This window comes from Balaenoptera acutorostrata, chromosome 6 (genome assembly GCF_949987535.1).
Source record: "Balaenoptera acutorostrata chromosome 6, mBalAcu1.1, whole genome shotgun sequence".
Classification (NCBI taxonomy): Eukaryota; Metazoa; Chordata; class Mammalia; order Artiodactyla; family Balaenopteridae; genus Balaenoptera; species Balaenoptera acutorostrata.
The window spans coordinates 28,306,120-28,378,208 of NC_080069.1; the positions used below are offsets into that span (position 1 = coordinate 28,306,120).

General features: G+C 38.9%; 1 protein-coding gene and 1 pseudogene across 1 annotated transcript; one reads left to right on the forward strand and one right to left on the reverse strand.

Moving 5' to 3' along the window:
* The first annotated feature begins 388 nt into the window (after positions 1-388).
* Positions 389-3,409, forward strand: LOC103005650 (nonsense-mediated mRNA decay factor SMG5-like; annotated as a pseudogene).
* A 36,333-nt stretch (positions 3,410-39,742) lies between these two features.
* Positions 39,743-59,244, reverse strand: LOC103005937 (zinc finger protein 717-like). Its single transcript, XM_057549081.1, is given in 6 exon segments — positions 39,743-41,478; positions 41,480-42,960; positions 48,186-48,278; positions 55,689-55,815; positions 57,803-57,861; positions 59,172-59,244. Coding segments are annotated over 5 exon segments (2,211 nt in total). The 5' UTR covers positions 57,818-57,861; positions 59,172-59,244; the 3' UTR covers positions 39,743-40,983.
* Between the last annotated feature and the right edge of the window lie 12,845 nt (positions 59,245-72,089).

A 72,089-nucleotide genomic window follows, 5' to 3' on the forward strand; every position in this document is an offset into this window, starting at 1 on the left:
GACTACAAAACAGCCAGAAAAAATTAACAAGATGTCATTAGTAAGCTCTTACATATAAATAAATACTCTAAGTGTAAATAGATAAACATTTCCAATTAAAGGACAGAGTGATTGAACGAATTTTTAAAAAGACTAACTGTATTCCACCTAAAGAGATTTTTTTTTTCCAGCTTTCATGACAAATAAAAGTGAGGAGATGGGAAAAATATATATTCCATGAAAATAAAAACCAAAAATGAGCAAGGGTAGACAGTCGCGGGCAGCCATCTCCCTGCGATGGCGGCAGAGCAGGGCCGGCTCCTGCCGCGGCCAGAAAGACGGCAGTGCTGGCTATAGTGGTGGGTATAGCGGGGCCTGTGACCGGGAGCCATCCTCGGGCCCAGGCACCATGAGCCAAGCCCCCCCCCCAAAGGGGAGAGCAGCGAGCCCGCGAAGCAAAGGTCCCCAACACTAAGCGGCTTTATCCGGGCTGTGGTGAAGGCTGTGCATCGACTTGACCTCATCCTTTGCAACAAAACCGCTTATCAAGAAGGGTTCAAACCAGAGAACATTAGCCTGAGGAACAAGCTGTGATCTCTGCGTCAAGCACCCGGTGGACTACGGGAGGAAGGCTGAACAGCTGCTGTGGAGAAAGGTATGCTGTGAAGTTATCCAGCTTATCACGACTAACAGAAAACATATCCACAGCCGGAGCACCTTAGAATGTGCCTACAGGACACACCTGGTCGCTGGGATTGGCTTCTACCAGCATCTCCTTCTCTATATCCAGTCCCACTACCAGCTAGAACTGCAATGCTGCATCGACTGGACCCATGTCACCGACCCCCTCATAGGATGCAGGAAGCCAGTGTCTGCCTCAGGGAAGGAGATGGATTGGGCACAGACGGCATGCCACCAATGGCTAATGTACCTGGGGGATTTGTCATGATATCAGAGTGAATTAGCTGGCATAAACTCTGAGCTGCTAGCTGAGAGATTTTACTACCAAGCCCTGTCAGTGGCTCCCCAGATCGGAATGCCTTCAACCAGCTGGGCACCCTTGCAGGCAGCAAGTACTGTAACGTGGAAGCCCTGTATTGCTACCTGTGCTGCATCTAGTCAGAAGTGTCCTTTGAGGGGCCCTATGGGAATCTCAAGCGGCTGCGTGACAAGGCAGCCAAAATGTACCACAGCTGAAGAAGTGCGAGACTAGGAAACTCTCTCCCAACAAGAAGCGATGTAAAGACATGAAGAGGTTGCTGGTGAACTTTATGTATCTGCAAAGCCTCCTGCAGCCCAAAAGCAGCTCCCTGGACTCAAAGCTGATGTCACTTTGCCAGTCAGTCCTGAAGGACTTCAAGCTCTGTCTCTCCTACCTGCCCTCCCCACCCAACCTCAGCCTGGCCAGTGCGGATGAGGAGGAGTATGAGAGGGGATACGCTTTCCTCCCAGACCTTCTCATCTTTCAAACGGTCATCATCTGCTTTATGGGTGTGCACAGCTTGAAGAGAGCAGGAGCCAAGCAGTACAGCGCAGCTATTGCCTTCACCCTGGCCCTCTTCTCCCGCCTCGTCAATCATGTCAACATAGGGCTGCAAGCTGAGCTGCAAGAGGGCGAGACTCCTGTCCCGGCATTCCAGAGCGATGGCACAGATGAACCAGAGTCCAAGGGACCCTTGGAGAAGGAGGAGGGTCTGGGTCTTGAGCCTCCTCCTGCAGCACCTCAAGAGGGCGAAGTCAGAAAGAACCAGAAGTTCTCCCGCCTCTCCTGCCTCTGTCGCCCACCCACAGCTGGTGATGACAGTGACATGAGTGAAGGCTTTGAGTAGGACTTGAGCCATGACTCAGCCCAGGACAGTGAGGGCTCGGACAGTGGCTCTGACAAGAGTCTTGAAGGTGGGGGAACGTCCTTTGATGCCAAGACAGATTCAGAAATGAAGAGCCAAGAGTCCAGATCAGACCTGGAAGATAAGGAGGATGAGGAAGGGACACGGTCCCCAGCCCTGGAGCCACCTCGGGCCGGGTCAGAGGCTCCTGAATCCTTCAATGGCCCACTGGACCCCAGCGAGGCCAGCATTGCCAGCAATCTACAAGCGATGTCCACCCAGATGTTCCAGACTAAAGGCTGCTTCCAACTGGCCCCCACCTTCAACAACCTGCTCCTCCAGCCCACCACCAAAGCTCCCACCTTGGCCAGCCCCAGGCCCCGTGTCAATGGGGATGCAGACAAGCCCTCAGAGCCAGCCTCTGAAGAGGGCTCTGAGTCGGAGGGAAGTGAGTCCAACAGTGGGCGGGGCTGTTGGAACGAGCACAGCATCCAGGAGAAGCTGCAAGTCCTCATGGCCGAAGGCCAGCTTCCTGCTGTGAAAGTCTTCCTGGGCTGGCCGCGAGCCAACCGCGGCATCATCCTTGTACGTGCGGAGAGCTCTCTAAGTCTGTGGAACTGCCTGTCTGTGTTGCTGAATCTGTTGCCAGCTGCTGGCGAACTCCAAGAGTCTGGCCTGGTCCTGTGTCCCAAGGTCCAGGATCTCCTTGAAGGTTGTGAACTGCCTGACCGCCCGTCTAGCCTGCTGCTCCCAGAGGACACGGCACTTCACAGTCTGCCTCCTCTCCAGGCTGCCCACAGATGCTTTAACTGTGACACGGATCAGCTCTTGCTCAGCACCTTAGAGGAGACAGTCGTGCACATCTGCTGCATCCACAGCTTTGGCCACTTCATTGCCCGCCTGCACGGCAGCAGCCTACAGTTCAACCCAGAGGTCAGCATCTCCCAGCCTAGCAAGAGAGGCTGCAGCAGCAGGCCCGGGCCCAGTTCCGCATGGCACAGGAGGAAGCTCGGCGGAATGGCCTAATGAGAGACATGGCCCAGCGATGACTTCAGCATGAGGTCTCTCAGCTGGAAGGGAGCCTGCAGCAGCCCAAGGCCCAGTCAGCAATGTCTCCCTACCTTGTCCCCGACACCCAAGCCCTCTGCCACCACCTCCCTATCATCCGCCAGCTGGCCACCAGTGGCCTCTTCATTGTCATCATCCCAATGACAGTGATCGATGGCCTGGATTTGCTAAAGAAGGAACACCCAGGGGCCCAGGATGGAATCCAGTACCTGGAAGCAGAGTTTAAAAAAGGGAACAGGAACATTGGCTGCCAGAAAGAGGTGGGGAAGAGCTTCGAGTAGCATAAGCTGAAGAGGCAGGATGCAGATGCCTAGACGCTCTATAAGATCCTGGACAGCTGCAAACAGCTGACTCTGGCCCAGAAGGCAGGTGAGCAGGACCTGAGCGGCATGGTGACCATCAGCACAGGCCTTCCACTGGACAACCTCAGCATGTTCTCAGGCCCTATGCAGGCAGCCTTGCGGGCCGCTGCACATGACAGTGTGGACATCAAGAATGTTCTGGACTTCTACAAGCAGTGGAAGGAGATTGGTTGAGACCGACCCCCAGGCCCTGCAGCGGGCTGACTCCACATCTCTCCTGCCCTCCCTGGCAGCCAGGACCACCACCTGTAGTCACCCCACCACACGCAGACTCACGCATGTACACAGGAAGGAAGCCCAGCTGCACACAGGCTGCAGGAAGGGCCCAGGAGCCAGCTGGGAGGGTGGGGTCTCCCTGTTTCCAAGACAATGTCAGGAAAGCAAGGAAAGTGCTTGGAGCAGGAGAGGCCTGTGGGCCCCTAGCCAGCCTTCCTGTCTCAGCCCCCCTGCTTTCCCCAGGGGCAGGTGGCAGGCACGGGTGTCTGCGTTTCATTGGAGTCGTTCCCGGACTGCTGAGGGGAAGGGACAGCAGAAGGGGCCCTTCTTCCTCAATCAAGCCATAGGGTGGTTGGTGCCAGGAGTTTGGGCCCTCCGGCCTTGTGGGTAGAGTTGGGTAAAACCAGATGTCTGGGTGGTTCTCTGCAGACCCTTCCTCTCCTCGAGGCCCACCCATCCCCCTCTCATCTCCCTTTGCAAGAGCTGGGCAGCTCTGGAGCCTTGGGGACTCTTAAGAAAGAGGGGCCTGGAGCTGCCTGCACCAATAGCAGGGCAGGGCTTAGATCCATCCTGCTGCAGGGGCTGCACACCCATTGCCCCACTTCTCTTTTCTGTCTCCCTTCATCTGGCTTCCAGTGCAGGGAGCAGGCCCATGACGGCTTCAGGCAGTCAGGCCTGTATGCCAGTGAGGGCTCTTTGCCCACCAGCCCCATGGTCACTGCGCTTTGTGCTCTGGGCTGCTGTGCTGGGACAGAGTGGAATGCCAGTAAGAGGAGGGGGGCGACGTTTGAGGCCACCACCCCCCTTACTCTCTAGGGATGGGCCTGTGTTCGGATGGGCAGCAGAAAGGAGACGTCCCTTGAAGCTGCCTGGCCAGGGGCCCTCTGCCCTGATAGGCTTCCCTACTTTTGTCCTTCCCCAGGACTAAAGGCCTGGAGGAGCTGAGCACGGGGCTAGCTTTTGGAGTGTCGAGGTGAATGTGGGAGCAGAGATCATGAGTGGAACAGCAAGAGCAGGGCTGTGTGTGGGAGGCTTTGGCCAGGATTGCCTCAGCCCCTCCCCCTCAGGCTGCACATATATCTCGGACTGGGGGTTGAAGGCGGGAATCTCAGCTCTGCTGTTCCCCCCAGCCCCAGTGCTAGCCGAGCTTCCCAGGCTGTTCTCAGAGGACAGCAGGCATCCTGCCTCCTTCCTCTAAGACGGTAAGTCTGGGACCACCTGGGGGCAGTGTGATCACCCCCATTTCCAGTCCCTGGCAGAGACTGAGACTAAAGCATCACTTAATAAAGACCACCCCCCAACCTGAAACCTAAAAAAACAAAACAAAAACAAAACCACAAAAACAAAAATGAGCAAGGGTAGCTCTACTTATAACAGAAAAAATAGACTTTATGCCTAAAATTTAACATGAGACACAGAAAGTCATTATATAATATTGAAGGGTCAATTCAGCAAGGGGATTTAACACTTGTAAATTTTATGCAACTGACATTGGCACACCTAAATATATTAAGTCAATACTAACAGATCTGAAGGGAGAAATTGGACAGCAATACAGTAATAGTATGAATTTCATTACCGCATTTTCGATAATGATATATGATCCATATGATAGATATATGGATATATATATATATATATATATATGATATATGATCATATATGATCCACAGATATATGATCCATACAGAAAATCAATATGATCATATATGATCATATATGATCCACAGATATATGATCCATACAGAAAATCAATATGATCATATATGATCATATATGATCAACAGATATATGATCCATACAGAAAATCAATAAAGAAAGAGCACACTTATGCTATACTTAGACTAAATGGACCTAACAGATATACACAGAGCATTCAGTCAAACACCAACAGAATAGACATTTTCTCAAGGATACATGAAATGTTCTCCAGGAAAAAGCATGTGATAGGTTACAAAGCAAGTCTTAGCAAAATTAAAATATTTAAATCATGTTAAGTACTATTTTTTTTTTACTACAATGATATGAAACTAGAGATCAATAACAGGAGGAAACCTGGAAATGTGCAAATATGTATAAATTTTTAAAACACATACTCCTGAATAACCAATGGATCAAAAAAATAATAAAAAGAGATGTAAAAAACACTCTGATATACATAAAAATAGAAATACAACATGGCAAAACTAATGGAATTCAGCAAAAGTGCTCCTAACAGAGAAGTTTATAGTGAAAAGCACCTACATTAAGGATAAAAAGAGATCTCAAGTAAACAATGTAACTTTTTACCTCAAGGAATTAGAAAAAAGAAAACAAGCAAACCCAAGTTTAGCAGAAGAAAATTACGAAGATCAGAGCAAAAATAAGTGGAAATCAGATAAACAATGAAGAGCTAGTTTAAAAAAAATAAGAAAAATCAACAAAACTTCAGCTAAACTAACATCAGGAATAAGAGCAGACTTTGTAACTGATACCACAGAAATACAAAGGATTATAGGAGACTACTATAGGCATTTATATGCTAATAAGTAGGATTACTTAGAAGAAATGGATAAATTCCAAGAAACATACAAACTACCAAGACTGAATTAGGATGAAAGAGAAAATTTGACCAGACCTATAATGAGTAATGAGATTGACTCACTATTCAAAAACCTCCCAACAAGAAAAGCCCAGGAGCAGATAGGTTTCCAGATGAATTCTACCAAGCATTTAAAGAGGAAGTAGTGCCAGTCTTTCCAAATTCTTATAAAATATGGTAGAGGAGAAAACATTCCCAAACTCATTTTTTTGAGGTCAGAATTACCCTGCTTCCAAAACCTAATAAGGACATGGCTAGAAACAAAAGCCACAAACCAATATTCCTGATGAATATAGATGCAAATCATCAACAAAATAGTAGTAATCCAAATCAGTCACACAATAAAAGGAACACACACCCTGATAAAGTGGGATTTATCCCTGGATGCAAGGATGATACAAAATATACAAATTAATAAATGTGATACACCATTTTAATCAAAAGTTAAAAATCATATGATCATCTCAATAAATTCAGAAAAAGAATTGGACAAAATTAAAAATTCTTTCATGATAAAAACTCTCAACAAGTGGACATAGAAGGAATACCCCACAAAATAATAAAGGTCATATATGACAAACCCACTGCTAACATCTTACTCCACAGAAAAAGTTTGAAATCTTTTCCTCTGGAAAAGAGAAGGATGCCACTTTCACCTGTCCTCTCAACAATGTATTGGTAGTTCTGGCCAGAGCAATTAGAAGAGAAAAAGAAGGAATAGGCATCCAAACCAGAAGGGAAGAAGTAAAATTGGCTTTTGCAGATGACATATTATTATATATGTAGAATATCCAATACTCCTATGCAAAAAACATTTAGAACTAATAAACAAATTTAATGAAGTAACAAGATACAGAATATAAAAAACAATGTAGCTGCATTTCATTACACTAGGAAAAAACTATCTGAAAAAGAAATAAAGAAAACAATCGCATTACAATAGCATCAAAAATAATAATATACTTAGAAATAAATTTAACCAAGGAGGCAAAAATCTGTACACTGAGAACTATAAGACTTTGATGAAAGAAACTGAAGAAATCATAAATAAACAGAAAGATACATTCATGTACTGGAAGAATTGGTTTTTTTTTTTTTTAACATCTTTATTGGAGTATAATTGCTTTACAATGGTGTGTTAGTTTCTGCTTTATAACAAAGGGAATCAGCTATACATATACATATATCCCCATATCTCCTCCCTCTTGCATCTCCCTCCCACCCTCCCTATCCCACCCCTCTAGATGGTCACAAAGCACCGAGCTGATCTCCCTGTGCTATGCGTCTGCTTCCCACTAGCTATCTATTTTACATTTGGTAGTATTTATAAGTCCATGCCACTCTCTCACTTTGTCCCAGCTTACCCTTTCCCCTCCCCATGTCCTCAAGTCCATGCTCTACGTCTGCGTCTTTATTCCTGTACTGCCCCTAGGTTCTTCAGAACTTTTTTCTTTTTTTTTTAGATTCCATATATATGTGTTAGCATATGGTATTTGTTTTTCTCTTTCTGACTTACGTCACTGTGTATGTCAGACTCTAGGTCCATCCACCTCACTACAAATAACTCAATTTCGATTCATTTTATGGCTGAGTAATATTCCATTGTATATATGTGCCACATCTTCTTTATCCATTCCTAAGAATTGTTATTGTTATACTGTCCCTACAATACAAAGCCATCTATAGATTCAGTGCAACCCCTATCAAAGAGTCAATTACATTTTTCACAGAAATATAAAGTTGCTAAAATTAATCTGGAACCACAACAGACCCCAAATAGACAAAGTAATCCAGAGAAATATTTTTTTAAAAGCTGAAGGCTTCACACTTTCTGATTTCAAACTCTATTAAAATGCAATACTAATCAAAACAGAATGGTACTGGCATAAAAATGCACATGTAGATAATGAAACAGAATTGAGAGCACAGGAAAAAAACTCATGTGTATATGGCTTACTAATACTTGAGAAGGGAACTGTAAATATATAATGGGGAAAAGATAGTCTCTTCAGTACACAGTATTTGAAAAAGTGGATATTCACATGCAAAATAATGACACTGGATCCTTTTCTTAAATCACTCAAAAATTAACTTCAAATGGATTAAGACTTAAATGTAAGACTTGAACCCATAAAACTCCTCAGAGAAAATATAGGGAAAAGCTTCTTGACATTGGTCTTGGCCATGATTTTATGTATACAACACCAAAGCACAAAGACAATAGCCAAAATAAACAAGTGGAACTACATCAAACTTCTGCACAGCTTCTACACACAACAAAGGAAATAAGAAAATGAAAGGCAACTGACAGAATGGGTGCAAATATTTGCAAGCCACATCTAATAAGGGGTTAATTCTAATATATATATAAGAAACTCATACAGCTCAATATCAAATAATAATAGTGATAATGATAATAAATAAATAATCTGGTTAAAAAATGGATAAAAGACCTGGATAGACTTTTTTTTTCACAAAGAAGACATATAAATGGCCAACAGATACATGAAAAGTTGCTCAATGCCAGTAATCATCACTGAAATGAAAATCAAAATCTCAAAGAAATATCACCTCACACCTGGTTAGAATGGCTATTATAAAAATGACAGGAGATAACAAGTGTTGGCAACGATGTGGAGAAAAGGGAACTTTTGTACACTGCTGGTTGGAAAGTAAATTGGTGCACCCACTGGAAAACAGTACGAAGTTTCCCCTAAAAATTAAAAATAGAATTACCATATGATCTAGCAGTTCCTCTCTGGGTGTCCATTCTTAAATAATGAAGTCACTCTCTCAAAGAGATGTCTGCTCCTCCATGTTCTTTAAGCATTATTTACAGTAGTCAAATTATGAAAATAACCTGTGTCCACTGATCAATAAATGAATAAAGAAAATTATGTGTATATATATATATATATATATATATATATATATATATATATAATGGAATATATTTCAACCATATAAATGTCTGCCATTTGCAACAACATTGATGGACCTTGAGGGCATTATACTAAGTGAAATAAGTCAGGCAGAGAAAGATGCATATTGTAGCACCTAACTTATGCATGAAATCTAAGAAACCCTAAGTCATAGAAACAGAGAGTAGGTGGTATTTGGCAGGGAAAGGTAAGGAATACGGGTGGGAGAGGCTAAGATGGTCAAAGGGAACAAACTTCCAGTTTTTAGATGAATAAGTTCTAGGATGTAATATAAAGCAATGTGACTATTGTCAACAATACTATATACTTGAAATATGCTAAGAGGGTAGATGTTACAAGTTATCATCATGGAAAACAGAGATAACTATGTGAGGTGATAGATATGTTAACTAAACTTATTGTGGTAATCATTTCACAATATATACATGTATCAAATCTCCACATTGTACACCTTAAAGTACACAATGTTATTTGGCAATTAAATCTCAATAATCTGCAAAAAATAGTGAACAATGTTTTCTCAGTGAAGGAATTGTTCACCACATTGTTCTACATGGAAAGAAGGGGCTTTTTTGTTTTTGTTTTTGTTTTGTTTTTTGTTTTTTTGTTTGTTTCCAGAGTTTGGCTTTATTTTGCAGTATAGAAATTACTGGAGCCACTGTGAGACAGACATCATTGAAGCAGAGTCTCTGTCAAATCAATACTGCGTTGCAGCTTGGTCCGCTGAAGAAGCCACACCTGGGTTGGAGAGAAGCTTTGTAGATACAGATATATATATATATATTTAAACATGACATAGCATTTTAAAAAATTTTTATTTATTTTATCTTTGGCTGCGCTGGGTCTTCGTTGCTGTGCGTGGGCTTTTCTCTAGTTGTGTCGAGTGGGGGGCTACTCTTCGTTGCGGTGTGTGGGCTTCTCATTGCGCAGCATGGGCTCTAGGCACACGGGCTTCAGCAGCTGTGGCATGCGGGCTCAGTAGTTGTGGCATGCGAGCTCTAGAGCTCAGGATCAGTAATTGTGGCGCACGGGCTTAGTTGCTCCAGTGTATGTGGGATCTTCCTGGACCAGGGATCGAATCCGTGTCCCCTGCATTGGCAGATGGATTCTTAACCACTGCACCACCAGGGAAGCCCTGTAGATATATTTAAACAAATATTTCTAACAAAGTTCATATGAGCTCCTATGAGGACTGTATTATTTTAAAGAATAAATGTGTTCATCAGCTCACTCCATATATAAATCACTGTTTAAATACACATATATATAAATGTTTCACAGTACTACTTTCATTTGAAAAATTTGAAAAATTATTTCAGTGAATGATTGTCCATCCAATTGTCTGCATTTAAATCACTATTAAAGACACGTTTGAAAAAATTTCATGTAACATTACTAGTGTGCACATTTTAGAACAGCACTATTTCAATGAATATTTGCCATATTGGTCTGCATGGTAAACATTAGAGACAAATGTTATAAACATGTTTCTAAAAGGGCTACTTGGTCGAGAAGGTGTGAGAAAGGTTATTTCAGTGAATGAATGTGTTTGCCACACTGGGCTGCCTATATGTGCATTGTTTAAGTGCACATTTATAAAGGATGCTTCTTACAGTATTTCCTCTGTGAGAAGTTGAGAAAATGTTACTTCAGTGAAAGAATGTGTTCCCATTTGTAATGATTATAAAATAGTGTGTTTAAAGAGCCATGTATAAAAGATGTATCTAAGGGTGCTATTTCACCTCTAGTTGATAGAGTTATTTCAAGCAATAGATGTATTTACCACGTGTAATAGATGTAAAATGGTTTTATAGACACAGGTATAAAAGATGTTTCTAAGAGTGCCCCTTACTTGTGAAGTTGAGAACTGTTTTATCAAGGAATAGATATGTTCACCACAATGTATTGCTTGCAAAGCAGTGTTTAAAATTACATGTATAAAAGATATTCCTAAAAGTACTATTTGCATGGAAAGTTGAAAATGGTGTTATCCAGGTATAAATGCATTCACAACAATGCTCTCCATGTAAATCATGTTTTAAAATAAGTGTAAGAATTGTATATAATAGTGCTACTTGCATGGAAAATTGAGATGAGTCTTATTTTAGGAATAGATGTGTTCATCATACTGTACTACATAAAAACAAAGCAAAAAAAGAGTTTAAAAGGTTTGAGAATGCTACTTGGTGTCCATATTTGAAAACAGTGTTATTTCAAGGACAGATGAGTTCACCACACTGTAATGCTTGCAAACTGTGTTGAGAGAGAAATTATAAAAGATGTTTCTAAGAGTGCTACTTGCATGCAGATTTGAGATCAGTGCTCCTTCAAGGAGTAGCTGTGTTAAGAGCATTGTTCTCACAGGGATGGACCTACAGATTGTCATACTGAGTGAAGTAAGTTAGACAGAGAAAAAGACAAACATCATATGGTGTCGCTTACATATGGAATCTAAAAAAAGGGTACAAATAAACTTATCTATAATACAAAAATAGAGTTACAGATGTAGAAAACAAACTTATGGCTACCAGGGGGTAAGGGGGAGAGGGATAAATTTGGGAGATTGGGATTGACATATACACACTACTATATAGAAAATAGATGACTAATAATGACCTACTGTATAGCACAGGAAACTCTACTCAATACTCCGTAATGGCCTATATGGGAAGAGAAGCTAAAACAGAGTGGATATATGTATAGGTATAACAGATTCTCTTTGCCATACAGCAGAAACTAACACAACATTGTAAATCAACTGTACTCCAATAAAAATTAAAACAACAACAACACTGTTCTCCATTTAAATCACTATTTATGCACATTAAAAAAGTTGTTAGTAAGAAGTTTACCTTCATGAGAAATTGAGAGGTGTGGTGGTTTATCATTGTGGTTTTTATTTGCCCTTCCCTGATTAATGGTGTACAAAAGATATTGCTAGAGTGCTTTTTGCATGCAATGTTAAGAAAAGTGTTATTTCAAAAAAAGGATGTAATGCATGTAAAACAGTGATTCTAGGCAAATGTATAGATTTTTAACAGTGTTAATTGCATTGAAATTTTATTATATTATTTCATGAAATAGATGCATGGCAGATCATGTGAAACAGTGATTAAAGACACATGTAAACAATATGTTTCTAAGAGTGCTTCTTGCATTCAAATTTGATAAGTTATTTCAAAGAATGGATATGTTCAACACAAAGTAAATTATGTAAAACTTGTAAATATACATGTAAGAAAGGTTTCTAAGAGTTATATATGCATGAGAACTTTGGAACAGTATTTCTTCAAGAAATGTATGTGTTCACTAAGCTAATATGCTTGTAAAATAGTATTAAAGATAAATGTATAATAGCTGTTCTTAAGAGAGCTACTTGAATGTGAATTTGAGACCAGTGTTATTGCAAGTTCTCCACACTGTATTAAATGTAAATCAGTGTTTACAGACACATGTAAAAAATATTTCTAAGAGTACTGGTTAAATGCAATTTTGAAAAAAGTATTATTTCAAGGAATGTATTTTTTGACCACCCTGCTGTCCATTTAAAGCACTGTTAAAGACACATCCATAAAAGTTGTGGACAGCTAAATGCAAAAGAAACAAACTGGTCTACTTTCTCACCTCATGTGGAAAACTAAAGTCAAAATGGATTAAAAACTTAAATATAAGACCAGAAACCATAAAACTTCTCCAAGAAAACATAGGCATTATGCACTTTGACATCGGTCTTAGCAATTGTTTTGGATATGTCTCGTCAGGCAAGGGAAACAAAAGCAAAAATAAACAAATAGAACTACATCCAAGTAAAAAGCTTTTGAACAGTGAAGAAAACTATCAACAAAATGAACAGGGCTCCTACTGAATGGGAGAAGATATTTGTAAATGAAATATCTGATAAGGGGTTAGTATCCAAGGTATACAAAGAACTCATATGACTCAACCTCAAAAGCAAACAAACAAACAGATAACCTGATGAAAAAAATAGGCAAAGGATCTGAATAGATATTTTCCCAAGAAAACATACAGATGACCAATAGGCACATGAAGAGATGCTCAACATCACTAATTATCAGGGAAATGCAAATAAAAAACACAATGAGATATCACTTCACACATGTTAGAATGGCTATTGTAAAAAACAAAATAAAAGTATTTTATTGACAAGTATTGACAAGGATGTAGAGAAGAGGGAAACCTCACACACTGTTGGTGAGAATATAAATGGATGCAGATACTATGGAAAACACTATGGAGATCCCTCAAAAACTTAAAAACAGAATTTCCATACTATCTAGCATTTCCACTTCTGAGTATTTATCAGAAAGAAATGAAAACACTAATTTGAAATGATATATGAACTCTTATGTTAATTGCAGCATTATTTACAATAGCCAAAATATGGAATCAACCTAAGTGCCCATCAATAGATGAACGGGAAAAATATATATATAAATATGTACATATATGATTGCTGGACTATTACTCATCCATAAAAAGAATTAAATATTGCTATTTGTAATACCCAATGGACCTAGAGGGTGTCAAGCTAAGTGAAAGACGTCATCTCTGACATCCCACACTTGTCCACAATGCCAGGTTGCCAGGTCAACCAGCCATCCATCCGTGGGTCATGGGTCTCCTAGAATTGGTCTTGGTGTCAGGCTTCCTGGTCAACCAGCTCACCATCTTGGGTGTCTGGGCACCTTGGGCTTTCCCTCAGGTGCTGGGATTCCAGGTCAACCAGATATCTTTCAGGGGTGTCTAGGACTTGGCCTCTGGCACCACGCTACCATCTTGACCAGTTGTCATTCCTGGACATCCCAGACTTGGCTGTTGATGCTGGGCTGCCAGGATGACCAGGTGTTTGTCCGGGAGTCCAGACTTTGCCTTCTGAACTTGGCTGCTGGATCTACCAGCTGTCCATTCCAAAGTGTCCTGAATTTGCACTGGACTGCTGGTTTGTCCAGCTGTTAATCTTAGGCATCTCTGACTTAGTCTCCAGCATCAGGCTACTGGATTGACCAGCTGTCTATCATGGGCATCCCAGATTTGTCCACTGTTGTCAAGATGCCTGGTCAATCAACTGTCTGTCCTGGATGTCCCAGGTGTCCTAGACTTGGCTTTGGGTGCCAGGCTGCTGGGTTGATCACCTGAATATCCCAGGCATCCTGGGTTTTCCTTGATGCCAGATTATTGGGTTGACCATCTGTACATCCTAGGCTTCATGGTTGTCCTGGATGTGGCCTCAGCCATCAGGCTGTCAGGTCAACCAGCTTTCATCTGGGGTGTCCTGGGCTTAGGCTTAAATGCCAAGCTGTCAATGAAGTCAGCTGTCTGTCCCAGGTGTCCCAGAATTGGCGAATGGTGTCAAGTTGCCAGGTCAACCAGCTATTTGTCCCAAGCATCTCCAGCTTCTTTGCCTTGGCCTTGAGTGCCAGGCTGCAGAGTTAACCAGCTGGCCATCCAGGGCATCACAGGCATCCTGAACCTGGCCTTCATTTTCAGGCTGCTAATTCAACCAGCTATTCACCTGGAGTGCCCCAGACTTGCCTTCTAGTGCCAGGCTGCTAAATTGATCAGCTATCTGTCCTGGGCATTCCAGACTTGGCTTCAGTGCTGAGCTACTGGGTTCAAAAGAACATCACATTTAAAGAGTTTCAAGTGGCTTGTTACAAACATACTCATTACAAATCATTCTAAAACCTTCATTTTATGCCTTACAAAATGGGTATCACTTAGCTTGAATGAAAACAAACTTTGGTGAATGCAGCTTGCAAGTACTTTATTGGAAACGTGTATTACAAGTCTTCTTAGATACTTCATGCATTAAAGAGTGGGTAATGCTTCCAAACAATGAAAGACATTGGGCTGAATACATCTTGATAGTATCTTGCTAGAAACATCTTTACTAAAAGTCTTATTATACACTACATGCATCACAAAATGAGTATCATTTGCAATCACTGAAAGAACTCTGAGTGGAACACTACTTGCAAGTAGCTGGGTAGAAACATTTTAGTTATGTCTTCCTTAACACTTCACTACATGCATTCCAGAATAGTGATAATTTCCATTCATGGAAGAACACTGTGTTGAATCCAGCTTGAAATCTTTCACTGCATGTAAATATTACAGGATGGGTATCACTTCCATTCAATGACAGAACACTACGCTGAACAAAGTTTGAAAGGAGCTTGTTAGAACTTCTTTATTGCAAGTCTTGTTAAACAAGTGACTATATGCATTAGAGAATGAGCATCATTTCCATTCTCTGAAAGAATATTGTGCTGAACACAGCTTACAAGTAGATTGCTAGAGTGTACTTTACTGCAAATACTGTGAAACCCTTCACTGCATGCAGTACAGAATGTCTATCACTTCCATTCAATGAAAGAACACTCTCCTGAGCAAAGGGTACACGGAGCACCTTTATTACATGTGCTCCTTGTTACACACTTTCCTAGATGGATTACAATATGGGTATCACTTCCATTCACTGAAATAACACTGTGTTGAATACAGCTTGCAAATGGATTTTTATAATCAATTTTATAAAAAGTGCACTTAAAATCTTTACTCCATATATTAGAGTGTGTGTCACTTCTAGTCATTGAAATAACATTGCTGAAGGCAGCTTGCAATAGCTTTCAGAAACATCTTAGTGCAAGTGTTCTTAAACACTTCACCACATACCTTAAAGAACGGGTATCACTTCCACTGTCTGTAACGAAAGTGTAGTAAACATAGCTTGCAAACAAGCTTCTTAGAATCCTCCTTGTAAAAAATGATTTTAAATACTTCTCTACATCCACAGGAGAATGTGCATCACTTCCATTCACTAAAATGACACCATGCTTAAAGCAGCATGAAATTAGCTAAAAATAAATTTTTAATGAAAGTTTTCTTAAATTTTTCACTACATGTGTTACATATTCAGTATCAGTACATTCCCTGAAATGACACTGTATTAAACCCACTTGCAAGTAGGTACTTAAAAAAATCTTTATAGGAATATTCTTAAGCACTTTAATATGTACATTACAGAATGGGTTCACTTCCATTCACTGAAATAACACTGTTGAACACAGCATGCATGTAGCTTGCTAGAATCGCCTTTATTAACGTGTCCTTAAACATGTCACTTCGTGCATTAAACTTGGGAATCTCTCTCCTCCTTTCACTGAAATGACACAATTCTGAATTCAGCTTGCATGTAGTTTCTTAGCAACCCTTCATATCAAGTGTTCTTAAACACTGTGCTAAAGGTAGCTTATAACACTTCACTACAGGCATTGCAGAATGGGTATCACTTTTATCCACTAAAATAACTCTGTGATCAATGTAACTTATAAGCACTTGTTTGAAATATCTTTAATGCAAATGTTCTTAAACACTTCACTACATGCATGTCAGAAAGTGTATCACTTCCATTATTTGAGAGATCACAGACAAGTGTGCAGTTTGTAATTGGCTTGTTAGAAACATTTTTATTGCAAGTGTTTTGAACCCTTTTACATACATTACAAGATGGGCATTACTCCCATTTATTGAAATAACATAGAAACCACAGCTTTTAAGTAGCTTATTAGAACATCTTCATTACAAATGTTCTTAAGCACTTAAATACATGCATTGCAGAATGGGTATCACTTCCATTCACTGAAATAACACTGTGCTGAACACATCCTGCAAGAAGGTGTTTAGAAACATCTTTGGTATGTGATTATAGTCACATCGCTACGTGTATTAGATAACAGATATCAGTTCCCTTCACTGAAATACCACTGTTCTGAAAAATATCAAGTAGCTTGTAAGAAACATCTTTATAAGAAGTGTTCTTAAAATTTCACTACATGCATCATAGAATGATAGTATTTCCATTCACTAAAATAACACTGTGTTAAGAGCTTGTTAAATATGCATTCATAGAATAATATTTACAAGTGTCCTATAGTAACCACAATGCATTGCTGAATGTTATCACATTTATTCACTCATATACACTGAACTAAATGCATCCTGAAAGTAGTTGTTTAGGGAATTCCCTGGCAGTCCAGTGGTTAGGACTCTGCGTGTCCACTGCAGGGGGCCCAGGTTTGATCCCTGGTTGGGGAACTGAGATCCCACAAGCCCCATGGAATGGCCAAAAAAAAAAAAAAGTAGTTGTTTAAAACATCATTATTAAAGCTTTTGACAAAATTCAACATCCGTTTATGATAAAAACTCTCCAGAAAGTGGGCATAGAGAGAAACTACCTCAACATAATAAAAGTCATATACGACAAACCCACGGCAAACATCATTCTCGATGGTGAAAAGCTGAAAGCATTTCCTATAAGATCAGGAATAAGACAAGGATGTCCACTATTATTCAACAGAATATTGGAAGTCCTAGCCACAGCAATCAGAGAAGAAAAAGAAATAAAAGGAATACAAATCGGAAAAGAAGAAGTAAAACTGTCACTGTTTGCCGATGACATGATACTATACATAGAAAATCCTAAAGATGCCACCAGAAAACTACTAGAACTAATCAATGGATTTTGTAAGGTTGCAGGATACAAAATTAATGCACAGGGGCTTCCCTGGTGGTGCAGTGGTTGAGAATCTGCCTGCCAATGCAGGAGGCACGGGTTCGAGCCCTGGTCTGGGAAGATCCCACATGCCACGGAGCAACTAGGCCCGTGAGCCACCATTACTGAGCCTGCGCGTCTGGAGCCTGTGCTCCGCAACAAGAGAGGCTGCGATAGTGAGAGTCCCATGCACCGTGATGAAGAGTGGCCCCCGCTTGCCGCAACTAGAGAAAGCCCTCGCACAGAAACGAAGACCCAACACAGCCATAAACAAACAAACAAACAAACAAACAAAAATTAATGCACAGAAATCTCTTGCATTCCTATACACTAATGATGAAAAATCTAGATGAGAAATTAAGGATACACTCACATTTACCATTGCAACAAAAAGAATAAAATACCTGGGAATAAACCTACCTAAGAAGAAAAAAGACCCGTATGCAGAAAACTATAAGACACTGATGACAGAAATTAAAGATGATACCAACAGATGGAGAGATATACCATGTTCTTTTGTTGGAAGAACCAACATTGTGAAAATGACTATACTACCCAAAGCAATCTACAGATTCTATGCAATCCCTACCAAACTACAAATGGCATTTTTCACAGAACTGGAACAAAAAAATTCACAATTTGTATGGAAACACAAAAGACCCCAAAGAGCCAAAGCAATCCTGAGAAAGAAAAACGGAGCTGGAGGAATCAGGCTCCCTGACTTCAGACTATACTACAAAGCTACAGTAATCAAGACAGTATGGTACTGGCACAAAAACAGAAATATAGATCAATGGAACAGGAGAGAAAGCCCAGAGATAAACCCACACACATATGGTCACCTTACCTTTGATAAAGTAGGCAAGAATATACAATGGAGAAAAGACAGCCTCTTCAATAAGTGGTGCTGGGAAAAATGGACAGCTACATGGAAAAGAATGAAATTAGAACACTCTCTAACACCATACACAAAAATAAACTCAAAATGGATTAAAGACCTAAATGTAAAGCCAGACACTATAAACCTCTTAGAGGAAAACACAGGCAGAACACTCTATGACATAAATCACAGCAAGATCCTTTTTGACCCACCTCCTAGAGAAATGGAAATAAAAACCAAAATAAACAAATGGGACCTAATGAAACTTAAAAGCTTTTGCACAGCAAAGGAAACCATAAACAAGATGAAAAGACAATCCTCAGAATGGGAGAAAATATTTACACATGAAGCAACTGACAGAGGATTAATCTCCAAAATATACAAGCAGCTCACGCAGCTCAATATCAAAAAAACAAACAACCCATCCAAAAATGGGCAGAAGACTTAAATAGACATTTCTCCAAAGATACACAGATTGCCAACAAACACATGAAAGGATGCTCAACATCACTAAACATTAGAGAAATGTAAATCAAAACTACAATGCAGTCAGTATCACCTCACACCAGTCAGAATGGCCATCATCAAAAAAAATCTACAAACAAGAAATGATGGAGAGGGTGTGGAGAAAAGGGAACTCTCTTGCACTGTTGGTGGGAATGCATATTGATACAGCCACTAGAGAGAACAGTATGGAGGTTCCTTAAAAAACTAAAAATAGAACTACCATATGACCCAGCAATCCCACTACTGGGCATATACCCTGAGAAAACCATAATTCAAAAAGAGTCATGTACAACAATGTTTATTGCAGCTCTATTTGTAATAGCCAGGACATGGAAGCAACCTAAGTGTCCATCGACAGATGAATCAATAAAGAAGATGTGGCACATATATACAATGGAATATTACTCAGCCATTAAAAGAAATGAAATTGAGTTATTTGTAGTGAGGTGGATGGATGGACCTAGAGACTATCATACAGAGTGAAGTAAGTCAGAAAGAGAAAAACAAATACCATATGCTATCACATATATGTGAAATCTAAAAAAAAAAAAAAAAGGTTCTGAAGAACCTAGGGGCAGGACAGGAATAAAGATGTAGATGTAGAGAATGGACTCGAGGACACGGGGAGGGGGAAGGGTAAGTTGGGACGAAGTGAGAGAGTGGCATGGACATATATACACTACCAAATGTAAAATAGATAGCAAGCGGGAAGCAGCTGCATAGCACAGGGAGATTAGCTTAGTGCTTTGTGTCCACCTAGAGGGGTGGGATAGGGAGGGTGGGAGGGAGAAGCAAGAGGTAGGAGACATGGGGATGTATGTATAACTGATTCACTTTGTTATAAAGCAGAAACTAATACACCATTGTAAAGCAATTATATTCCAATAAAGTTGTTTTTAAAAAAAGAAAACAATCCCATTCAAATGGATCAAAAATAACAAAATAATTTGGAATAAATGTATCCAAGGAGGGGAAAGACTGAAAACTATAAGAGATTGATTAAAAAAAATCAAAGAAGACACAAATAAAGGAAAGTTATGTCATGGTCATGGATTGGAAGAATTAATTCTGTTAATAGATCTGGACTCTCCAAAGAAATCTACAGATTCAATGTAATCCATATCAAAATTCCAATGGCATTTTTCACAGAACTAGAACAAAGAATCCTAAAATTTGCATGGACCACAAAAGACCCCAAATAGCCAAAGCAATCTTGAGAAACAACAAAGCTGGGTCTTCACATTTCCTAAATTGGAACTATATTAGAAAAGCTATAGAAAAAGAAAAAAAAGAATGCTGTTGACAAAAAAACAGACACATGGATCAATGCAACTGAAGAGAGTCCAAAAATAAACTCACAAATATAAGGTCAATTAATTCACAACAAAGGTGCCAAGAATATACAAGGGAGAAAGAACTGTCTCTTCAATAAATAGTGTTGAGAAATGTAGACAGCCATATGCAAAATAATGAAACTGGACCCCTAATTTATACCATACACAAAAATCAACTGAATGGAATAAAGACTTGAAAATAAGACCTGAGACTGTGTAACTCCGAGAAGAAATATAGGAGGGTAAACTCCATGATATTAGTTCTGGCAATAAGGTTTTTTTGGATTTGACACCCAAAGCAAAGGAAACAAAAGCAAAAATAAACAACTGGGACCAAATCGAACTAAGAAGCTTCTTGACAGCAAAGGAAGCCATCAATATATTGAAAAGGTAACCTATAGAATGTGAGAAAATCTTTAAATCATATATGTGATAGGGCTAATTATGAAAATATACAGAGAACTCATATAACAATAGAAAAAACATTTTGATTAAAAAGTTAGCAGAGGATATGAATAGAGATTTTTCCAAAGAAGACATTCAAATGGCCAACAGACACGTGAAAAAGTACTCAAGATCACTAATTGTAGGAGAAATGCAAATCAAATTCCCAATAAGATATCATCTCATGCATATTAGAATGTATATAAAAAAGACAAGAGAGAACAAGAGTTGGTGAGGATGTAGAGAAAAGTGAACCCTTGTGCACTGTTGTTTGGAAAGTAAAATGGTGCAACTACTAAGGAAAACAGTATTGACATTTCTCAATAAATTAAAAATAGAACTACCTAATGATCCAGCATTCCACTTATGGATATTCATCAGAAGGAAACAAAATCAGTATCTCAAATAGAAACCTGTACACATGCACACCCCCATGTTCACTGAACCATTATATTCTAGATGCACCACAATGATTTAATCTCACTAGTAGTTGGTCTGTTCATATTTTCTATTTTTCATGATTCATAATTGGTAGGTTGTAAGCTTATAGGTATTTAGTTTTTCTACATTGTCTAATTTCTTGGCAAATAATTTGTTCATAGTAGTTTCTTATGATCCCTAGTGTTTCTAATACATCAGTATTGGGAACTAATTTTCATGGTAATACACTGTTCTTTTTCCCATATACAACTGGCTTTATGAGGAACATCTTTTATATGCTTCTTTAAATAATGTATTCCATGCACTAGAATTTGATGGATACATTATGTCAGTGAAATGTCACTCTGCTCTTTCATATGTATAAATAACTTTCTGAGAAACATCTCTTATACCTGTGTGTTTACATAGTGTATAGCAAATATCAAAGCGTGATGAGAATATCTTTAGTGAGCTAATATTCTCATTTATATATTCAGCTAGCAGTCTTTGAAATTTATTTTACACAGGTATTTTTACATAGCATATTCCAACAACAGTGTGTTGAACACGTTTTCACTGGAAAAAACCCTATCATTTTATACATTCACATATAAAATTGGCCTTTTAGAATAATCTTTTATACATGTGGTTTTCAATATGTATTCCATGCCCGTTCTTCCAGTGACCACATTCTTCCACTTAACACTGACTGATTCAGGAGTACAACTACAGTAAGTAGAAGCAACCTTTATATATGTGTTTTTTTTGTTTTTTGGTTTTTTTGGCTGCACTGGGTCTTCGTTGCTGCATGAGGGCTTTCTCTAGTTGTGGCGAGCGGGGGCTACTCTTCGTTGCGGTGTGCAGGTTTCTCATTGCGGTGGCTTCTCTTGTTGTGGAGCACAGGCTCTAGGTGCACAGGCTTCAGTAGCTGTAGCACGTGGGATCAGTAGTTGTGGCTCACGGGCTCTAGAGCACAGGGTCATTAGTTGTAGCTCACGTGCTTAGTTGCTCCGTGGCACCTGGGATCTTCCCGGACCAGGGCTCGAACCCGTGTCCCCTGCTTTGGCAGGCAGATTCTTAACCACTGCACCACCAGGGAAGCCCTATATATGTGTCTTAATTAGAGTAACCTTAGCACCACAGTATGGTCATTCTTTCCTTCACTGAAATAACTCTGCCATATTCATATATACAATGAGCATTCTTTGAAACAATTTTATATGTGAGTTTTATCATAATATATTACATTAATAATAGTGGTAAACACTTTCTATCACTGAATTTATATCACCTTTATACACATAAACACTAGTATTCAAAGAAGCATGGTTTTCAAACCTACCTTTACATAATGTTTTCCATGTAGCACCTTGTGGTGAATTACTCGTTCAGTAAAATAACACTATCCTTATTCACATACACAGTCAACATTCTGTAAAACATGTACATTTTCTTTATAGTGAATTCCATGCATCACAGATTACTGAACACAGTCTGTCATTCAAATAACATTACAGAAATGCAACAAAATTCTAACTCTTAGGAATGTCTTTTATACATGTTCCTTTACAGGGTATATGATATATTGTACTTGGTGAACACATTCTTTCACTGAAATAACACTGTCCTTTATTTACATATGCAACTAGCATTCTTGAAACATTTTTCATACATGTGACTTTTCATAGTGTATTCAATGCATCACAGTATTGTAATCATATTCTCTCACTAAAATAACAGAAATCTTATTCATGTATACAACAAGCATTCTATATGTTTCATGAACTTTTTTACATACATTATGCTATGCACTCCAGTATGGTGATTACAATTTTTCACTCTAGTAATACTGTTCTTATTTCAATTACACAACTAGCTTTATTAGGAAAAACGCTATACAAGTAACTTCACAAAGTTTTTTCATGCTCCACAGAATGTTGAACTCAGTCTTGTACTAGAATTACACTGTCATTTTTACAAGTACAACTGGCTTATTTATAATCATCTTTTACACGTGTGTCTTAGAAACTTTTTTTCCCCATGTGCCACAGTGTGATGAACTAATTAATTCACTGAGAGAAGGTAGTCTTTATTTGCACATACCACTGGCATTCTATTTAACATATTTTATATATGTGCCTTTACACAGTGTGTTGTGTCTGGTCTGGGATTTTCCGTTGGGAGGCATTGGGAGGCATTTGATTACTAATTCAATCCCCTTACTCTTTCTTGGTCTGTTCAGACTTGCTATTTCTCCCTGGTTCCGTTTGGTAGGTTCCATGACTGTAGGAAATTATCTTTTAGGTTATCTAACTTGTTGTTGTATAATTATTGATAGTAGTCTCTTATAATCCTATGTATCCTGTAGTGTTAGTTATTATTTCTCTTCTTTCATTTCTTTAAGTCTTCTTTCCTTTTTTCTTAGCCAAGCTAACATTTTTTTCTATTTTTAAAATCTCTTTAAAAAATTAGCTCTTAGTTTCATTGATCTTTTCTATTGTTCTCCTGAAATCTATTTTATTTATTTTTGCTCTGACCTTGATTATGTCCTTCCTTCTGCTACTTTGGTTTAAGTTGCTTTTCTTTTCTTAACATGTAAAGTTTGGTTGTTTACTTGCAGTCTTTCTAACTTCTTAATATATGCATTTATTGCTAAAAACTTCCCTCTCAGAACTGCTATAGTAGCTCCCATAAGGTTTGGTAAGTTGTGTTCTATTTTTTATTTCAAATATTCTTGGATTTTCTTTTGATTTTTTTTTTTTTTTTTGGTTATTCAGGAGTGTGGTGTTTAATTTTTACAATATGTAGATTTTCCAGCTTTCCTCAAGTTGTTGATTTCTAATTTCATACCACTGTGGTCAGAAAAATATTACTTGGTGCTGTTACCGAACCAAACATGGGTCCACTTGCACAATGCACAGTAAAGGCAATCTACTAACACTGAGAGCATGGTGAAGGAAAGTACACTGTTCACTGCATGGTGCCCAATATGGGGTCAAGCAAGGAGAATGGGCAGCTCATGATCAACAGAGATTCAACTCTACCAGGCCTGGAATGAGCCTGAATTGTTTTGCTAATATATCTGCATGGCAGTGAACTCTGAACAAGTAGTGAAAAATACTAATTAATAGTTTTGCTTGGGGTCCATGAAATATCAGGGTATATTGTACCAACTCATAAACATTGTGTATTGAAAACAGTAGGACAGAAAATTGCACTTGGTTTTGGTGAGACCCCTCAAGGCCTCTGCTGTTGAGGCTCAATATATAGCAGTAATATGCCTGAATGATTAGCAAAATATTAAAATAATATATCTCAGCCAACATTCCATTTAGGGCTCCCTGATTTCAAGGCGTCTTTGCAAATGTTGGTGGTTTCTGATCTAAGACAAAGTATATTCTGTCACAGCACTTACAGAGGTAGGATAATCAGAGCCAAAATTTGACCTCTACAAACCCCTTGCTATGACACAGGTTTCAATGTGATTCATATCATTACTTAGATGTGTCACTACATTGTATATTTTTCCTTCAATAAACTGTAGATTTGTAAGTATAGTCATTGTGTGTCCTGTGTAACTTCTTTAGCAATTGAACCCATGTTGCATGACACATTTAGTGCAGTTACCTATCAAAAACAAAACACAAAACACACACACACAAGGAGAAGAAAAAGAAAGGTCAGTCTTTTACATTTGCTGATAGATTTACCCTCTCTGCTGCTCTTCAATTTCCTCTTGTGGATACAGGTATGCATCTGTTATGACATTACTACAGCCTGAACAAGTATCTTTCTCATTTTTTATCTGGCATATCTGCTGTAACAAAATATCTCAGTTGTCATTTTTCTAAAAATGTTATTTTATTTCAACCTCATTTTTGCAATATAATTCCCTTGATATAGAATTCTGGGTTATCTTTTTGTGATGAGAAGGATGTCATCCACATGGCTATTTCCAATGTGTAATATGTCTTTATATTCCCTCTGAAAACTTCCTTACATTAAAAAATAATCTCTGTTGTAATATGTTGTGTTGACTCAGCCTACTGATACCTTTGTTCTCTGCCAGGAATGCCTGGGCAAGTGCATTTACTGTATTGACTCAAAGTGAACCCCACAGACATTTCCCACCATCACCACTAGGGAAAATGTTATGACTGGGCCAGCCCTTGTGGTTCTTATTATGATTATAGGACACAACTCAGCAAGAAACCATCAGGGAAATTTGAAGAACAAGATTTACTACTCACAGGTCCTTGAGAGTACATGGCACACATGGGGCCACTCAGTGAAGTTGTGGGGAGAGAGGGAGGGAGGGAGAGAGGGAGAGAGTACACACCTGGGGCTCTCCGTTTACGAGGATTAGATGGGTGGGGTGTCTATGGTTTCATGGGTTCACAATTTTTGGGTGAATTTAAAGCATAGGTGTGAGAATTAGGGTATGGAAAAGAAGAAGTGACCCAAGGGGTCGGTTCTAAGGTTACCCAGAACTTTCTAGAAGGGAAATTTTATGAGTGGGGCAGTCTGGTCCCTTCTTTAGTACTTCTACTAATAGCTGTGTCACACAGTTGGCAATACCTTTATTTGAGATGTATGCCTTTGACATTGATGCCAAGGCAATCAAAAGCTTAATGTCAGGCACTTACACTACAATCCACCCTAATATATCTAGGCATCAGATTTAATGGTGAGGACATTAACAGCCTGGGTAGCAGATGTATTAAAACTCAGGGGTAGGTACCAAGAAAGTATGTATTTGATTTTGGTTATGATAACAAATCTTATAATTACACAAAAAATGGTCTGAAATACAGTCAGTAGCCATCGTCCCAAACTTGAAATGTCCAGCCATGAAAATACGTCAGTGATCTTGGAGGCCTAGGGAATCTGTTCAAAGATTTTGGTAATATTACAAAACATTTTAACATCTTGGGCCATCTGATGTAAGTAAGTTTGAACTTGTCCTGAGCTAGTGATGAACATGCAGCACGTGGTCCCTGGGAGGGCACAAACTGCTCTTTCCTTGGTCAGAAGATCATCTAGGGCCAGGAGGTTATCTGAAACCACTGGAGCAAGAGACTCATGGGACCGTTGCACAAGGTGTAGGGTTTAATGGAGGCTTTGTATTTGTAAAGATGGCCAATAGTTGTATTTTGGCCCCAATTACCCAATTTTGGGTGGCCAGGGCCACTGCATTGGTGCCTAGTCAGTTCCAGCAGAACGGACATGCCCAGGACTAAAGAAATGAAAATGGCTTTTTGTCGGTGGTAGACAAACAAATTAGGAAACTGAGGGATTTTGCATCCCAAGGTTTATATCTCCAGAGGCAGGACAAGGGAGACAATGGTGCACTTAGTATGCAGCCCAGGGGAAGTTGATTGGAGGGCTGGGGAAGAGAGTAATATACTAGGTGAGATTCTTACACTGTGGGCCTACAGTGGAATCAAAAGGTGGCCGTTCTTACTGTAAAATATTCATTGGGGCCTTCAGTGAGAAAACCAGGAACTAGTGCCCACTCATGTCTATCTGTGCTATATGAGTCCCAGTGGTGTGGTTAAAGGGGTATGTTGACCAAGATTTGTTTGTGTCTGGGCACAGAATCACCAAGGAGGCTTAAAGCCTACCTCAAAATGATCCTTTGAGGAACTACTGGAGTAGAAGCTGGGTGAGGCATGTAACTGAAGGGTGGCCAGGGAAAGGACATCATTTTTTAAGTGGAGTTGACTGAAATTGAATATGTCAGCAGGGTAAGCATTTAAGGTAGAGTACAAGTGATTGGAGGACAAACAACAGGCCTAGCAATTTCTAATTTCAAAGTATGGGCAGCCTTCTCAGCCTACTGGATATAAATGTTGGTGGTGTTTGCTAAGCATCTTGCCAGTGTTGTGGAAAGTATAGGAGGAAGTGTAGTGGACGAGGTTCTGAGAGTGTCAGCGGTAGGGGATGGTGGTGGCCCACAGACATCATGGTTGGGAATTCCCATGTAAGCACAGAAAATTGGAAGGTCAAGGGGAGCAGGTGAAGGCAAGGAGTCTAAATGGGTAGTTTTTCTTGGCAGGAAAACTGTCTGCTTCTGAATGCACATTTTCAGCCACCAAAATAGGGAAGACAGGAGGCAAGGCTGCCCTGCACTTGACAGAGGATGTACTCACAGTCTGACAAGCATGTTGGTATTAGGAAGGGTCAGCAGGCAAACACCAGGCAAATTCAGGAAAATAATATTCCGGTGGGTCCCCTGATTCTATTAAGGCAATATATTTAAACCACTCTTCTCACAAACACTTAGACCCTGTTGCAATATTTCAGAGACGTCACAGTAAACTGGGGAGCAGAGCAATCTGGGCAAGTGTCAAGGTCTCTGACATGGTGATATGCCTCTGGTGTGTCCTCTCTATTGTATGGGGGCATAGTCATCTCCAGCAATGAACTCTTGGGCTGGGGCAAAGTCATCTGAGGTGATGTCCTCTCCAAATCTTTGACCCTCCCATGTGGCTATCCAGTTGGGGTTGGTCACGGGCTGGGGATGTTACAGGAGGCTTTCCTGATGTCTCACCTTCATATTTGGTGCCTCCTGCTAGTGGAACAAATTATTAACACCTCCTTGGTGTCATCAGGGACACATTTAGGAAACAACAGGTGGCTGCCCTTTCAATCCCAGTAGAGCTCATCCAAGGCACATAAAGATTCTGGGCACATTCACATCCCAGGCTAAGGAAGATCTGGATGTTATTTAGGCATTCTTGGGACTGACCCATGAGGGTGATGGACAAAACATAGGAGCACAGTCCCTGTAACCAGATGAATTTTGTGTATGGTCACTCACAGGGCCAATTAGTTTGTGACAATACTTGATATATAGAATTGGTGGGTGAGTATCACTTAGACATCACCTCCAGAGGGCCCATTTCCTGTGAAGGGATTCAATCCCTTTGCTCCCAGATTTGGTGTCATGCTAGCCTAGGCCCTTCCAACACAGCTCTCCAACATTTCCCATTTTGCCACCTTGTGGTGCAGTTGTGGGCTGGAGCAGTATTATTCCAACATTGCCCTTGTGTGATGGGTAGGCCCAAGGGGATCTACCAGTAACTCAATTATCAGGACTGCACAGAGCAGTAAGAATAGCTATAGCCATACAGAGTACCAACAGTTGATGAGCTTCGATAGGGTTCCTTCTGGCTGAGCTACTTGAGTATTGATTAACAGTTGACAAGAAAGCCTTGGGTTACCTCTTGTAGCATGGGAAAGTCACATTCTTCTGTAATTTGGAAAGGCTTTTGATGTCAAGCTTAGCCCTTCTTGAAGATACCATTTCCATTTTGCCAAGGATGCCTCAGTGGCTGTGCTGAGCTTCTGCTGGCAGGCATCTCGAACCCAGGGCATTATAGAAACTTGGGTATGGATTAGTCCTGGGTGTGGGCCGTTTAGGGCCTCGGTTTCTAAAAGAGTCCAGTAGAATGCCAAGAGTTGGCACTCAAGGGCAATGTATCAGGATGCCACTGATATACTAGGTTTTAACTTTTATGCCAAAAACCCAGAAGAAACCAGGTAGACTTAGGTTTGGTGCAGAGGCTCCAGGAGGAATAGTCAGGCGTGGCCACAGACTATACTCAGAACGTGGAGTCAGGTGGCACTAAAGGTAAAGCTTGTTGGACTTTCTGTTGGGCAGTTTCCAAAACACAGTATTGGGCCTCATCCTAATGGAAGGTGGCAAATTTACATGTGGTTGCATAGACAGGGCAAATAACTAGTGAGAGATGAGGGATGTGTTGCCACCAGAACCTGAAAAGGTCTATTATTTGTTGTGCCTGTCTGAGCGTAGTGGGTGATTCAATAGTGAGCAATGGATGTTTGGCAGTTGGGGGTATTTCTCAGCCCTTAAAAGTCCCAGGTGATGCTCAGAAACGTAAAGATAACACTGGGCATTAGATCTCCTGAGGGGCATTTGCCCAGCCACATTGGTTTAGGTGGTGTGTAAGGGTGTGCAACTCTGCCCATATCATTCCCTCAGAGGGACACCTCAGCATAATGCCATCAAAATAATGCCTCAAAAATACAATTTTCCAATTGTAATTTATCTAAATCCCAGGAGCAGAGGTCTGTGCGACTGCAGGGCTGTTTAAATATGCCATTGGGAGCCATATCAATGTGTTTAACCCCTTCAAAAGTAAAAGCAAACTGGATCTGGGATTCCTTTGAGATGGGAACAGATATATTAGCTAGGTCAGTGACGGCAAAGGACACTCCTTGGGTCCCTTGTATCTCTCCAATCTTTCTATAATACTAGAAATTGGGAAAACTGAGAACTGAGGTTTAGCTAGTCCATGGTGAGGCACCACTCCTTAGTGGCTAGCTTAAGTACCAGATAAACACTGCTACTGAAAGGGGAGGGTGGGGGCTTAATGACTCCTATTTCTGTAATAACAGGGCATAGGCCTTCAGCGCCCTGTTTAAGTCAATATCGGGGGTGTTCACCATCTTGACCCAGGGAAGAAGAGTCACTGGCATCCACTTGGCCAGGCCCACCAGGAAGGCCAGGAAATCAGGCTTCTTCCACGTGGCATGGCATCGTGTAAGTGCATCCATGCTAATAAATAGGGAAAGAACCAAGGGGGGCACCATGAGAGGAAGCCATTTCTTGTGAGTGGTCCCAATAGCTACATCCGAATGGATCTGTACACTTTTGATGGTTTTACCAGCAATGCCCTGTAAGTAGTAGGGCTCCCACACTGGGAATTTAGAGGGACTGCCCGGAATGACAGTGGTATTGGTTCTAACAGGGCCAAAAGAAACCCCTGTATATTTTTATTGTCCACCAGAATGGTGTAAGAGTGATTGTCCCCAGGAGGTGGAAAAAGCCCTCAGGAGCCACCAATTTTCCAGGATAGGGGCTTAGAGGGCTGGAAGTCCTGGAGGTTAGGGAAGAACACAGAGGGAGCATTAAGGACTGAGGGGGCTTTGTGGCAAGAGGATGGATGGTAGAAAGGGGCTGTAGTGGGAGAATGCTAGTTTTATAAACTGAAATTTAGAGACTGGCTGTTCAGAGATCAAGTGGCCATGATTTCTGAGGTTTCATAACACCCAGTAAAGGTTTGCTGCGTATTCCCTTGAGGGGTAAAATTAGGATGGGAATTTATTGGGGAGGAAATGGGGAGCCTTTTTCATTAAGGGAAGTTTGCTTGAGGGAGGCCCCTCCAGGACAGTAGGGGCAGAGGGGCATAAGCCTGAAGTATTTGGGTGTCTGGGTGCAAATCTCTCCTCCATGTCTAAAAACCAGGTTCATGTCTGCCAGTGCCTTTTGAATGGTTTTATCAGTCCTAATAAAATGGAATAGTGCCACTCTGTAATTTAGGGGGAGTGCCTTGTAAAAATCCTCTGGACTCAGGGTCAAATGGGCCATCTTCAGGGTTAGAAATAGAGAGGCGTTCATTTGAGTCACTATAGTCATAGAAATGGTAAACCCATTGGGTCATGCTAATTTTGTGCAGCACAAGATGGGCCTCATCTAATGTCTTCTATTCACTGAGCTTAGCAGCAATCACCATGATGAAAGGTGGGCATGGTGCCAGGCAATAAATATCCAGGTGAGGAGAGGGAGGGCTCTGGTGGGAATATCAGTGGTTCTTGCCTTCTCTTGTCCTCCCCTCTCATCACTAGAGGCCTTAATAACCTTATCTGCTTTTTCCTTGGTGGCAGGGGTATCTCATAAGGTGTGTTTTTTGGTTCTGCCCTCATTCAGGGGAAAGCCAAGAGGGCTTAGGTTGTGGTATCTCAGAGGAAACGAGCACGCAGCCCAGATGGATCTTTAAGGTCTTTAAGACATACTGGCTAGTTGGTACATTTCAGCAGCTGAGATTAACAATCCAGAACCCATTCCAAAAAACCCGCAATAGTCAATCAGCTCCCTTCTCTTCCCTCTGCTGCACCAAATTTTCAAGTTTTCAATTTAAGATATAATTTCAGATCTCAGTTTGACTTTCTGAGTTTTCTCCTGTTACCTGAACCTTATGTGTTGGTATTGGAAATTTTGTGGAGGACTTCTTGTAAGCCCTCTTAGTAAGTGGCTGCCTCCCCTTCCTGGGTGTCCCAGTGAAGCACCCGAGAATTAGGGTCTGCCTCCACTAGTGTCTTATACACAGGGTCTTTGGAAAAAGCCCCAAGGCCTCTGGAGAGTAATAACACAGCCCTGGCCTGCTGGCGTGCTGTGCTACCAAGCCACACCCAGGAAGTTCCTACAGGGATTTTACATTTATGGAGGAGTTGCTGAATCTCCTCCAGAGTTTCAGAAGGCACTGGCACAAGATGCTCAGAACACTTACAGTTGTCCATTAATTTTTTTTTTTTTTTTGCAACACTGTGTTAGGGATTGGACCCACTGTTTTGTTACAGGGCCCAGCAGTAAGGCCAGGTAAGAATCACAGGATTGAAAATACATGAAACTAGCCGATATTCAACCAGTCACTTGGTTTATTGCACACAATTAGCACACATCACAGATTAGTCAAAACAGTTAATGTTCAAAGGGGATAACGAAGCACACCAAGGAGAAGTCTAAGAAAGAAATGTGTCAGCACCAGCAGCAATCTCTCTGGTCCAGCAATGGGTCTTGAGACAAGCATGAGTGGGAAGCTGCCTCCTGCTCCCACAGAGGCTCCAGCAGCATCGGTCGGGAACAGCTCTCAGCAGGGTGGAGGCGGTCCTCCAGCAAAGTGCCTTCAAGTTGCTGAGTTCAGTGGTCTCATTTGAAGGAGTCTGCTGGTAGGGTATAGTGGTTACACCCCAGGGGGACTCCTCTCTCATTAGTTGCTCCTTCTGTTCCGGTGAAGTATTTCCTTGGATGTCATCGAATACCTTATCTACACTTTTTTTTTTAATTCAAGTATAGTTGATTTACCGTGTTGTGTTAATTTCTGGTGTGCATCAAAGTGATTCAGTTGTACATATATACACATATTCTTTTCCATTATGGTTCGTTATAGGATAATGAATATAGTTCCCTGTGCTATACAGTAGGACCTTGTTGTTTATCCATTCTATAGATAATAGTTTACATCTGCTAATCCCAAACTCCCAATCCATCCCTCCCCCACGGCTACCACATGTCTGTTCTCTATATCTGTGAGTCAGTGTCTTTTTCGTAGATATGTTCATTTGTGTCTTATTTTACATTCCATATAGAAGTGATATCATATGGTATTTGTCTTCCTCTTTCTGACTTCACTTAGTATGATAATCTCCAGGTCCATCTATGTTGTTGCAAATGGCATTATTTCATTTTTTATGGCTGAGTAGTATTCATTGTGTAGTATATATATACTACATCTTCTTTATCTATTCATCTGTTGATGGATATTTAAGTTGTTTCCATGTCCTAGCTATTATAAATAGTGCTGCTATGAATGCAGGGGTACATGTATCTTTTCAAATTAGTTTCGTCCCGATATATGCCCAGTAGTGGGATTGCTGGCTTATATGGCAAATCTATATTTAGTTTTCCGAGGAACCTCCGTACTGTTTTCCATAGTGGCTGCACCAATTTTCACCCACTGTGTAGGAGGGTTGCACTTTCTCCACACTCCCTCCAGCATTTGTTACTTGCAGACTTTTAAAATAATGGCCATTCTGAGTGGTGTGAGGTGGTACCTCATTTTACTTTTGATTTGTATTTCTCTGATAATTAGGGATGATGAGCATCTTTTCATGTGCCTTTTGGCCATCTGTATGTCTTCTTTGGAGAAATGTCTATTTAGGCCTTCTGTCCACTTTTCGATTGGGTTTTGTTGTTGTTGTTGTTATTGAGTTGTATGAGCTGTTTGTATATTTTGGAAATTAAACCTGTCAGTTGCATCATTTGCAAATATTTCCTCCCAGTCCATAGGTGGTCTTTTTGTTTTGTTTATGGTTTCCTTTGTTGTGCAAAAGCTTGTAAGTTTGATTAGGTCCCATTTGTTTATTTTTCCTTTTATTTCTCTTGCCTTGGTAGACTGACCTAGGAAAACATTGTCACGATTTATGTCAGAGAACCTTTTGCCTATGTTCTCTTCCAGGAGTTTTATGGTGTCAAATCTTACAGTTAAGTCTTTAAACCATTTTGAGTTCATTTTTGTGTATGGTGTAAGGGTGTGTTCTAACTTCACTGATTTACATGCAGCTGGCCAGCTTTCCCAGCATGACTTGCTAAAGAGCCTGTCTTTCCTCCACTGTATATTCTTGCCTCCTTTGTTGAAGATTAACTGACCATATGTGTGTGGGTTTATTTCTAGGCTCTCTTTTCTGTTCCATTGATCCATGTCTGTTTCTGTGCCTAAAGTAACACTCAATTTATCATACCAAGACATCTACAGTCACATAGCAAACATTTCAAAACAACTAATATGTAAGTTCACATTAGCCACTGTGACTCCATTTAAAATTATTTAACATAGCTTAAGTCCTATAATTTCACACAAGATGGATCATGATACAAAAGAAATCAAATCATAACACATGATATCCCATCAGGTTGGGGGACAAAAAGTGATGGCAGGGGGTGAGGCAGCCACTGAGAGAAAGCAAGTCTTGGTTGAATTTCCCTTTTCTTGGTGCTGTTAGTTTCTGTTGCAAGAATATTTCACTCATCTAGGTTAGGACACAAATAGTCCTGGCACCACCTACCGCCTCAGTGGATGCAGGGACAAGTTTCCCTCCACCTTACTTATGGGAATATCCTTTCCTTGTGCCTTTGACCAGAAGCTCCACCTTGTGCAGTGATAATAGCCTTATGATTCAATCCACCTTCCTCGGCTCTCCTTGGCGTGAGGTGTGTGAGCATATGAACAGTTAATTAGGCCTTTATAATTACTGGTCTAATTGTTTTATTAGATCATACAGCCTTGATCATGCAGCTCTGGGAAAACTGTTGAATTATTATGGCAGTTGTGATACTTGGGGATGGGTACTACTGGCAACACATGGTAGAGATAATACACAAAAACAGATAACAGTGTCATGGACCTCCAGCAAGTGGCTGCTTCCTTTCCAAAGGGTGTTACCCAGCTAGGTTAGCCAATCACTAAGCCAGTCACAGCTAAAGGGCATTCCCCTCGGTTAATTGCAAGTGCAATCATGCAATCATGCTGGCTACACCAGCAGGATGTATTGGTCTCATTCTATTGATAGTGAGGTTATTGAGTAGGAATCCCTGAGGCACTCACCTAGGATGTACTATTGGTACCACAAACATTTCTCCTACCAGAGCCAATGCTGTGGCTAGACCAATGCTTGTGGTTATTATGATCACAGGATGCACCTGATCAAGAAATCATCAGGAAGTTCAGAAGAACAAGAGATCCTGGAGGGTACAGGGCACACCTGAGGGCCACAGAGTGAGTTAGGTATACAGGCAGGGAGCATGGACATGGAGCTCTGCCTTTATTAGGGTCTGGGGTTGGCTGCGTGTCTACGCTTTTGTGGGTTCACTCTTTCTTGGCAAATTTAAAGTATAAGAGCAGGAATTAGGGTGCAGAAAGGGAGAAGCAGGGTCATTCAAAAGGATAGTTACCTAGGTTACGCAGGGCTTTCTAAAAGGGGAACTTCATGGGTTGAGGTTGCCTGGTCCCTCATCTACTTAATTTGCTAATATCTGTGTTGCACAGCTGGCAATATGTTTATTTGAAATGGATGTCTCTGAATGGATCCCTCACCAATCAAAAAGTTTTTCTACTCTGTTCTACAGGTTTATTAATTTTGATCCAATTTCTTTATAATATATGGGCATAATCACAGCCTTGTGTTAGTTTTGGTAGACTGTCTTTTATGAAGTTATATTTCATGAAACTGGTCCATTTCACCTAAGGTATACAAATTGGGGGCATATAGTTGTTCGTAATATTCCTTCATTTTCCTTTTAATATCTATGGATTTAGTAGTGATGGTCCCTCTTTGACTTCTGGTACTAGTAATTTGTGTCTTCTCTCTTTCCTTGCTTAGCCTGGCTCAAGGTTTATTGATTGTCTTGATCTCTTCAAACTATCAGCTTTTGGTTTTGTTGATTTTTCTCTACAGTCGTTCTCTACTCAATTTAATTGATATCTGCTCTATTTTTTATTTCTTTTATCCAGCTTGATTTAGGTCTGAATTGTTGTTCTAGGTCTAGTTTCATAAGGTGAAAACATATACCTATTTTTCATACTCCTGATGTGTTTTCAATGAAATACCTACCTAGAACTGCCTGTGCAAATCTTAACTCTGTAATCCATATACTGTCTGACTTTGTAATTAGTATGATGGAGTCCCACATAGTGTACTCTGACTTTTCCAGGTTTGTGCACTGTATGGAGAAGGTGCTGTGACTGATCAACCATATCGAAAGTGGTTTGCGAAGTTTTGTGCTGGAGACTTCTCGCAGAAGGATGCTCCACAGTTGGGTAGACCAGTTAAAGTTGATAGCGATCAAATTGAGACATTAACTGAGAACAATCAACATTATACCACACGGGAGATAGCTGACATCCTCAAAATATCCAAATCAAGCACTGAAAATTATTTGCACCAGCTTGATATGTTCATTGCTTTGATGTTTGGGTTCCATATAAGTTAAGCGAGAAAAACCTTCTTGACCATATTTCCACACACGATTCTCTGCTTAAGCGTAATGAAAACGTTCTGTTTTTAAAACAAATTGTGACAGGCGATGAAAAGTGGATACTGTACAATAATGTGGAACAGAAGAGATTGGGGGGCAAGGGAAATGAACCACCACCAACCACACCAAAGGCCAGTCTTCATCCAAAGAAGTTGATGTGTATATGGTGGGATTGGAAGGGAGTCCTCTATTATGAGCTCCATCTGGAAAAGCAAACGATTCCAACAAGTACTGCTCCCAATTAGACCAACTGAAAGCAGCACTCAATGAAAAGCATCCAGAATTAGTCAAGAGAAAACACATAATCTTCCATCAGGATAATGCAAGACCACGTGTTTCTCTGATGACCAGGCAAAAACTGTTACAGCTTGGCTGGGAAGTTCTGATTCATCTTCCGTATTCACCAGACATTGCACCTTTGGATTTCCATTTATTTTAGTCTTTACAAAATTCTCTTAATGGAAACATTTCAATTCCCTGGAAGACTGTAAAAGGCACCTGGAACAGTTCTTTGCTCAAAAAGATAAAAAGTTTTGAGAAGATGAAATTATGAAGTTGCCTGAAAAATGGCAGAAGGTAGTGGAACAAAAGGGTGAATATGTTGTTCAATAAAGTTCTTGGTGAAAATGAAAGATGTGTCTTTTACTTTTACTTAAAACTGAAGGCAATTTTTGGCCAACCCAATATATAAAGGGAGCGGAAATATGCCATTGCAGGTGTTTTACAAGTGTTAGGTGGTGGTGGTGGCGTTACTATCATCAAATTTACATGGAAGATAAGATAGGAAGTTTTAACAGATTCAGTTCATTGGCTGTCCAGGACCCAATCCCTGCTTATTCCTCGGGGGCAGACAAACATCTGTCCCAGAAGATACAGAGTTAAGGCCTATTAGCTGGATTAACCTGGGAATACACATCAAGCCTGTGGGCATCATAGTTTCTCTCCTGGGTTTACTCCAGCCACCTCCAAATGGTCCACTCGCCTCTAATGTTTGCATCTTTAATCCATTTTCTGCAAAACAGTCACAATGATCTTTTAAAAAATGCAGTGTCTTTAGACTTCTGGGCTGCTAGTGACAGAGTACTTAGTACCCAACTGGTACTAATTCAGCCAAAAACAAGTATAATAATGAACAAAATATGTCACGCCAGTATTTTCAGTCATGCACAACCAGGCAATTGCTTTTTGTTATGGGGGCACATTCTTGATCCATAGAAATTACCTAAACTAAAGATCAGAAAGAGAAATAGGCTGAGAAACAAGAGAACACTGTATCAGTGATCTGTGAGAAAATACTAGTGATCGAATGTGTGTGGTTAAGACATGGAAAAATGATAAAATATTTGAAGAAATAATTATTGAAAACTTCCAAAATTTGGTGAAGAAATTACGTTTTGTATCCAAGAATCTGGAAATCAAAGCAACATAAATGTGAAGAAAATATGTAGGTCCACAACAGAAAAACTTCAAAACCTAAACATAAAGAGAAAAATTTTAAAGCAGCCAGAGGGTTTTCTGAGGCTAACCACTGAGGTGTGGTGGATCATCTACTCATATTAAAAAAGAGAAAACAAAACAACAGCAAAATAACTGATTTAACTGGAGAAAGTTGTCTTTAAAATATTACTAAGTTTCTGGATATTGCCTGAAGAGCGTATCACAAAGTGAAAAACATACATTCAAGAAAATCTAAACTAAGAACAGCCAGAGTCTGACATATGAATGCACTACTTTCCCCTTCCCCCACCCCACAGATCTTTGCTGTGGGCATGCTAATCTGAGCAAATTCAAACCAGCAAATGGGCTCCATCCCCCCATTTCAGAATTTTGCGTTTTTACCTCAGGAGGGACAGGACACTGAAATTTCTCATTTCTGCCAGCCCGGGGTTGTAGAAGCTACTTCTTACAGACATGGCAGTGAATATCCCCACCCAGACAGTACACATGGGATGAAAGCTGTACTCCTGGTACATTATGTCAAGATTATTTGAGTCCAAGCCTAGCAGCATTATCAAAAACTGTGAAGACTGCTCTGGTTTCTACTCCAACATGTAAAAACGTCGGAAACTGTCAGTCCCATCTTTACAACAATGAAGAAAATCTAACAAAGTGAACAACACTTCTAAGACAACTGAGGTCACTGGGAGAACAAATGCCCCAAGAAAGGTGAATACAGAGAAACACAGCTTGCCAAGAAGCTGCTAGAGCCAGAAACTGGTAGGTAAATATAATCAAACTGCTGGAGCTTCAGCATGGACTAGCTTGAGATTTAGAAACTCCCGTGAGCCTATTCTTAGGGGAAATGCCACACATTCATGAATTTTACCTCAAGGAGCCCCACCAAGTTCTCCTGATGACAGTCAGAGAAAAATTCCCTCGTGTTTCCAGCAGGGAGAGGGGAAAAGGAGCCATTTTTAACATATCCAGAGCATTCTGTTCTGTGCCTGTTCTTAAGGAAAACTATTGTGAGTTAATCTAACTCATGTAGGGGAAGGAAAACACTCAACTCCAAGCCTCCCTGTTTCTCACACCTACGGGAAACAAGAAGCTGAGAAGCACTTGAGAAGGATACATCCCAGGGGCACAGGTCAAGTAAAAGACTGATATGTAATCATGGAATCATAGAATGCTTCCCCTGCCCCACAACTATCAACTCATCAACAGGATTCTTGCATAAAAGAGGATTACAGCTGAAAGAACTGCAAGATTTAGACTCTGAGGAGGAAATTCTAGGGAAACTCAAAGACAACCAAGAACAGAAAAACAAGCATATTAGCAGAAATTGATTTAGACACCTACAGGTATAGCAAACAGTGAACATGCTAGCATAAATCTTACCAAGCTAAACATTAACCCTCCCACTGAAGTCCTATTTATCTTAGATTCTGTACCCAATAAATCATGTCTGCCTTTCTACAAAAAATTACAATGTATTGCAAGAGAAGAAAAAAACACAGTATGAAGACACAAAGCAAGCAAGAGAACAAGACTTAGATATGACAGATTTTGGAATTATCAGACTGGAATTTTAAAATATGATTAATATGCTAAAACCTCTATTGCAAAAATGGACAACATGCAAGAACAAATGGACATTAGAAGAACAGAGATTAAAATTCTAGGAAAGAACCTAAGGGAAAAACTAGTAATTAAAAACAGTGCAGCAGAAATGAAAATACCTTTGAGGGGCTCCCAAGTAGCCTGGACACAGTAGAGGAACAGTAAATGAACTTCAAGATGGAAACATCAGAAATTGAAATGCAAGAGGAAAAAAAGGAAGAAAAAAAAAGGACAAAATACCTACAGAATGTGAGAACAATTACAAAGGAAGGAACGTACATATAATTAGGATTCCAGAAGAAGAAAAAACAAACAAATTAGGGGAGTTCCCTGGTGGTCCAGTATTAGGACTCAGCACTTTCTGCTGTGGCCTGGGTTCAATCCCTGGTCAGGGAACTAAGATCCCGCAAGCCGCGTGGATCTTAACAAAAAATAAACAACAAAAAATAATGGCTGAGTTTTTCAAAATTAGTGACACACTCCCACCCCAGATCCAGGAAGCCAGAGAATACCAAGCCATATATAAATAAAAATATCTAGATATATCCTGTCCAAGCCTCCAGCATACAGAGTATTATTTGAAGGTTACTTGAATTACCTTTAAGTGTATACTGTACTCTGGGGCAACCACTAAAGCTTTAAAAATTATAATTGATATGCCAAGAAGAAAGAAAATGCAATCATATAAAATACACAGTTAAAATTATACAAGGAAGAAAAAGAGAAGAATGAAAAAGTACAATGAATAGATAATATTTTAAAACATGGCAGATATATGTGAATTATCTAAATGTACCAATGAAAAAACAATCTCAGAGTGGATTAAAAAAAGACCCAAATATGCTACCTGTACAAAACCCCTGTGAATATAAAAAGAGATATATTAAAAGTAAAGGGATGAAGAAAAAAATGTCATACTAACACAAACCAAAAGAAAACTAGAGTAGCTTTATTACTTTCAGACAAAGTCAACTTTAAGAAAGGAAAATTATCAGGAATAAAGAGGAGCATTACATAATGACAAAGGGGTAGAGACAAGAAGGAGATATAACAATCCTTAAGAGTGTGTACCTAAAAACAGATCATCCAAATTGGTGAGGCAAGAACTGATAACAATTATAGTCTGAGATTTCAACAAACTTCCATTTGTACTTCATGGATTCATCAGTCAAAACAAGGACATAGCAGAACTGAGCAGCACCATCAGTCAATGGGATCTAATCAACATTTATAGAATACTTTATTCTACAACAGCAGAATACACATTTTTAAGCTCAGATGGCACTTTGAGATAGGAAATAGTTGGGGTCAGAAAGCACAATTCAACAAATTTAAGAGCAGAAATCATACAAAGTATTTTCTCATATGACAAGACAATGAAGCTAGTCATTAATAAATCATGGCTATAAATATGAAAATATCTGCAGATTGAACAACACATTTCTAAATAACGTGTGGGTCAAAAAACTCCCAGATAATTTTAAAATATTTTGAACTAAAGGAGAATGAAAATACAACTTCTTTTTCTGTTTACAGTGTAAATATTGAGTACCACTGCTCACAGCAACTCCTCGATTGACTCAGATATGTTCTCCAAACAACTGTGCTTATGACTTTTGCATAATGAATCTAATATTCATACTAAATGCACTGCTGACCTTGAGACAATAAAAGTCTTGCAGAAAACATTGTTTGGCTTCTTTCTTGAAGAGGCAATTCAGTAACAATGGTCTTCCTTATATACACTGACCAGAAGACAGTAGGAAAAAATAGGAACATATGTATTTTAACTAACCAAATGTATCCTCTAACGTATTTACATGATGATAGTTTTTGCATAAAAAGTGCATAATTCCCACAACCCTCATGTTGGATTCCAGTACAATTAAATTGAAGGTGGTCTTTGGGGAGAAAAGTTTTCCTTATCCATTTCCTTCACAGGCATTTTTTCCTGTGTAAATTTCTAACACCCACTGAGTAGTCTGGCGGAAAGACTGTTCATAAGTGGTTAATTTCAAGGATTTACCTCTTGTGTGAGTCCTCTAATGTCCAATGAGGGCTGAAATCTGGTTGAAACACTATCCATACACAATACACGAGGGATTTCTCTGTGAGTTTTGTTGATTGATAGTTGATCTCTCGAAGGGAAAATTTCCACGTTTATTATATTCATTGATCTTCCCCTGAGTTCTCTGATGCTGCACTTCCAGTCAAAGTTTCCCCATATCCATTACATTCATAGGGTTTCTCCCACGTGGCGACTGTCTGATGTACTCTGAGGTTGTTTGTAGATGAAAACGTTCTCACATTCATTAATAATAGGATTTCTCCCCAGTGTGAGCTCTCTGAAGTGTTTAGGACTGACATTTGGCTAAAAGCTTTCTCACATTCAACCCATTCACAGGGTTTCTCCCGTGTGAATTCTATGAAGTAGAGGTAGATGAGAATTTCTCTTGAAGGATTTTCCACCCTTGTTACACTCCTAAGGTTTCTGTCCTGTGTGAATTCTCTGATGCCAAGTAAAGTGAAACTTCCTAGAGAGAGATACTTCACATGTATTACATTCATAGGGTTTCTCTCATGTGTGGATCCTCTGATGTAACCTGAGGTTGACTTTATAGGTGAAAACTTTCTGACATTCATTACATCCATAGGGTTTCTCCCCAGTATGAATTCTCTGATGTCTATTTAGTAATGACTTCCAGTTAAAAGCCTTCCCACATTGAATACATTCATAGGGTTTCTCCCCTGTATGATTTCTCTGATGCTCAATGAGGTTAGACTTTCTATAGAAGGACTTTCCACAGTTGTTACACTCATAGGGTTTCTCCCCTGTGTGACTTCTCTGATGCTCAGTGAGGTTAGTCTTTCTATAGAAGGACTTTCCACATTTGTTACACTCATAGGGTTTCTCCCCTGTGTGACTTCTCTGATGCTCAGTGAGGTAAGAATTTGTATAGAAGGATTTTCCACATTTGTTACACTCATAGGGTTTCTCCCCTGTGTGACTTCTCTGATGCAGAATGAGGTAAGACTTTCTATAGAAAGATTTCCCACATCTGTTACACTCATAGGGTTTCTCCCCAGTGTGAATTCTGTGATGCTCAGTGAGGTAACTCTTTCTATGGAAGGATTTTCCACATTTATTACAATCATAGGGTTTCTCCCCTGTGTGACTTCTTTGATGATCACTGAGGTAACTTTTTCTATTGAAGGATTTTCCACATTTATTACACGCGTAGGGTTTTTCCCCCGTGTGAGTACGCTGATGTATTTTTAGGGATGACTTATGTCTAAAAGTTTTCCCACATTTATTACAGTCATAGGCTTTCTCCCCTGTGTGAATTCTCTGATGCACAATGAGGTATGACTTCCTACAGACAGATTTTCCACACTCACCACATTCATAGCGTTTCGCCCCTGTGTGACGTCTCTGATGTTTTCTGAGGTATGATATGTGGGTAAAAGCTTTACCACATTCAGTACATTCATGGCGTTTCTCCCCTGTGTGACTTTTCTGATGCTCAGTGAGGTGAGAATTTCTATAGAAGGCTTTTCCACAGTTACTACACTCATAGGGTTTCTCCCCTGTGTGAGTTCTCTGATGTCTTTTTAGGGTTGATTTATGGCCATAAGCTTTGCCACATTCAATACATTCATAGGGCTTCTCCCCTATGCAACTTCTCTGATGTTCTCTGAGGTATGACATGTGGGTAAAAGTTTTCTCACATTCATTGAATGCATAAGGTCTCTCCCCACTATGAGTTCTCTGATGTCCAATGAGGTATGACTTCCTAGAGAAGGATTTTCCACATTCTTCATAGGGTTTCACACTCATTTGAGTTCTCTGATGTACAGTAAAGGTAGTCTGAGGGTATAAGGTTTGCCAAAATATGGTATCATCACAGAAGCTCCTCTTTGTGTCAAGTTTCTGGGATATGGTAAGGGCTGCATTAGGGCTTAAGTTACTTCCAATTTCAAAGGGCTTTATTTCTGAGTGAGTGCTCTGATGTTCTCTGCAGTGTGACTTCTGGCTGAAAGTTTTCTCACCTGTGTCCGTATTCTGAAGTTGAGTAAAAACGTCTTGCTGCAAATGTTTTCCTTGATTTGCCAGGCTTTTCTCTAAGAGGTTATCAAGTTTGCAGTCTTATAAAATAAAGAAAATAAAAATGCCTTATAAGCCTTAAAACACATTTCTTACAGGATGCAGCCTTTATATATATGCCCTATATTGTATTTGACTCCTTGGTTTCTAGCCACCACATCTTCCCAAAATAAATAAATTCCAAATGTATGTTTCCTATACTCCTTGAGAAAAAAGGACACCAAAATTATGATGATTATCTCTATATAGCTGGCATTTTAAAAATAAGGAAATGAACAGTAAATAGCTAATAGAGGACTCTCAAAAGTGATTCACTCAGGCAACCGGAAATGAGACATTGGGATGACTGATTATAAGCAATAAGTGGAACTACAAGAAAAATCAGTCAGTAAGGGTTTTCAAACAATATATCAGAGAAGGGATTGGACTGAGAAAGAATATCAATGTCTAGGTCCTTATACTTCCAACTAAAGATTACGATGGTAGGAACTTACTAGTCTACAAGCTTCCAGCTGGAGTTCCCTCTTTTCTATTCTACACATCAACACTGAAATAAATTCATAATTGCACTGATTTTCTTCTGATTAAAGAAACAATTCTAGGGGCTTCCCTGGTGGCACAGTGGTTGAGAATCTGCCTGCCAATGCAGGGGACACGGGTTCGAGCCCTGGTCTGGGAGGATCCCACATGCAGCGGAACAGCTGGGCCGGTGAGCCACAATTACTGAGCCTGCGCGTCTGGAGCCTGTGCTCCGCAACAGGAGAGGCCACGATGGTGAGAGGCCCGCGCACCGCGATGAAGAGTGGCCCCCGCTTGCCACAACTGGAGAAAGCCCTTGCACAGAAACAGAGACCCAACACAGCCATAAATTAATTAATTAATTAAAAAAAAAAAAAGAAACAATTCTATAGCTCAAGCTCAAATCCTCCTGGAGTTATTCACAGAATTACAAATGTACAAGAAGTGTAAAACTGATGAGAGGTAAAACCATATATTGACCTGGAATGAATTCACTTCTGTATGCTGGCTCTGATGCCTTAGTTTATTATATCAATGTTGGTCAACAACAAACTTCTCTTGAATATCAAGTCACAAGTTTCCCCTTTCATTATGATCACTCACTCTCCTGAAACTAGTTTTGTTTGTTTTGTTTTGTTTTTGTTTTTTGCCACACAGCACTACATGCAGGATCTTAGTTCCCTGACCAGGGATCAAACCCGTGCCCCCTGCAGTCTTAACCACTGGACCACCAGGGAATTCCCCCTAAAACTAGTCTTAACCAGGACTAATCTCTATGTAAGCATTCCATCTACTTCTGAATATACAGTTTCTATTAACTGAGATCCTTTAATATCACGTTTCAACCTGTTTCCAAAAGCCTATTTAGAAATGCACATTTTATTCATTTCTCATAAAAGTTTCTTTCATATATTTGACTGCTCTTACCTAGGCTATTTTCACTTTCTACATAAAATGCCAGCCCTATGCTAAAACCTAAGATGGCACTGAACACACTGCTCTAAATACCACAGATAAAAAGAGTTAAGTGGCATCATTTTGGAAAACAACCATTTTTACCAACTTTAGGCACATGAGATATTCTAGCTATCATTCCACAACTCCACGATATTTTCCAATCTAGCCTGGCCAGGCTATTTGTCTCCTATCAGTGGTTCCTTAACAACAATAATATTTTTCATTTTCAACAATTATCTTCTACCCACATCCTTTCTCTACATAACCCTACATCCCAACTTAAGGACTAACGATTAATCTAGATATTTTTTGAGGCAATTCTATTCTCTAAACTTGACCAAGAAAATACCTTCTAAGAGGTTCCCACCAGTAATTTATACTCTCACAATACGTGCTGCCTATACCATTTACCTTAATAATGAATACCCGGAGAGCACACATGCACATTGAGGCACACATTTTTAAGCAAATTACCATCACTCAATCAGGATGCATCTTAAAATTCATGGCATGTCCACAGTTTTTTAGCTATCCCTAAAATAATGGCTTGTCTCTCAACTGATACCATTTTAGATCCTATAAAATATATTTCATGCAACTCTGTGCTCCTAAATCTGGAACAGAACTCTCATTCTGTGATTATTTTTGCACCCCTCTGTGATATAAAATAAATCAGTAGTCTTTAAAAATGCAGTATGCTTCAGAGCTACCCAGACCACTCTTGGTTACACTGGCTCAGGTTCAATGCCAATATACAGGATGATTCAGAAGTCAAAGAAATTTGACTGGTGCATCAATAAACATGAAATACCTCTCACCTACCTGGCTCTATTGTCAACCCCAATGTAACTGTACAATATTAATTATATATTACATCCTAGAGGAGGGAGGAATAGGGAATATTCTTTTTTGGTGCATTACAATACACCAAATTATTTATACACACACATTAGTTTTACATATATCTTAATTTGTGTATGTGTGTATGTTTTAACATTCTTATTCCAAATAATGAGGCACTATTCAGTTTATTATGTTTCTGACCATTATTTGTATGGCATTTTTCTACCTACAAACATTTTCTGCTTGATTTCATATGCACAATTTTCATTTTAGATTCATAGAACATGATTGCCCTACAGTGTACAATATTCCGTTTTATTACTACATCATGATTTAGTTTTAAGTTCACTTGTTAATAAGTACTGAGGTTCTTTGCAGATTTGGGCTTTTTATAAATGTTGTATGAAGAAAGTCTTATTTTTGTCTCCCAGTGAAAAAGTGCAGGAAACTCTAGAAGATAAACCTGGGAGTGAAACTGCTGAGTCATGGGGAACAGGTATGTTAAACTTTTTTTTTTTTTTTAATATTTATTTATTTGGCTGTGCCAGGTCTTAGTTGCAGCATGTGAGATCTTCAGTTGCAGCGTGTGGGATCTTCAGTTGTGGCATGTGAACTCTTAGTTGTGGCATGTGGGACCTAGTTCCCTGATCAGGGATTGAATCCAGGCCCCCTGCATTGGGAGCACGGACTCTTAGCCACTAGACCACCAGGGAAGTCCCAGGCATGTTAAACTTTAAAGAAAATGCTTATCTGTTTTCCCAAATACTTACACCAATTAATTCTGCTACATGCTTTGTAGATGCTTCCTGCATGATATCCTCATACTCTTGGAATCATAAGACCTCTTCATGTTTGAGAATTGAGTGCATATAAAATCATACTATATGAGATCCAATCTGAATTTGTACTTCCCACATTACCAAAATTGAGCACTTTTTCTCATAAATTCCATTTATTCCTTTCTTTGAGAAATGCCTGTTTATGGACTTTGACTCTTTTTTTAATGGGTTGCTTGACTTTTTACTCACAATTTCAGTAGTTTAATACTTAACATACATTTGAGTCCCAAGTTTTTGTCTCAGGTGCTGAATCAGTGAATAAAATATTTTAAATATCTGCTCTCAGAGAGCTCATATTCCAGTGGAAAGAGACAGACAGCAAACAAAATACCTGACAATTGTATATTAGGTGATGAGTGGTTTGGAGAAAAATAAAACAGAAGAAAGGACAGGGGTGACATTTTAAATATAATAGTCACAGAAGGCCATACTAAGAAGATACTTGTCTTGAGATCTGAATTCTTTATCTGTTATAGAAACAAATCCTTTCTGAAATACATTTGTAACAAATATCATCTCTCACTGATTTGTCTCCTCATGTTTATAAAAATGTGAAATTTAGCATAAATATAAATACAACTATTCTGTCCATTATAATAATACCACAGAGTGACCACCCACGGAACTATCATCCTCATCAAGAAATAGAATATGACTGGATCACGGAAACTTCAGAACTTTCTTAAGCGCAAGTTTCTGCATCATTACAGGTCACATCACTCATAAACTTTAGAGTAATTATTTGCTCTCATTTCTGTACTGTTTTACAACTCTCTTCTAGAGGCCTTAAGAATTTGGAAGTTTAGAAAAAATATATCCAATTTGTGGAGGAGGAAGATGTAACAAAAGCAATGAGACGTAATCCTGATGTTTTTCTCATTGTGAAAAACTAGGAACCAAAATATATACTTTTAAAATCAAGTAAGAGTCATATTTGATATTCAAAAGCTAAAAATTAAGAGATTATAACAGAAACTAAAGTTGGGTATTAAAATATGGGACAGAAGAGAAAATAAGCATTTTAGTTTCATAACTGGTTTCATATCAGGTGATTATTAGATACTGTCTAAATAAATAGATGATTAAGCCATTACATGAGATAGTAATTTTTTTTTGTGGCCACACCACATGGCATGTGGGACCTTTGTTCCCTGATGAGGGACTGAACCCATGCCCCCTACAGTGGAAGCACGGAGTCTTAACCACTAGACTGCCAGGGAAGTCCTAAGATTACAATTTTTAAGGTCACTTAAGCCAAAGTACAACTTAACTAAATTACCGGGAGAAAAATACACTTATTTTAAAAAGCAAAGGAAATAGGCCTATTATTGAAAAGAGTTTCTGTAACATTATACATAAGTTTGCATTATAGAAGTAACAGACAGTCAATCAATATGAATGGGCTAAGGTCAACTACTAAAAGAAAATGCTATTAGACTGTATCAGAGACATACCTAAAATTAATTTGGAAAATTAGAAATAAAAAATTGTAAATTAAGTAAACATTTAAAAATAATTCAGGACTCACTGATCTTAGTTAAGGTTAAATTCAATTTTTCAAAGTTAAATTCAAGGTTTAGCATAATGCCAAACAAAATCTCATGAGTATTATTTTGAAATTTGATCAGCTCATTATTTAAACATGCTATAAAGGTGCTATAATCAATATGAAATGGCGCTAGGGTAGAGATAATTAAACAGGCTAGAGAAACAATAGAGAAACCAGGAGCAAACACATTTACTGACTCTTGATTTCTATCTAAGGTAGCAGTGCATAAAACTGAAGAAAATTACCCACATGAAAGATCAGTAAATTTTATGTTTGAACGGAAATGCTTATATCATTCATATTTAAAGTTACCATCTATGTAGGTGGATTTCTATCTTCCATTTTACTGTCTGCAAAGTGAGAACATCAATGTGCTTATATTTTATCCCTTTTCTTACACACTCCCTTACTACATCATATTAGATCTACTCTTTCTGAACTTCAAGATATAAGTCCTCAAAAAGGGAAGCATTTAAACAATTTCCTGGTGTCCACCTCTAAGTGACCACTTTGGATCCTATTTCCCCTGGAGACCTGTCTACTATACTCAATAACTCACCTGCATGGCTCTTGCTTAGAATCTCTTCCTCTAACAACAATGGATCGTCTTGCTCCAACTTGACGATTACATCTGGTTTTGTTAAACAATATCCTGCAAATGGGAAATAATTTAGGATTTGGATCAGCTGCATTGGCTTTAATGCATATGAATGTGAAGGAAGGAATAGTTCTAGGGAGTAGCATAGTTATGGTGCTCATTTGACCTTTCCTTTGGAGAGGAAACTACAATGTTGTTTTTTCTGAATCTAAAAAGAAATTGATCTCCTTAAACCCCTGAATCATAAGGATACATAACATTGAGTCTACATGTGCAGAGGTTTAAATAAGGCTCTGCATAGGAACTTCCAGTCATGGCCACGATGGTGTAAGAGGAAAAATTCTACATGCCAAACAAATGGAAACCATACAAAATCAATGAAATAATGACCTTTAGGCATTACACACTGGACAATGGCACTGGAAGACAAGGATCTCTGAGAGGAGGGAAAGAAATAGAATTTCTAGGTTATGGTACAGGAAGAAGACACCGAATCACAGCCTGCTGATCTCAGTAACTACAGAAAGCAATGTTGGGAGTTCAGGAAAGCCAAAACAATTAGAATTTCTGGAGTAAAAAATTTCAGAGGAAAGAGGTACACTGAGAGAGAAGCAGGAAGCTCTAACAGAAAGGTCACCTTGAGTAAAATTTGTACATTCACATAAGAAAACTTCCAACAGTGGAGGAAAAGAACCCAAATGCAATCGGTGGAAAAATTCCCAAAGCATAAACACAGACAGGATATTTAGAAAGAGTGGAAAGATCTTCTAATACATAAGGAATACATGAGGTATTAGACACTCTGTTCACAAGAGTATTACTGTCCCACTACTGTGACCAAATTAGTCCTAAACTAAAGAATGTTCTAGACCTGAAATAACAAGCAAACATTGAATTAATTTAATCTGCTTAATTACAAGCCAGCACTTAATGGATTAAAATTACTCCCAAGTCATTTACTACTCCCCCTCAGGAATGCCCCCAAGTCATTTACTACTCCCCCCCCAGGAATGCCCCAAAGTATTTAAACAAACACAAGACAATCTAGCAGCCAACAGTGTAAAATTCACAGTATGCAGCACACTATCAATAGAGACCAAGTATGAAAAGAAGGAAAACACGATTCACGACAAGGAGACAAGTCAATCAATGGGACAGAAGAAGAAATGTAACCTGAGATTAAATTAGCCTCCAAGGACGTTAAAACTGCTATTATTAATACACTCCACATGTTAATGAAGATAGAGAAAACAGGAACATGGTGAGAAAACAAAGTTATAAAAAAAAGTCACAAATTGGAAGTAAAGGCAGGAAAATATATCACCTGGGGGAAAAAACACTGAAAGACTCCAAAAGATTTTGTGATATGGATTACCAATATTTACAATAGAAATAAAAACTGACACAGATCTCTTTAATAAGACATCTAGGTTCTCCCGTGCTCCTGCTCTATTCGTTCTAGCATGTCCAGCCACGCAGTTACTTGAAAACTCCATTGTTTACTTGTGAATGGTGAAAAAGGCTAATATCTTAGTGTCATTATCACAATTTTTGACCTCAAAGGCACTCTGAAACATCACTGGCCTCCTAGGTCAAAGGACTATATGGTCTCAACAGACCTGCCACATTCAGTGCCTCCAAGAATTCCTCATAAATTTCAATGGCACCCGGCCAACTGAGCACTCTATTAAGTTGTTGTTCTGGGATAACATATGAGAGATTGCACTTCTAACCAATTCCAAGATGATTCAGAAGTCTTTAATATTAGAATAGCAGACATTTCTGTTCCCCTTTGATTTATTCTAAACGGCAGCTTAAAAAAAAGTCAACACGCCCAAACATAAGATTTTCAAACTGTTCATACTTATCTTACACATTCAGTGTATCATTCACCTTATCAACTTTCTCAGCTAAAAAAAGGACCCAAAATTAAATATTAAGTTTCAACAGCCCCCAAATCAAATGAGGCTCCTCTTCTCTCCCCAAACCAGTTATTTGGAATTTTGAGAGAACTCAAACAGAACTCAGAGCGCTAGTACATATCAAAAAATATAATGCTGTTTTAAGACAAATAAATAAATAAATAAATAAAACCCACTGCCAGCTGACCTGATCTAAAAGAAAAGTTAAAATAAGTCATTTAGATTTAAAAAAAGATACAAAGTGTAAATTTGAATCTACACAAAGAAATACAGAGAACTGTAAATGGACGATATGTAAATAAAATATTGTTCTCATTTTAAAAACATATTGAAGTGAAAATAACACTATAAGAAGATAACAATACATTATGGGGATTACCAGATATGTAGAAATAAAATCAATAACAACAATAACACAAAGGGTGAAAGAAAGTGAAAATATTCTGTTGTAATATTCTTATGACATAGTTGAAGTAACAAGTATTACTTGAAGGTAGACTGATACTTCAGAGATGTATATTTAGCAACCACTAGAAAACAAAAAGTACATTTCATAGAAGCCAAAAGTGGGTAAAAGAGATTCATTAAAAATAAGCACAAGAAATTCCCTGGCAGTCCAGTGGTTAAGACTCTGCGCTTCCACTGCAGGGAACGTGGGTTTGGTCCCTGGTAGGGGAACTAAGATCCCTCATGCCATGTGGTGTGGCCAAAAATTAAAAAACAAAAAGCACAGAGAAACCAGGGAAAAGGAAAAAAAAAAAAAAAGACAGAAAAAAATAGAAGGTATCAACCACAAAGATAACATTAAATATAAGTGATGTGAACATTTCCCTAAAATACAAAAATTGTCAGAGTGGATAAAAATCAAGACAACCTTGCTGTCTCTTAGAAACCGACTGTGAATATAAAGACAAAGATAGGTTAGAAATAAAAGGACAGAGAAAAGTATATATCATACGAAGCACACAATAAGCAAATGTAAGTCTGACTGACTATACAGTACCAAACAAAATTCAGAGAAAGAAAGATTACCAGGGATATCAATAAAAACTGCAAAACGCTAAAAGGGAAAATTCACCAAGAGGATATAACAATCCTAAGTGGTTTACTACTTAAACACAGAGTTTCAAAATGCATGAAGCAAATCCTATTAAAAAGGAAAGAAGATACAAATAAATTAGACTTGGATACTCACATTCCTTTCTCAGTATTTAACAGAACAAGTAGATAAGATATTAAAAGGATATAGAAGTTTTAAGCAATACAATCAGCCCACTGGAACTAATCCCTATCTAGAAAAAATACCCTTTTCAGTCACATATGGAACATTCCCCAGGATCATATGTTAGGCCCTAAGACAAATTTCAGTACCTTTAATAAGACTGAATCATGCATGAAATATTATCCAGAGTAACACACAAACAAAAAAGGATATAAAAATTATAACAGTAAGAAATTATGAAACAAATATTTAGAAAGTAAACAAATTCTACAAAACCAATGGATCAAACAGGAAATTACCAGGCATTTAAAAAAATATCTTGGATTAAATGAAAATAAAAACACAACATCAAAACTTGTGTGATGCAGCTAAAGCGGTTTTCAAAGGAAAATATAGCGCCTTATGCTTACATTAAAAAAGCAAAACCAAGTCTCAATTCATGAGCTTAAATTTTATCATAAAACAGTAAAGAAAGGAAGGGCAAGGTAAACCAAATCAGTATAGAAAACCCTGAGGATTCCAAAAATAAACAAACCTCCAAAAGCTAATAACCAGGTTCAACAAGGTTGCAGAATACAAGGTAAATATGCAAAACTCAGTTGTATTTCCATGCACTAGCAATGAACAAGCCTAAAATGAAAAATAAAAACAATTTCATTTAAAATAGCATCAAAAAGAATATAACACTTAAAATAACTTTAACAAAAGTATAAAATTTGACCACTTAAATCTACAGAATATGATTACAATAAATTTTAAAAGTCCTAAATAAATAGAAAGACAGATAATCTCAATGTTCATGGATCAGAAGAGTTAATGTTGTCAAGATGGCAATACTCCAGAAATTGAGCTACAGATTCAATGGAACCACTAACAAAATCACAGCTCCATTCTTTTACAGAAATTGACAAAGAAAAAAACTGGAGAGCTCACACTTTTCAATTACTCTGTTTACAGAAAACACTGTTACTCATTTATATTACTGTCTCTACTCACAGAATACTTCTGTATTCTCAATATTACTTCATTGCTGGTCACTGAGTATGTAGAGGTTTTTCCCACTACCAAGCAACTCTGCAACACCAGCAAGGTGTCCTACATTCAATTCAGTTCTGACATATCCACTTGGAGTTTGCATCAGATCCCACAGGCTAGGGGTTGAGTCCACAAGACTGCCTCTCCTCACACTTCAGATGTCAGTTACAAGCCCAGGTTACTACCTGTGCTACTGACCAACTAGCTATAAATGGGAGGTTCCCACATCCTCGTCCTCAGGTTTAATTTGCTAGAATGGCTCACAGAACTCAGGAAAACAGTTTGCTTACTATTAATAGATTGCCAGGTTTATTACAAAGCATACAACTCAGAAACAGCCAGACAAAAAAGCTGCATAAAGCAAAGCTTCCATGCCCTGTCCAGGAGCATCAACCTCCCACCACCTACAAGTGTTCACCAACAACAAAGCTCTCTGAACCCCACAGTTCAGAAATTTTTATGGAGACTTGATTATACAGGAATAATTATTATTAGTAATTAAGTCAACCTCCAGCCCTGTCCCCTCTCTCCCTGCAGGTCAGGGGGTGGGTCTGAAAGTCCCAACCCTCTAGTCACTTGATTGGCATTCTTGGCAACAAGCCTATATCCTCAGGGGGTTTCCAAAAGTCACCTCAGTAACATGAACTCAGGCATGGTTGAAAGGGGCTCATTATGAGTAAGACACCTCGATCTCCTGTATCACTTAAGAAATTGCCAGGGTTTTAGAACTCTGTGCCAGGAACAGGGATGAAGACCAAATATATCTTTCTTATTATAAATCACAATATCATACTATACTATTAAGGTAGTACTGGTGTAAGAATAGACATATTAAGAATAAAAACAGAGAACAATGGAGAATTGAGAGGCCAGAAATAAACCCTTAAATTTATGGACAGTGGTTTCACCAGGAGTAGATTTCATCTCAAGAAACCACTTTCTTTGCTTCTTCAAGAAGCAACTCCTCATCCATTAAATTTTTATCATGTGATTGAAGCAATTCAAACATATCTTCAGATTTTACTTCTAATTCTCATTGTTTCTGCCACCACATCTGCAGTTACTTCCTTCACTGAAAATTTGAAACTGTCAAAGTCATCCGTAAGGGTTGGAATCGACTTCTTCCAAACTCCTGTTCCGGTTGATATTGTGACCTTTTCCCATGAGTCACAAATGTTCTTAATGGCATCTAGAATGGTCAATCCTTTCCAGAAGGTTCTCAATTGACTTTGCCCATATCTATAGAGGAATCACTATCTATAGCAGCCATAGCTTTACAAAATATATTTTTTAAATAATAAGACTTGAAAGTCAAAACAACTCAACACATGGGCTGCAGAATGGATGTTGTGTTAGCAAGCATAAATATACTAACCACACTGTACATCTCCATCAGAGTTCTTGAGTGACCAGGTGCATAATCAATGAGCATGTTCTGAAAGGAATCTTTTTTCTGAGCAGTAGGTCTAACAACAGGCTTAAAATACTCAGTAAATCATGTTGTCAACATACGTGCTGTCATCCAGGCTTTGCTGTTCCATTTCCAGAGCACAGGCAAAAGAGATTCAGCATAATTCCTAAAGGCCCTAGAATTTCCAGAATGGTAAATGAGCCCTGGATTCAAATTAAAGTCACCAGCTGCATTAGTCCCTAACAAGAGAGTCAGTCTGGGCTTTGAAGCTAGGCATTGACTTCTTCTCTCTACCTCTGAAAGTTCTAGATGGCATCTTCTTCCAATGGAAGAGTATTTCATCTACATTGAAACTCTGTTGTGTAGTGTAGCCACTTTCATTAATCATCTTAGCTAGATCTTCTGGATAACTTGCTGCATCTTTTTCAACAGCACTTGCTGATCCCCCTTGAACATTCATCTTAAGAGAGACGGCTTCTTTCCTTAACCCCCATGAACCAAACTATACTAGATTCAACCTCTTCTTCTGCAGCTTCCTCGCCTCCCTCAGCCTTCACGGAATTGAAGAGAGTTAGGGCTGTGCCCTGGATTAGTATTTGGCTTAAGGGAATGTTGTGGCTGGTTTGACCTTTTATCCAGGACACTAAAATGTTCTCCATATCAGCAATTGAGCTGTTTCACTTTCTTATCTTATCATTCATGTGTTCACTGGAGTTAGCACTTTTATTTTCCTTCAAGAACTTTTCCATTGCATTCACAACTTAGCTGACTGTTTGGTGCAAGGGGCCTAGCTTTCAGCTGATCTCAGCTTTCAAGGTGCCTTCTTCACCAATAATTTCTAGCTTTTAGTTTTAAGTAAGAGACATGCAACTCTTCCTTTCACTTGAACACTTACAGGCCACTGTAGGATTATTAATTGGCCTAATTTCAATATTATTGTGTCTCAGGGAATAGGGAGGCCTGAAGAGAGGGAGAGTGATGGGGGAATGGCCAGTTAGTGGAGCAGTGTGAACACACACAATATTTATCAATTAAGTTTGCCATCTCATATGGGTGCAATTCATGATGCCCCAAAACAATTACAATATAACATCAAAGATCACAGATCACCATAACAAATAAAATAATGAAAGAGTTTGAAACGTTATGAGACCAAAACATGACACAGAGACAAAGGTGAGCAAATGCTGTTCGAAAACTGGGAGCAATAAATGTGGTCAGACCCAAGGGGTTGCCACAGACTTTCCATTTGTAAAAAACGTAACATCTGGGAAGCCTAATAAAGTGAAGCACAATAAAACCAGGTATCCTTATAGGCACAAATACTTGCCGTGAGACCCAGAAAACCACAACTAGAGTCTTTACACAAGCGAATGAAAACATGGACTTAAATATTTATAACACCTTTACTTATGATAGCTCCAAACTGATAAGGACCTCAATGTCTTATGAACAACTGAAAATACATGGCATAGAACAAAACACTACTCGTCAATAAAAAGAATAAATACAGATACACACAACAAACATCCATGAATCTCAAAAGAATTAAGCTAAATGAAAGAAGCCATACAAAAAAATAGTACACAACCCTGTATGTGAAATTTCAAAAAAGGCAAATGTATTGAAATAGAAAGTGGATCAATAATTATCAGAAAATGGATGGGAAGAGAGGACTGACTGAGAAAGTCAGTGGAAAATTTTCACGTGATAGAAATAATCTGTATCATGATTTTACTGGTACAGCTGTACACATTTTTCAAAATTCACTCAATTATTATACCTCAATATAGGTGTTTTTTTTTTTAAAAAAGGAAGAAGCAGCAGAAAATCACATGCACTCTAGGCAGAGTCTCATGATAAAGTAGGCTCACCCGATGAGACAAGGTGGCTGTAGTTCTCCAGCATCACATCTCTGTACAGGGTCCTCTGAGCAGAGCTCATACACTGCCACTCCTCCTGGGTAAACTCCACAGTCACATCCCTGAATGACACTGATGTCTGTGAAAGCACATTTCTCATCAATCTGAAGAATTCAAAATTAGGTGATATGGAAAATACCTTTGGAACTAATTCCTATCAAGTTTATGGTTAAAAATGTAAGACAAAAACTGAAAATCTTTTCATATTATCAAAAATATCTGACAGTATACTCTTTATATGCAATGTCCTAGGGAAGCAGGCATTTTCATATATTTGGCTCTGCCTTCAAAATCCATTCAAAATTTGATCACTTCAAAGTACAGCTGCTAACATCATCATTTCTTGAAAGGATTACTGAAAGAACCTGCTAACTCTTCTGTTTCCACCACTGTCTCACTAGAGTCCATTCTCAGAGTTATATTTTAAATTATAAGTCAGGTGATGCCCTTTCTCACCTCAAAATTCTCTAAAACACCTAGTAAACAGAGATAAATATTGAATTCATAGATTAGGAGGTTCAGTATGGTGGAGGTATCAGTTCTCCACAAAGAGATCTATAGATTCAATGAAATCACAATTAAAAGCTTACCAGGTTCTTTTAGATTCACAACCTAATTCTAATATTTATGTAAAAAGGCAAACATCCTAGAATATGCAAACCATTTTGAAAAACAATAAAGTTGGAGAGCTGATATTACTTGATTTCAAGACATACCATACAGCCACCTCTAGATAGTATGTGATATTAACAAAAGTGAAACACACAGATCAAAAGAAGAGAAAGTCTAAAAATGATATATACAAACATATGTGCACACACACATTTCTTTAATTTAGGTGTCTGGGCAATTCAATGGAGAAAGAATATTTTGACAAAAAATCGTGCAAGACTAAAAAACTCCATTAGAAAAAAATAATAACAATAACCTTGATTCATTCTTTGAACCACAAAAAATAATTCAAAATGATCACAGACCTCAATGAGTCTGCTTTCTGCTTAGATTTTAGAGTCAGAGGAACGTATCACCTATCTAAAAAAAAGAAACTGACAGCTGGTGTACTGAAGTGGGAACCAGCAAAATGGTTGAGTGTATGCTCCCTCAACTCAGTATTTAGAATACACTACCTGTACAAATTTCCAACCCATCCTCAGACTCTGAAATTCTAGATTTATGACAGGGCCAACCAGCAACATATTTGGTTGCTTTCTGATCAGCATTCCCTGTATTAAGTAAAAAATTTAAATATATGAAAACCGAAATTATAGCTATAACAAAACAGATATGAGAATACAATCAACAAGGTTATGAAATACATTTAAAAACAGATAAAAATGTACAATTTTCTCTGAAAATGTAGTAATTAAAAAAATAGAAAACCAGACTAGATCTGTGATTGTTTAAATAAAGTGATTCAATAATCTACATCTACACAAAAAAGCAGATGTACTCACAAAGCCCAATTTTAGAGGTAAGTTTAAGGAAATATATAGCAGGTGTTTTTCTCATATGAAATAGAGAGAGAGAGAGACAGAAAGAGAGGAAGGGGGATAGGAGAAAGGAAAGGGGAAGGGAGGGGAGGGGAGAAGAGAAAACAGCAGGAAAGTGCCCTGAAAAGACTAGTACAACCGAGATACCACAGTTGGTCAGGTATACAAGAAAACAAAATTATAGGCTCATCTAGTTTGTCAATACAGGAATAAAAATTCAAATATGATATTAGCAAAAAGATGTGAGTTACAAATTTAAAAACAAAAACAAAAAAACACACCCATGAGCAAATAGGGTCTACACAGGAGTTCAAGAGTAAGTTAACATTCTAAAATCCACTTAAGCTACATCTAATATTTGTAGATTAAAGAAAACAAGCTATACCTTTACTCCAAAAGATACAAAAAGGTGTTCAATATAATTCAGTGTAGATTCACGACTCAAGTAAAATCTTAAACTGATTATAAAAGAGAAATAACTTACACTGATAAAGGATGTGTAACACAAGCTGAGAGCAATCTGAAATCAAGTTATATCTATCACAGCACAAAGTAGCTGATGAATAAAGAGCTCACCTCAGATATGTTCATTTTCGGTAGGTTTTGGGAGAGTGTAGAGGACGGTGAAGATTCAGCTGGGGGGACAGAGAGAGGAAAGGGTCAGGACACCTGGCCTGCCTGATAGTTCCTACATTCACCTCCCAATCACCTCAGCAGCCCAGCCTAGCGGCAGCCTCTGTACAGCCTCCCCTTAGACCTTGAAAGGCGAGGGAAGGACACAGTGGAAGCACCACTTATCCATTTTCCAGTTTGAAATGAGCACGGCCTTAAACCTACCACTTCTCATTTTGTAAAAACAATTCTATTGATTTAAAGTGATTTAAACAATACAAACAGAAACCTAACAACAGATGACTTAAGTACACCAAAGGATGACACTATTTCATAAAAATTAACAGTAGAAAAAGAGACACAGACTGTATTCTTTATCGATTTTCCCAGCAAAATTGTTTACCCCTTGAGTTAGAGAATCCACAAAAACCCCAGTAGAAAGGATGGGGTGCTTTAAGGCAATTTAAAAAAATTATTGAAGTGGGCTGCACTTTCTCAAAAGGGACTCTTGATAAGTTTCTTTTGATGACTGAACGGTATGAATGACTGTTCGACTCCTGGCTCTGTCACAATCCGGTTAAGCCTGGAGAAGTCACCGGCCCTCTCAAACTCAGGACCACCTCACCAACCTGAGACTCAAATTTGCTTTTTGCTTAACGTGTGTCTAATGCAGATGCTCATACCGTTATCACGAGATAACTGGGAGGCTTATGTAAACCACCCAATGAAAAGAACAAAGTGCCTTCTAAATAACAACATTATCACTTTTTCGGCGGTTAGTACCCGGCACTTCGCTCTTTTTCCAAATGACACCACATCGAATTCTCAGAACAACGCCATGAAGCAGGCATTATTCATAGCCTCCTTTGCAGACCTGACTCGCCCCCAGATTACTTCTCCCGCCCACAGTACAGGTGACACGGCTGTAACTGACCGGGTCTCTCCCGCTCCAGAGCAGGGCTGCCCAGCACACCCTCCGCGCGCGCTTTCTGGCCCGCTCACGGCCAGCGTGACCACCGCGCTTTCCCTCCCACTGTCCGCCCCGGCGTCCCCCCGTCAGACGCAGGCGGGACCAGCATTCCGTACCCACACGCACCGTCCCCGCTGCTAACGGGTCTCAGCTCCACCTGCCCCCGAGACCACAAGGCCCGAACCGGGATCGCCCCACCCACCTTCCCAGGGCCGAGATCCAGGCCAGACCCGGGCACTGCGGTCCCGCCTGGGCCGGAGGGCGGCCCGAGACGTACCACTTCCGCCCCCGCCACAAGAACGCGGCTCTCAGCAAAGCTCCAGGCCACGCGAAGTCCCCGTCCCGGCTGCGCAGTTCCCGCACCTGCGACCCCGACAGAGACGCTCCACGATCTTCCCTTCTCCCGACCTGTAAACGCAAAAGGGAAGAGGCGGGGCCTAAGTTGCACATGCGCAGAGGGAGCCCCTAGAGACCAGGAGGAGGGTGGAGGGGAGAGACTACATTTCCCTTCGCTCTCTGCGCGCTCCCTGAGCTGACTTTGAACAGAGCACTCGGTTTCCTGCTGCAGGGTAGAAATATGGGAGAAATGCTTGTCCAAGGGTCCTCGGTGCCCAGAGACCCTGGATCGGGTGTGTCTCCACACTGTGGGTCTTAAGCCATCTTCATACCTGGCGTATGTGGAGGTTCAAGGGCAAAACTGGGAAAGCTCATGGCCTAAATCAGATTGTCCAAATTGCTAAATCCTTATAGTCTTGAGAAAATGTCCTCCTAATGGAATAGAATTTTCTGTCTCTGCATTAGTTAACCTACTTGCCATCATGTGGGCTTCCTTTGTAAAGGACAAATAGCGTATTTTTTCCAAAGTGAGTTGACCAGTTTATTCATAATGGAACAGATATCTTTTTTCATTTTTTGCCATTTTGAAACCAAGCAGCACCCTGCAGGGCCCTGCTAGGTACAAAAGGCTTTCCCTGTCCCCTGCTTTTTTGCAGGCAAAAGGCTTCAGCCTCCCAGGCCATCCCTGAGTTCCAAAGGGCAGATTCAGACAGTTACTAATAGGGGAAAGAATGGAATGTAGAAGAAAGGTGGAGCAGTCAAAAAAACAATAGTGCAACTATAAAGCAGGGACCTCGTTCCTCCTCAAGGGATATACATAGCAACATATATTTCAGTTCTTCTGAAGGAACTAAGGCCGCAAACCAGGGCTGCAACCCCGCTGGAGGATGGTAGCTTCAGGTGGAGCACACGATTCCTGAACACCACCCTGTTAGCTCACCACCAACCACAGTAACACACCCTGTAGCTCTTGCCTGAAATTTTGCCTATAAAAACTCTTACCCCAAAATCATCCAGGAGTTTGGGTCTTTTAAGCATGAGCCACCATTTCTCCTTCCTTAGCCTTTTCAATAAAACTTTATCTGCTCCAAACTTCCTTTTGGTTTGTTTGGCTTCACTATGCATCAGGCACACAAACTTGCATTTGACAGTGATTTTCTACAAAAAAACCCTTGAACTCCAAGTGTTAAACCTAAATATGACTATATAATAAACTGATAACCCAACCAAGTATGTTTTATGTAGACTAGATGGCCCTCCTTATGACATAGGCCTAGCAAAATACTCAATATATTTTGCAACTTTTCATACGCCTGAAATTCTGGGCTGAGCAAAGCTGTTGAAAAAGCATTCTTCCTTCACACTTTATGGAGCATTTCCTGTTTTCTTTATCGTATATAAATGTATTTCAGCATTCCATATTAAATTATACAGAAACACAGGATCCATTTAATCAAAAGAGTAGTGCTTGATGGGATAACTGGACCAACTTCCCACTCTCCATCTCCTTCCCAAATGTAACTAGTGTTAACTGGTGCTTAGCTCTGACTTTATTCAGTGCAGACCACTAGAGGAATACATTTTTCAAAAAGGAAATATTCTTTTCTCTGACTTATTTACAACTTGTTTTGATCCTCAATTAGGGTATAATCATGTTAGCAGGTCAAATTATTTAGAATTACATCATGTTATTTCTTGGCTGCATGATATTGTATTGGACGGGTATATCTTTTTTTTAAAATAAAAATCTTTTTCATGGATGTTTAGTTTGTTCCAATTTTCATTACTGTAAATGTGCACTATATATTTGTGTCTATACTTCTTTTCATGTTTGCATTATTTCTGCAATACAAATTCTAAAATATAGAATTGCTAAATTAAAATAGATGTGTAAAAGTTGGTAGATGTTAACAACAAGCCATCAAAGAGGCTATGCTAGTTTATGCTCGCACTAGGATTTGTGAAAGAAAAAGCTGTTCTGACACTTAGTCAAACCGTAAGAAAGACTTTATTCAAGAAGACTGCAGTAGGGGAGAGAGATCAGACTCAACTCCAAATACAGCAAAGAAAGGTGGGGATTTATAGCTGATGAGCAAAGTGAGGGAATACATGGGTAGAAAATGACTAGAGGGAGACTTCAAAGGTAGAGGGATTCTTACTAAACTGACCTATTGAGATTCTTGCTAAAGAGAGGCCTAAGGCTTAGATGTCAACGGTGAGGGATGAAGATCAAGGATGAGGATTCTAAACTGAATTAGCAGGATTCTTGTTAAAACTGAACTATGTATACCTGTCAAAGATGGGATGTATATGGAATGCCAAAGTCAAGGCCTAGTCAAAAAGAGGGTTTAGAGGACCCTGACTAAAGTTTGGTCAAGAAGAGAGTTTGGGTCACGTTACCTGAGAGTTCCATTTCTCCCACCCCTATTCCAACATTGGATTTTATTATTCTTTGATAAATAGTTATTACAGAGGCTAATTGAATTGACCATTCACATCTACATATTTACATTGGGCATTTTTTTACTGTATGTGTGAGTTACAAGTTCTAAATTTTTTTCAAATAGGTTCTGAAACTAAAGTCCTCTTTATTATTCTGAAAACCAATGTCTATTACATATAAAATTCCATTATGTACTTGGATGTATTCATAGACATTTCGTTATTGTTTTTCCCTTCATCTACCTATCAATGTACCATTTAAGCACAATGTTAATTATTTTAGCTTTCTTATGGATATAAATACCATGTAGTACTAATCATTTCTCTTGATTCTTAATTTTCAGAATTTCCCTAGCTATCCTCACAAGCTATTCATCAAGAGAAACATTACCATAAGTTTGTAGGGCCAAATCTCTAAAATAATCATGTTGAGGTTCTGATTAGCATTACACTTATCAGTTAAAGTGAGAAATAGTATTTTTACAATAATAAAATAATGACATTATCCAGTCTTCCAATAATATACTTCCGGTCACTGTATAGTTTTTAAATCCGTTATGCAGGTTAATAGTTTTCTACAAACAGATGAACATACAGGTAAACATTTACTAAGTTCTTTCAGTTTGATTCTTATTACTATAAATAAATCATCTTCACATATTGTATAACAAGTATTTATTTGTACATGTGAGAGCTATTGGTTTTGATATGTTAACAATATTTTTTCCTTCATTCTCTTATTTATTTTTTAAACTAATTTGAATGTTAATGATCTTGATTTTCATGAACATAATGTTACTCATTTTCAATATTTATCATTATTTTTCTTTCTAATATGGGCAGAATTGTACCCCAACCTTGAAGTTAATATATTGAAGCCCTAACCTTCAATACCTTAGAATATAACTATATTCAGGGTTAGGACCATCAAAAAAGTAAATTTATTTTTTTTACTTTTTGTCTGTGTCACGTGACTTGTGGGATCCTAATTCCCTGACCAAGGATCAAACCTGTGGCCTCGGCAGTGAAAGTTCAGAGTCCTAACCATTGGACCACCAGGAAATTCCCTTAAAGAAGTAATTAAGTTAAAATGAGACTGTGAAGGTAAGCTCTAATCCAATCTACCTGGTGTCCTTATAAGAAGATTTGTATACACAAGGAGATATAAGGGATGCATACATACAGAGGAAAGACCATATGAAGACACAATAAGAAGGCAACACTAAAAAATTCCCAGAGATCTTTTTTTTTTGAGTATATTGTTGAGCCTGCATACTTTTTTTTCTTTTTAATATTTATTTATTTATTTATTTTGGCTGCATCGAGTGTTAGTTGCAGCACTCGGGATTTTTTGTTGTGGCTTGTGGGCTTCTCTCCAGTTGTGGTGTGTGGGCTCCAGAATGCTCAGGCTCAGTAGTTGCAGTACACGGGCTTAGTTGCCCTGTGGCATGTGGGATCTTAGTTCCCTGACTAGGGATCAAACCTGCATGCCCTGCATTGGAAGGCAGATTCTCAACCACTGGACCACCAGGGAAGTCCCAGTCCCAGAGATCTGGGATCACAGTATAATGAATATAGATAACAATATTTTATTTTATTGTTAAGAGACTTGCTAAGAGATTAGACCTGAATTATTCCAATCACTAAAAAGAAATGATAATTGTTTGACATGACAGAGGTGGTAATTTTCACTACAATGGCAATCATATTACAATATATAAATCTGTCAAATCAACATGTTGTACTCCTTGAATTTACTTGATGTTATATGTCAAATATATTTAAATTTAAAATGGAAGCAACAATTTGCAAGTCAAGGAGAGATGCCACAGAAGAAATCAAACTTACTGACACCTTGATTTTGAACTTTAAGACTCTCAAACTATAAGAAAATAAATTTCTATTGCTTAAGAACCCAGTGCTGTTTTGTGGTGGCAGACCTAGCAAACTAACACAGCTTCATTGATGAATTAAAAATAATAAGCACAGGAAGGCTGGTGGAGCTGTATTAAATGTCATAATAGACTTTAACATAAAGATTACTAACAGAGAAAAAGTATATATAATTATATACTATATATATAATATATAAAATAGCTTTTCTGTGTATTTATTATAACCTGTTGTATGACACCTGTTTTTCTAGATGCTGGATTGACAGGAGAGAAAAAGAAATAAAAATTCCTCTACTCTGTTCTTGGGTTTGTGCTCAGGATTAGTGTGGGAAGCCTATTAGAGTCCCAGCAAGAGAGCAAGGGAGTATGTCCCTACCTGGCAGAAAGGCCTGACCAAATTGGTGCTGCTCCCTTAGGTTGAGGTGCTTGGTCATGGCTGGCCCGTGGTTCAGGGCAAGATAGACCAAAGATGAGCCTTGCTTTCATGTTACTTAACAAATCTTAATGGTGAAACACAAAAAGATCAAATGGTTTACAACTAACATAAATATATCTCAGAACCAAGCTTAAGAATATTTATATGACTACAAAATATCCACCACCCAACAAGTCTGGAATCCAATTTAAAATGATCAGATTTATAAAGACTCAAAAAACTGGCACCCACAAGGAGTAAAAGAAATCAATTAAAATTGTTGCTATCCTGACACAGGTGTTAGAATTAGAAGAGAAGGGTATTAAAACAGTCATTATCACTGTATTCCATACATTCAAAAGTTAAGTAGAGGCATGGGAAATGAAACAGAAGATTCAAATTGAAGTTCTAGATGTAGATGAAACTTATAATTCTTGATATGAAAAATACAATGGATGGGATTAACAGCACATGATGCATTTCAGGAGAGGAGACATAAGGAAAAAAAAAAGAACAGACAGCAAAAAGCTAACAATGAACAGCAAATGGTAGAACAACTTCAAGTAGCCAAATGCATATGTAATTGGAGTTCCTGTAGGAGAGAAAATTTAAAGAAATAATGTTTGAAAAATTTTCAAAAATTTTCAAACTGTAAATACATACATCCATGAAACTGAGTGAACCTCAAGCCTAAGAAACATAAAGGTACACCAAGACACATCACAATCAAATTGCTCAAAACCAGTGATAAACATAAAATATTAAAAACAGCTGGAGAAAAAAAATATTTTGTACAAGGAAGCCAGGAGAAAGATGACAAATTTCTTGTCAGAATCAATGCAAGAGAAAAAAAAAAAAAAAAGAAGAAGAAGAAGAAGAAAAAGAAAAAGTCTAAAAGAAAAAAAACTGTCAATCTGGGGGGAAAAACAGCAAAAGCTTTTCAATATAAGACAAAATAAAGTTTTTTAAAAATACCTTTTTTGGACTTCTCTGGTGGCACAGTGGTTAAGAATCGGCCTGCCAATGCAGGGGACACGGGTTTGAGCTCTGGGCCAGGAAGATCCCACATGCTGCGGAGCAACTAAGCCTGTGCGCCACAACTACTGAGCCTGCGCTCTAGAGCCCACAAGCCACAGCTACCGAGCCCATGTGCCACAGCTACTGAAGCCTGAGCGCCTAGAGCCCGTGCTCCACACAAAGAGAAGCCACCGCAATGAGAAACCCTTGCACCACACTAAAGGGTAGCCCCCTGCTTGCCACAACCAGAGAAAGCCTGTGCACAGCAATGAAGATCCAACACAGCCAAAAATAAATAAATAAATAAATTTATTTTAAAAATATTTTTTAAAAAACCTTTCTTGAATTTTTAAAAGAATTTATGTTTATTTGTATTTGCCTTTGGAATTTAATCAGAGCTACTCTCAGGGGCCCTTTTCCCTGAGAATTATTAGCTAGAAAGTAGGGTGAAACCAAATCACAGATTAGACATCCCTCTGTAAAAAAATAACAATTTAAATAATCCTTTTATCTGAGTATTCTGACAAACTTCAGGGAAGGAAACTAAAATAGGATTAGTCACCTAAGCCTCCGTATATGTGTACAGCCACTCAAGACTATAGCAGTGGGCCCCCCAGGGAGGTGTCAAGGAAAACAAGGGGATAACCTAACCTAGAATTATCAGAAGAGAACCTAAATTTCAAAATAGCTCCATAGAAACTCCTATCCTTTTTATCCTGATCATTACCCAGGAGGTGCTGGGGGGAAATTAATCCTTTCTGAAAAGAGCTGAATTCAGGTGCCAAACTGCTTTACTAAGGTTAATTGTTACCTTTCCTGTCTTTTCCTTTGTCCTATAAGGTCAAAGGGCAATGACTTTATTCTGCAAGCAATATGAGCATGCAACGCTGTGAAGGCCAGCAATGACATAATCAGGTTTGAGTTTTGGAAGCATTTCCTCTTTTTAAAGGTAGTGTTTCTAACAAATCTTTGCTAAATAGAATTCATACTCTAAGTTTCTGGTGAATTCCCACTAAGAAAAGAGATTTCCTGCTATTCCTGGTTTGCTAAAATTTTTCAACAGGAATAAGTGTTGAGTGCTACAATATATTTTTCAGCATTTACTGTAATATTCAGAGAATTTAGTCCCAAGTCTATCAATGGAATGAATTAAGATTAATTATTTAACAAAGTTCATTAATTAATGGAATATATTAGGTTCCTAAGTGAGACTGGCCTTATCTGGTTATTTAAGGAATAAATAAAATAAAATGATTTACACTACATTGTTTTCTACCTAATATAATTCAAGCACTGCCAAGACTATAGGAAATAGAATATAGAAAATATAGGAAATAGAAAATAGAAAATATAGGAAATAGAAAATAGAATATAGGAAAGCAATACATTTTCTGATTTTTTTTCCCAGTTTTGTTGAAATATAATTGAGAAACATCACTGTATGAGTTTTAGGTGTACAACATAATGATTTGCCTTACATATATCATGAAATGATGACCATAAGAAATTTAGTGAGCATCCACCATCTCATAAAAATATGTTAAAGAAATAGAAAAAAAATTCTTCCCTGTGATGAGAACTCTTAGGATTTACTCTCTGAACAACTTTCATATATAACGTATGGAAGTGTTAATTATATTTATCATGTTGTACATTACAGCCCTATTATTTATTTTATAACTGGAAGTTTGTGTTTTTTGTCCATCTTCATCCAGTTCCCCCTCTTCCCACCTTCCATCTCTGGTAACCACAAATCTGATTTCTTTTTAAATGATTTTGTTTGCTTGTATGTTTGTTTTTGAAGTATAATTGACCTACAACACTCTGTTAGTTCCTGGTACCCAACGTAGTGTTTTGATATTTCTAGACATTTCAAAATGTCACAACGATTAAGTCTAGTCGTCATCTGTCACCATATAAAGTTATTACATAATTATTGACTATATTTCCCACACTGTACCTTTTATACCTGTGAGTTATTTATTTTGTTATTGCAAGTTTGTACATCTTAGTTTCCCTCACCTTTTTCTCTCCTCTCCTCCCCAACTATGAATTTTGATTAGTATTTACCCTGAGGTTAAAACATATTATGAACAGCAAGGGCATGGAAAAATCACCAGGGACTTCCAATATAGATAGCACATAGTCTCAGAAAAATTTATATTAAGTAGACTTTCATGTATACAAATTTAACCTGAGAAAGACTGGCCATCTCTTCTTATTTGACAACTCTTCCCTTGAAACTCATTAATAGTACTACATCAAATCTAGTTGTTTCTATTCTCTCACTTTTCATAAGGTGTGTATGGTCAGCCCACTTCCTGACCAGTGCCTGCTTCACTTACACCCAACTCACAGGACTGACCTTCCTGACTACTTGCCTCAGGCCCCAGCTAAGGATAGCTTATCAAAGGGGTGGTGAGGGGAAAACCCCCTCTACTGGTTCCCCTGGTAACTAATGAGCCCACCTGACATCAATTCCCCTATAACTGGTAATCTCCCCTTCCCCTGGGAGTGAAGACTGCCACCACGTCCTGCCCGCTGTCCACCGCACACGGTGGGATGTTCCTCCAGGACCTTGCTTCAGACGTGTAAGCTCCCCTGTTCATTAAACCATTGATGTCTCTATTGCTGACTCCAGGCTCTTTCTTCTGTCTTAAACCTGGGCAAGTACAGGCAGGCCTGTGGGGTACAGCCCAACAAGGTGAAAAAACAAATCTTTATAATTTTCTAAGGCTCCTCTAGGAAATATCAAACAGTTTAATCTTTCTAACTTGATTAAAATTTGGGTTATGCCTAAGATGTGGTAATGAGTGTCCAAAATAAAATATCTCATTACCTGTCAAATCAAAGTAATAATAAAACTTTTTTAAAATAGTTGCACACAATCTTTCTTGGGAATATTTCTGGCAATATATCAATTTCCTTTCAACTCCAGTTATTTCTCCTTTCTCATTTGTAACAAAATTTATGGATTGATTGTGATAAAATACACAGTTAATAATTTTAAAGTGTACAATACAGTGGCATTTTGTATATTTGCAAGGATTTGCAGCTGTCAACATTGTACAGTACCACAAATTTCTCATTACCCCTCCAAACAACTATACCCATTAAGCAGTTTCTTCTCATCCCTAGGTCCCCAATCTCCTTCAACCATCCATCTGCTTTCTGTCTTTATGCTTTTGCCTATTTTAGATGATTCACATAAACGAAATCATAGAATAGGTAGCCTTTTGTGTCTGGATTCTTTCACTCATACTGTTTTCAAGGATTATCCATCTTGTAGCATGTACCAGTATTTTATTCCCTTTATGGCTGAATAATATTCCATTGTATATAATGCCGCAGTTTCTTTATGCATTCATTAGCTGATAAGATATTTGGGTTGTCTCCATCTTTTAGCTAGTGTGAATACTGCTGCTATGAACATTTATGTAAAACGTGTTTACTTGAAAAACTGTTTTCAATTATTTGGGGTAGAGCAGAAAGTAGAATTGTTGGGTCATAAGTTAATTCTATGTTTAACTTTTTGAGGAACCATCTATTTGTTTTCCATAGCAGCGGAACTATTTTAAATTCAAACCAGCAATGTACGAGGGTTCCAATTTCTCCATATCCCCACCAAACATAATGCATGTTTCCAATTATATGTAATTGTGGAAAAGGCAAAACTTTAGAGACAGTAAAATAATCAGTGGATGCCAGATGGTTAACAAGAATGTGGGAGGGCTGAGTAGGTGAAGCACAAGTTTTTTTTTTTTCATCATAGCAAAACAATTTTTTATGAACTATAATAGTGAGTGCATGATATTGTGCACTTGTCAAAACACACAGAACTCTACACCAAAAAGAATAAATATTAAAAAGCAGTAAGTCAGCAAAATGGTGGAAGCTCCAAGCCATCACTTCCTCAGGGAAACAAATGCATAAAAAAGCACAACTGGAAAAATATACTATATAGGGACTCAGGAAAACAGACAAAGGGATGTGCACCAACCAAGTGAACATCGAACTATGGCAAAAAATTCAAGTCGACAAGAAATTTTGTGGCATTATTGCTCACACATGTCCCAACCCCTTTACTGCATGGCACAGCTTGGTATGGAAGTGGTGGCATCCAGTTCTCAATTTCTTTCCTTGAACAGGAGGGAAAAAAGGAGAGCTTATTTACAGCATTGTGACCTGCCTTGGAGCTGCCTGAAGAACTGGTCTCTGTCTTGCCTAACTCAGACCTCATATGGGAAGAATAAGTGGGCACTGCATGGGAAGGCTTTGGGGATCCTAAGACCTGCAGATCCTAAGATTTGAAATCTCTAGAGCAATAGATTATAGGACCCATATAATAAATCATCTAAAGCTCCAAGGAGAAGCTGGAGTGAGACCCTTCAAAAAATAGTTATTTAAAACATGTGTGGGGCTTCCCTGGTGGCGCAGTGGTTGAGAATCTGCCTGCCAATGCAGGGGACACGGGTTCGAGCCCTGGTCTCGGAAGATCCCACATGCCGCGGAGCGGCTGGGCCCGTGAGCCACAATTGCTGAGCCTGCGCGTCTGGAGCCTGTGCTCCGCAACAAGAGAGGCCACGATAGTGAGAGGCCCCGCGCACCGTGATGAAGAGTGGCCCCCACTTGCCGCAACTAGAGAAAGCCCTCGCACAGAAACGAAGACCCAACACAGCCATAAATAATAAAATAAAATAAATAAATAAATAAAAAATCAAAAAAAAAAAAAACATGTGTGTATACAGGGAATTAAAAACACACACACATAGATCTATATAAGATGCATGCCCCTGAGAAGAGTTAAGCTTACTATTCAGGCTGATCACTAGAAAGTCTCCTAAATGGAGAAAAGCAGATATAGTGAGAGGAAAGATGAGACAATGAGCTCAAAATAATAGGATTAAGTGAGGGTTTTCATATTGTACTAGTGAGATTTTCCAAACCTCTTTTCCTGTTGCAATATAAGAATGACAGCTGCCTGCCACATGCCAGAGAGATTCCAACACACCGTTGGAGCAAAAATATCTGAGACTGGATGCATTGAAGAAGGTAAAGGAATAGTTTGACTTGACCTACATCACCCCTCCCTCAAGGTGGCACAGCTCAGTGATAAGAGAGACCCCTGAAGCCCATGACTTCTCCCATGGGGCAAATTTAGAGCATGTGAGTGAGCAATCAGTTTCTCCAGCTATGCAGAATGCTGCCAAAGAGGTCCACTTCTTTATTACCTCACCCGGAATACTGAGGTAAGCTTCATTGCTAACAGGTTGGGAGAGGCTGGGAGCATAGCAGTCAGGGTTCTGAATGCATCAGAAGGGCATGGATCTTACTAACTGCTTCACAGACTCCATCAGGAAGTCTGCTCACAAGCCACTGGGGATGCTTGCCTCTGGACCCCACCCCCCTCAACCAACTCACAGGCATGCCCAACAAACCATGTGCCTCACCTACCATCCCCCCATGACCAGCTCCCTGTGCATAACTCACTGGTGGTGAGAATTAGACATTGCAAATGGCTAGCACACAGAAAGTCAACCCAACTCTGTGAGATTGGGAGAAAGCACATAAGCTTGATCATTCAGCACTGCCCCAGGTAAAGCAAACGGGAATCTGTCTGCATGCATTCTGGCTTTGCAGGATCAAAAGAAGGCATGCAATTTTAATAATCCCTCCAACCCCAAGAGGGAACAAGAAGTGTAGAGCAGGCATATCCATAGAAAATATTTGAGGAAATCCTCCAAACTTTTAGGGGTTGCAAGAAAAGGGATTTCTCTCCTGATGTCAGTCATAAAGTCTAGGAGGGTGACTGCTGCTTCAATAATGTAAGACTACAACACACAAGAATTCAAGAAACATGAAAAATCAAGGAAACATGACACCACCAAAGGAACACAATAATTTTCCATTAATTAACCTCCCCAAAATGGAAATCTATGATTTGCCTGATAAAAATACAAAATAATAGTTTTAAAGAATTTCAGTGAACACAGGAAAATGCAGAAAGGTTATACAATGAAACAATTTTTAAAAAGCAATATGTGAACAAAATTAGAAGTTTAATAGAGAGATAGAAATTATAAAAAAGAATCAAACAGAAATTCTGGGGTTGAACAATACAATGACTAAAATGAAAAATACAATAAAGAGGATCAAATTGTATCAATCAGAAGAAAGAATTCGTGAAGTCAAAGACAAGTCATTTGAAATTATCAAATCAGAGGAGAACAAAGAAAAAAAGAATGAAAGAAAGTGAAGAAAGCCTATGTGCATTATGGGATACCATTGGGCAAAATGACTTATGCATTAATGGAGTCCCAGAAGAGGTAGAGAGAGAGAAAAAAAGAGCAGAAAGTTTATTTAAAGAAATAATGACTGAGAATTTCCAAAATCTTGGAGAGAAATGCATATCCAAATCCATGAAGCTCTTAGATCCCCAAACATATTCAACTCAAAGAGATTTTCTCCAAGACATATTATAATAATACTGTTTAAAATTAAAGAAAATGAGAATTTTGATGGCTGCAAGAGATTAAAAAACTCACCATTTACAGAGAAACCCCTGTAAGACTTTCAGTGGGTTTCTCAACAGAAATCTTGCAGACCATGGGAGAGTAGGATGATATACTCAAAGTGCTGAAAGAAAAAAAAAAAAAACTGTCAACCAAAAATTTTTTACTAGCAAAGCTGCCCTTCAGAAATAAAGGAGAGATAAAGGACTTTTCCTTTAGCTGAGAAAGTTTATCACCATTAGAAATGTCTTACAAAACATGCTAAAAGGAGTTCTTCAAGAGTCAATGAAAGGATGCTACTTAGTAATTTGAAAACATGAAAGTATAATAACACACACAGGTAAAGGTAACTATATGGTCAAGTTCAGAAGAGTCTAATACTGTAATGGCAATGTGTAAATCACTTTACTGTAAAGTAAAACAAAACAACAAAAGTATTTTAAAAATAAGTATAGCTACAATAATTTGTTAATGGATACACAATATAAAAGATGTAAAGTGTGACATTAAAAACATAAAATGTGTGACAGAAAGTAAAATTGTAGAATTTTGTATGTGATCAAAGTTATCAGTTTAGTATAGACCATTTTAACTAAAAGATATTTTATATAAGCCTCATTAACCTCAAGTGAAAAACCTGTAGTAGATACATAAATGATGGAAG